General features: G+C 51.8%; 2 protein-coding genes across 2 annotated transcripts; both read right to left on the bottom strand.

The window, feature by feature from the left end:
* Positions 1-6,001: 6,001 nt before the first annotated feature.
* Positions 6,002-19,449, bottom strand: SASH3 (SAM and SH3 domain containing 3). Its single transcript, XM_062183814.1, has 8 exons — positions 19,323-19,449; positions 11,949-12,044; positions 11,433-11,579; positions 9,782-9,923; positions 8,504-8,652; positions 8,156-8,365; positions 7,824-7,974; positions 6,002-7,396 (listed from the first exon to the last, which is right to left on the bottom strand). Exons 1-8 carry the CDS (start codon positions 19,377-19,379, stop codon positions 7,206-7,208), a joined length of 1,143 nt encoding a protein of 380 aa, XP_062039798.1. The 5' UTR covers positions 19,380-19,449; the 3' UTR covers positions 6,002-7,205.
* Positions 19,450-31,577: 12,128 nt separating this feature from the next.
* On the bottom strand, positions 31,578-60,082 carry XPNPEP2 (X-prolyl aminopeptidase 2). Its single transcript, XM_062183502.1, has 21 exons — positions 59,814-60,082; positions 57,247-57,320; positions 55,125-55,235; positions 53,574-53,637; positions 52,650-52,754; positions 52,424-52,504; positions 51,390-51,536; positions 46,671-46,772; positions 45,569-45,650; positions 45,057-45,252; positions 44,201-44,290; positions 42,837-42,946; positions 42,123-42,200; positions 41,031-41,102; positions 38,514-38,574; positions 37,435-37,504; positions 36,854-36,958; positions 36,420-36,479; positions 35,792-35,868; positions 32,814-32,903; positions 31,578-32,201 (listed from the first exon to the last, which is right to left on the bottom strand). The coding sequence occupies exons 1-21, from the start codon at positions 59,860-59,862 to the stop codon at positions 32,007-32,009; spliced, it is 2,019 nt and encodes a 672-aa protein (XP_062039486.1). The 5' UTR covers positions 59,863-60,082; the 3' UTR covers positions 31,578-32,006.
* Positions 60,083-69,685: the final 9,603 nt, after the last annotated feature.

Consider the following 69,685-nt stretch of genomic DNA (forward strand, 5'->3'; position numbering starts at 1 on the left):
ATTTATTTTGTGCTGGACACTGTGCTAAGTACCATACACATCTGGGTTAAGTATGTCTTCATTAAATCTTCATAGCAACCCTGTGGGGCAAATACTGCTATGCACACTTTATTGATATGGAAATGGAGGCTCAAGGAGGCTGAGTGACTTGTGAGTGCCAGAGCTAAGACTTGAGCTCCTGTCAGCCCAAACTCCTAAATACTAGGCTTCATCTGCCCTAGAGGAGCTTCTCCTTGCTGTCCTAGGTCCTGGAGGGGCTCAAGGGTAGAGGAAAGCATTACTGCCCTCTTGGACCTGCACTTTTCCTCCCTTCCCAGGGGAGCTAGGGGCTAGGGCCCCTAGTTCGCTTCATCCCTTCCATGTTCGGCAAGCCACGGAATCTCTAAGCCTCTCTTTCCTCAGCTGTAAAATGGGACAGCACCTGCTTCCCAGGATGTCTCAGGGAGCTGGCACACAATGCCTGACATCTAACAAGCCCCAAGTGGTTGGTCTGACCCTTAAGCCACCGGCCTTCCTCTCCCCACAGCCCAGTGTCCCCACGTGCCTCACGTAAATAAGCGATTGTGCAGGTGCCCTGGAGCTGGAGGGAGCGATGCAGCCCTCTTGGCCGCAGGCCTCAGGGCCTCTAGGGTGGAGTTATGCCATCTCTAGCTGTGAGGAGTCAGCCTTTTGGACCCCAGACCTTGGTTTGGTGAGCTCAGGATGCCAGTCTATGGTGCTGGACAGGAGGTCCTGCAGCCCTGCTTGGAAGAGGAGCTTCAAGTTCCAGGCCATAACCCTGTGCAGCTCTGCCTTTCTCACCCCTTTGGCCTTGACCTGTTCTCTGCATTTCCTTGAAACCCATGCACACCTGCCCTTCCTGCATTGTTGTGGCCATTGGAGCCATTGTACAGCTGCCCGCTTTCAGCCTGTAATCGTCCTAGAGGACAACTGGAGCCCCAGGCTCTGAGATATACTCCCCAGTCCTGAGCCCCTCCCAGGAGAGGGGAGGGTGCCAAGGCATCATTTTCTTAGGCATTCCTTTGCTTCTGACATTTTCTTTTCATTGGAACTAATAGACAGCCATCACTTAGGAGCTTGGAAAGACTTGGGAATTTGCTCTGTTAGGGTCCCCCTAGTATGTATAGATTTTAAGCACTTTGGGTGTTGTTCACCCCCACCCCATCTTTTTAGAAGCCTGTACCAAAAGGCAGAGGCTACTCCAATGTTGGAAGCAGGAGGCTTGGCTCCGATTTGTTAGCTTTTTCAAAAATTGAAATATTGTTATTTTATTCTGAGATATAAAAATAATAGACATTTTTGAAATTAAAATAAAACAGGAGCATAGACTGTGAATACTGTTTTCCCTTCCTCTCACAGTTCCACCTACGCCCCTCACAAGATCACCACTGGTAACCATTTGGCACTGATCTTTCTAGTCTATTCTCTGTATGTTTTCTGTTCCTTAAATAAATACCATATCATCACCCTGTAAATAATGTTTTAGTCTTTGCTTTTCCCCTTGATAAAGCATGAACTTATTTTCCAACAAAAAAATCTGTATGATACATGTATAATTTTAAAATAATAAAATTTTAAGTTCTGCAATGCTGGGATCCCATATGGGCACCGGTTCGAGTCCCGGCTGCTCCACTTCTGATCTAGCTCCCTGCTAGTGGCTTGGGAAGGCAGCAGAGGATGGCCCAAGTCCTTGGGCCCCCACCACCTACGTGAGAGACCTAGTAGAAGCTCCTGGCTCCTGGCTTCTGCCTGGCTCAGCCCTAGCCATTGTGGCCATTTGGGTAGTGAACTAGTGGATGGAACATCTCTCACTCTCTCTCTTTGTCTCTCTCTCTCTGTGTGTCTTTCCCTCTCTATAACTCTGCCTTTAAAATAAGTAAATAAATCTTAAAACAATAAAAAGGAAAATTAGGGGCTGGTGTTGTGGCACAGCAGATTTAAGCTGCCACCTGCAACACTGACATCCTGTATGGGAGCTGTTTCGAGTCCTGGCTGCTACACTTCCTATCCAGCTCCCTGCTAATGCACCTGGGAAAGCAGTGGAAGATGGCCCAGGTGCTTGGGCCCCTGCCACCTATGTCAGTGACCCAGATGGAGTTCCTAGCTTCAGCCTGTCTCTTCGCTGGGCATTGTGGCCATTTGGGGAGTGAACCAGCAGATGGAAGATCTCTCTCTAAATAAATAAATAAATCTTTTAAAGAGTGAAAACTAAAGAATAAAGAAATCATGAGGATTTTTCCCCATGCCACTAATTATTTTTCTACAATATCCTGTTTAATAGCTGAATGGTGGAATATGAACAAACCACAATGTATCTAACTAATGCCCATTTGTGTGCTTTACAATTTTGTATTCTTAGAGCTGTTAAGAATATCTTGGTCTGGCCGGTGCTGCGGCTTACTAGGCTAATCCTCCGCCTGCGGCGCCGGCACCCCAGGTTCTAGTCCTGGTTGGGGCGTCGGATTCTGTCCCAGTTGCTCCTCTTCCAGTCCAGCTCTCTGCTGTGGCCTGGGAATGCAGTGGAGGATGGCCCAAGTGCTTGGGCCCTGCACCCGCATGGGAGACCATGAGGAAGCACCTGGCTCCTGGCTTCGGATCGGCGTGGTGCTCCGGCCGTAGTGGCCATTTGGGGGGTGAACCAATGGCAAAAGGAAGACCTTTCTCTCTGTCTCTCTCTCTCATTGTCTAACTCTGCCTGTCCAAAAAAAAAAAAAAGAATATCTTGGTCTATCTGCCTTGGTGTTCATGTATGGCTCTTTCTTTAGATCAAACCCTAGAATGGGAGTGGCTGGGCCAGAGGGTTAGATTGCTCTCCAAAGTGCCCAGGGTCTTTGGAAGTTTGTTGGAGGAGCCCCCCTTTTGTTTTTAAAGATTTATTTATTTATTTGAAAGAGAGACAGAGACAAAGATCTTCCATCCACTGGTTCACTCCCCAGATGGTCACTGGAAACCAGGAACCAGGAGCTTCTTCCAGGTCTCCAGCATGGATGGCAGGGGCCCAAGCACTTGGGCCATCTTCCACTGCTTTTTCCAGACCATTAGCAGAGAGCTGGATTGGAAGTGGAGCAGACAGGACTGGAACCAGTGCCCATATGGGAGGCTGGTATCGCAGGCAGCAGCTTTACCACAACACTGGCCCTGAAGGAGGCCTCTTGAGAGCAATGTTGTACAGGATTAGGAACATGGGCTCTGAAATCAGGTGCACTCCTTGCTTTGGGACTTCCTGGTCAACTTCTTCATCCTCTCCAAGCCTCAGTGTCCTCTTCTGAATTGGGATGATAATAGGTCTAGTTTCAGAGGGACATGTGAGGATTATATGAGATAATATATGTAAAATGCTTGGTACCTGGCACCCATGTCACTGCTTACTAAAATGGCAGCAAGGAGCAAGTATTTTAGTGCAGTACGTTTGCCTGGGACACCTGCATCCCATATCATGGCGCTTAGTTCAAGTCCCTGCTACTCCCCTTTTGATCCAGCTTCTTGCTAACATCCTGGGATGTAGCAGATGATGACTCAAGTGCTTGGACCTCACCATCTACACAGGAGACTGAAATGGAGTTTGGGACTCCTGGCTTGTCCTGGCCCAGTCCCAGGTATTGTGGGCATTTGGGGAGTGAACCAGTGGACAGAAGATCTCCCTCTCTTTCTGTCACTCTGCCTTTCAAGTAGATGAAAATAAATAAGCATTAAAAATAGCAGGAATGATTCAGTACCCTTGAGGCTTTCAGGGTGTTCGGGCTTGTGGTGCTTTGGCGAGGATAATGCTTGAAGTTTCCTGATGCCCACAGTCACTAAGGGATGAGTGCCGCTGAGACCAAGTCCTGGAAGCAGAGTGGTCTTGTCCTCACTCCTGGGGCAGCTTTAAGTTCCATTTGCCCTCCCTGATGCAGCTAATGCTGGAAGAAAGAGAAAGGGAGCCAGGGGTCTCTGTCTCCATCCCACCTCCCAGAAAGTGATGCATCTTTCGTGGTGCAAGGTGGGGCCCAGGAACGAGTAGCTTTGGAAGAAAGGTCCTGCTGATCCCAGCTCTGCTCCTCTTGGACCTTGGAAGCCCCTCAGGGTGGGCCCTTCATAGGTTGAGGGTCTTTTTTCTTTCTTTCTTTCTTTCTCTCTTTCTTTCTTTCTTTCTCTTTCTTTCTTTCTTTCTCTTTCTTTCTTTCTTTCTTTCTTTCTTTCTTTCTTTCTTTCCTTCCTTCCTTCCTTCCTTCCTTCCTTCCTTCCTTCCTTCCTTCCTTCTTTCTTTCTTTCTCTCTTTCTTAACATTTGTTTATTTATTTGAAAGGTGGAATTACAGAGAGGCAGAGGCAGAGAGAGAGGTCTTTCATCTGCTGGTTCACTCCTGAAATGGCTGCAGTGATGGAGGTGGGCTGATCCAAAGCCAGGAGCCAGTAGCTTCTTCCAGGTCTCCCCTGTGGGTGCAGAGACCCAAGCACTTGGCCCACCTTTCACTGCTTTCCCAGGCCATTGCAGAAAGCTGGATAGAATCTGGGACAGCCGGATCTCAAACCAGTGCCCATATGGGATGCTGGCACTGCAGGCAGCGGCTTTACCCACTATGCCACAGTGCTGGCCCCAAGCAAATTACTTTTTTTTAAATTTTTTATTTCATAAATGTGAATTTACAAAGTGCAACTTTTGTATTGTTGTGGCTCCCCCCCCCCAACCTCCCTCCCTCCCGTGGCCCTCCCCTCTCCCTCTCCCTCTCCCTCTCCCATCCCTCCCTTTATCGAGTTTCATTTTCAATTACCTTCATATACTGAAGATCAACTTAGTATATACTAAGCAAGGATTTCAACAGGCTGCATTCACACAATCGCGCAAGGTATAGGGTATTTTCGCCTAGTAGTGTTTTTAAGTTTCATAGTAAAACACATTAAGGACAGAGATCCTACGTGGGGAGCATGTACCCAGTGACTCCCGTTGTTGATTTAACAACTGGCACTCTTATTTATGACGTCAGCAATCACCCGAGACTCTTGCTATGAGCTGTCTAGGCTATGGAAGCCCCTTGAGTTCACCGACTCTGAACTTGTTTAGTCAAGGCCGTGTCACAGTGGAGGTTCCTTCCTCCCTTCAGAGAAAGGCGCCTCTCTCCTTGATGGCCTGTTCCTTCTGCTGGGGTCTTGTTCACCAGGAACTTTCATTTAGTTTGTTTTTTGCCATCGTGTCATGGCTTTCCATGCCTGTGAGACTCTCATGGGTAGGTTGAGGGTCTTCAAGGCTCATTTCTAGGTGGTTATACGAAGAAGGAAGCAGCTATCAGCTATCCCTCCCATCCGCACTCAGGCCTCAGCAAGGCCAGTAGCCATGAAAACTTGAGTCCTGTTGTGAGCAGGGCTGGTTGATGGGAAGGGCAGAGCCAGTTAGCTGCAGATAGAGCTTTGGGTCTGCAGAGTCCAGGGACATCTCCTGGGAAGGGCAACATGATTTTCATAAAAGCACAATGGAGGGGCCGGTGCCGCGGCTCACTAGGCTAATCCTCTGCCTGCGGCACCAGCACCCCGGGTTCTAGTCCTGGTCGGGGCGCCGGATTCTGTCCCGGTTGCTCCTCTTCCAGTCCAGCTCTCTGCTGTGGCCCGGGAATGCAGTGGAGGATGGCCCAGGTCCTTGGGCCCTGCACCCGCATGGGAGACCAGGAAGAAGCACCTGGCTCCTGGCTTTGGATCGGCGCAGTGTGCCGGCCACAGCGCGCTGGCCATAGCAGCCACTTGGGGGGTGAACCAACGGAAAAAGGAAGACCTTTCTCTCTGTCTCTCTCTCTCTCACTGTCTAACTCTGCCTGTCAAAAAATAAAAATAAAACAAAGCACAATGGAGGCACATTTTTTCTGAGGCCAGCTTTGAAGATTTGCTTGCCCCCCCCCAACCTCCTGCCATTCCTAATGTCCATAAGAAAAATAACGAGACAGTAATTCAATTCTACCTATGTTTATTGCTACCAACTTGTCTTCCTCTACCCATTCATATTTACACCCAAACCCTTCCCCTAAGCAGGCAGTCCTCGATGTAGTGGACACTGTTTGTCCCCAGGCCTGTCGGGCACCAGGACAGGGCTACTCAGGATTCGGGGCACAGACTTGGTACTGGGGCAGAGCCCCCCCCCCCCACTACCAACAGATCTCCTCTTTCCCTTCTGGGGCTCAAGGTTGCTCCAAAAATCTTTCACAAAGCCAAGTTGGGGTAGTTGGCTCCCCAGCGTCAAGCTTAGTGCTTTCTTTGTTGGTAAGGAGCCCTACAAGCGGCCAAGGCTGCATCTAGATCTGCATGTGGTTCTCGAGAGAGAGCTCTATCCCCGGAAGCCTGACCGGACCACCTGCCGTCAGCCTTGCAGGAAGTCTCCTCCGAGGGCCCGAGAATGGAAGGGGAGGGCATGGATTGTATGAGATCTGAGCATTATTTAGAGCTGGGGAAGTCATAGCTTGGCCTGAGTTATGTGGGAAGAGATGAAATGGATGACCAGGTGGGGCCGGTTCACTTGAAAGTCTGAGCCACTCTGGTCCCCTCAATAGACTCCACTGGTGTCCCGGGCCTCAAGCAACAGGAGAGCAGATATTTAATGTCATGGAATGTCAGAGCTGGCAAGGCCCTCAGTGGCTATCTGTTCTAACCCCAACCAGCCCTAAGCCAGAGGTGGCGAGGCATTTGGCTCAAGTCTCATAATGATTCAGTGGCCAAACCACTGAGAAAGTTAAGGAGAAGGAAAGTGGAAATGGCACACATGTCTTTCTTCCAGCCTTACTTAGGGCAATCAGGATTTGCCCAAGGTCATTTAGGGTCCTTTTCAATGGCCGGCTTCCCTAGGGTTTCGAGACTAACCTGAAACACTGACTTGGCCCCCTTCTCAGGAGCAATGCAACAGGAAGAGGCAGTGTGGGGGTGAGGAGGCTTTGGGAGTTGCTGGGGGACATGGGCAGGTTCCCTCGGTGCCCTGCTTGGTGTGGCCATGGCCTGCTAGGAGGGGCTGTGCTGTCAGTTGCTGGTGGAGAGAGGGATTTGGCCAGGTTGGATGTACCCTTAGGTGGCCTCTCACCTACTTCACCCACGCCTGGAGGGTCCCAGGTGGGCCTCTGCAACCCTGAGCACTTCTGGGGATATGGAGTCAGGCCTGACATCAGTCCTCTGGGCCTGGGCCGCTGTGGAGGCCAGGCCCATCCCCACGGCCTTTGCAGCTCGGGCCCAGCCTCAGCCTGTGCCACCCCCACCTCAAGGTGCCCCGGCCAGGGAGAGGCTGTGCAGCTGCTCCTCCGTGCCTGCCAGGTCCACCTCATCACGTCCACTCTCTGAGCCTTCAAAGCAGCCGGAGTCACGCGGGATGTCCACCTTGGGCTCCGACACTGTGTGTGCCACTGGCTCCTGGCTGCTCTCGGCACCCTCTTCTGCTTCCTCGCTGCCAGCTGCAAGGGGTGAGGGAGGGAGACAGAACACGGGAAGCTTGGTCCTTAGATGATGGTGTCAGAAGGCCCAGGGGACACACCACCATCGCTGCCCCTTTTGTCACCACGTGCAGCCTAGAAGCCAGGGTCACCGGCAGTAGGAGGAGTCGCCCAGGCCAGCTCTGCCACACAAGGGTTCAGACTTCCTCAGCGCTAAGCTGGGGCTGGGCTGGAGCCTTACCTTCTCTGTCTCTGTCTCCCTGCTGATCCAAAAGAGAGCTGGGCCCCATCATCCTTACCAGCCTCTCCCCCACCAAAGACTCCAGTTCCATCGGAGAAGATGGGCCCCAGGGCTGAGTGTGGCCAGGGGGCAGGGCCGAGACAAAGCTTCCCTTCCCTGGAGTGGCAGCGGACACATGGCCAGCACCCTGCTCCCGAAGCCACTCACTGTCATAGTCCAGCAGGAGCTCGGCAGCTGTGAGCAGCTTGGCCCTGTGCTGCGGGTCCGTGATGTTGAGCTCGTTGAGGTGCGTTTCCCGCAGCTCCTTGAAGTCCTCCAGCGTCTGGTAGCCATTGAGCAGCAGAGTGGACGTGTGCTCCTGTGGGCAGAGGCAGGCCCTTGGCTCCGGTGCTGACCAGCCACCCTGCCTAGGACCTTCCCCACTAGTCCCCCCCCCCAACACACGCACACACACACACACACACGGCTGTCATCTCCTGGTCCCTGTGCCTCCCAAGCTGCTGAATCTACTAGATGCAGGTGCAGGTCCAGGCTCCAACCTCTAGGCCGATGCGCTCCAGCAGCTCATGCAGAGTCTTGGGCTTGGGCCTCTTGCCCTTGCTCTGTCGGCGGCTTGGACGGGCTGGCCCCACAGCCTCCTCAGGCAGCACATCCACGTAGATGAATTTGAACGAGCCCAGCTTGCCATTGAGCAGGCCCAGCCACGTGCCCACCGGCGGCTTCTCGATAATCTGGATCACATCTCCTTTCTGTGGGCGGAGAGGAGAGGACAGCAGGGGAGAGAAGAGGGGTGGCCTCCCGGCCCCCACTGACACTGGCCTACCCCTGCTCCATCCAGCCTCCTCTGTGGCCACAGCCTGCCAGAGGGGCCCGGATGCTGGCCTTACCTGAAGTTTCAGTGAGTCGTGGTCATAGGGGCTGGGAGTGAAGTCGGTGTGGACTCGTGCCCGGCCACAGAAGGGCCCTGTGTATGGGGGGGCAGGTGCTTCCTCCCCGAAGCTGCCGGAGCCTGGGCTGGGGCTGCAGAGCTCACTGCCTGCAGGAGATGAGGCAGGGACAAGGCTCACGTTTGTCCCAGGACAGCGGGGGTTGCCAGGGCGGGGTCAGCCTAGAAACCCCCCAGGGTACACACTGGAGAAGAAAGCTGGGCTCTGGCAAGCCTTACACTGACCCATCCCCTGTGGGGCATCAGGCATGAAAGGAGTTGAGAACAGGAGGAGAAAGAGCTCACGGACTAAAGAATGGGCAAACTGGGAGGGCCTCTGGAGACCAACTGGCCAGCATCCCAATGAACACATGAAGGCCTCTGAGGCCGGACGGGCCAAGTGACCTGCCCAAAGCCTCTCATCTTGAACTTGGCAGCACTGGCTCCGCTGGACTCCAGGTCTCCCAAGTCCAGTGCTCCTTCCACCCAGGAAGCCACAGCTTACAGGAATGTATGTATGACTTCTACTTAATAAGATTCAGTCTGGTCACAATGCTCGCTGCAGCCTTGGGTGGGCTCCCTCTTCCCAGGAAGGGCAGGATGATGGGCATTTTAAATGCGTGTGTATGTTTGGGGGAGGGGTGCCGAGAGCTGTCTGTGCAGCCAAAGAAAGAGCAGGAAATGGGCTTGAGGGCCAAGAAAGGCCCTTCCTCCAGGCAGGGAACTTCTTGTCCAGCCCCAGGACTTATACAAGATGCCAAATGGGGCTGTGGGCCCAAAGGATCATGGGCTAGCACCCAAGAGGCGGATTCTTCACAGCTGAAGACCTTATTTGCCCACCCCAGGCTGGAGGCCCAGGGAGCTTAACCTCTAGATCTCCTGGGAAAGATGGGACAGGAGGGTCCAAAAAGGGCAATGATGCTCACCCTATGGCCTTAGGCCCCTCCAGGGCCTGGGGGTAGCAGCTGGAAATTCCTCTAGGACAGAGCTGAGTACAAGAGCTGGTCGCTTTGGGCAAGTCACTTCATCTCCCTGAGACTCAGTTTCCACGTTAATAATGGGGGAATCTTAGTACCAGCCCCATGAGGTGGTGGTGAAGTGGGCAGGGGAGGTTCCCAGCAGGTCAGCAGTAAGCATTCAAGGTCTCGTATCCCCCTCCCCGACAGCCCACTGCACAGCTCTAACCCAGGCCTCGCCTCCAGATCGGGCGGGCGTTTGTTCGCCCACCTCCCCTACTCACTTGTCGATGCCTGGCGGCTCAGCGCTGGGAGTTCACGCTCCTCCTGCTCAGAAAAGGCCAACGCCATCTTCTCAGGGCCAGGGCTGTCCAGGCTGCAGTCTGGAGAAGTCGGGGAGACTGAGCCCTCCTCCAGCGTGTCGCCCTGCACAGAGGGGAGGCAGGAAGCCCTGAGCAGCCTTGCTCGGGTGCACACGGGGCAGGCCCGAGTGCAGAGGAACCGGGCCTGGGCTTGGTGAAGCGCTGAGGCCTGCTCACACCCCAGCTCTGTCAAATAGTCTCCATGACTCTCTGAGTCCTTGACTCCTCATTACAAAGTGAGGCTTAACCAGGGGCCAGGCGAGTGTGCTTTGTCACAACTTCCAGTGCCGATGGACACACACAGAAGGCCACGGTGGCAGAGCTTGGACTCAGGATCACTGCCTGGGCACGGTCAGGCAGGCGATGGCCCTGGAGAGGACACTGCTTCTGGCTGTGCTCCTTTGTGCCACTTCCTCACATCCTCACAGTGACACTTGGGGGTAAGCAGTATGGTGGCCTCACTGGACGATGAGTTGTGAGAAGAGACAGCTAAGCTCTCTCCACCATACAGAGATACAATTGATACACACACAACCTCGACAGCATAGATAAAAGGGTCAGACGGGAGTGCAGGAGTTAGGGAGTGATGTGTTTTGGGGACTTAGCGTATCCCTTGGTTTTCTAATAGAAGTTAGTTAATTTAAATGTGTATAGTTCAATTTTTAATATTGGTTGTTATTTAATGACTGGCTCACAAGAGCTTTGGATAGTTTGAGCTACTGCTCTCAGGAGTTGGCCTGGGATAGCACAAGCTCACTCCAGCACACGGCTGCCTTGGGACCTGCTATAAGAGCCACAGGTGCACCAGAGCCACTGTGTGCCTGAAGCCACTTGGGCTGTGCCTCCCCACAGCTCTCTGTGCCTCCCCACAGCTCTCTGTGCCACCTTTCTCCATGGTTTGAAGCCAGTCTTCTTGGTTCCCTCTACAGATGGTCCCCAGCTTCCTATGGTTCAAATTATGATTTTTCAACTTGATGATGGTGTGAAAGCCATATGCATTCAGTAGACACCGTACTTGCAATTTTGGATCTGGCTCTTTTCCTGGGCTAAGTGCTACGCAGCGCGATCCTCTCCTGTGATGCTGGGCAGTGATGGTGAGCGCAGCTCCTTGCGAGCCCTGAGACCATGACCATGACAGGGAACCCCTGCAACTGTGCAGAGCACTGTGCGGCTCAGCTAGGACATCTCCTAAGATAGGTATCTTCCTTACATTTTCACTTGTGATGGGTTTCTTGAGGGCTTAACCACACCATAAGTCAGGGAGCACTTGCATTTTCCTGAGTCCTCTTTGAATCAGTCTTTGCTCCCAGCATAGCTCTACAGAGATGGGTTTGCCTCAAGTGATCTCACATCCCTTGCCGTGCGCCCCCCTCACCGCGCCCAGATGTCATTTCTCAAACCTCACCTCCTTCCCAGTTGGCTTCCTGACCCTCTGGACTGTGCCTGCTTGCCCTATCCACAGATGACAGTGGGCTCCCCCACTTCATATACCATACCCCGTGTGTGTCAAAGGAGGCCCAGGCCCTGCCAGAGCTGCGCCCCTGGTGCCCAGCCTTGGCCCCCTAAGATTTACCATCTCCTCCGACAGGGCCTTCACCATCATCTTGCCCATCTTTCTGTTCATGGTTCGGGAAATCACTGCCCTCCATTTCTTGCCCAGCTTTTTGCTGCTCTTCCCAGCATCCTCTGGGATGGGAACAGCTGAGTCATCTTCTGGGATCTGTGACAACAGAAGAGGAGGTTCAGGGACCCTGGAGATCTTGCTGGGTCCAGGGCTTGGGGTACAAGAGGTCTTGGCTGATGGCAGAGGCCGGAGGGAGTGGAATTGAGAGACTTCCATTCCTTACCCCTTTTAGCTTCAATCCTGTCCTCATCCCTATTAATTTGTAATGAATTTTCTATTTAACTGGTAATGGAAAAGAATGCAGGGGAATGCTTGGTGCCCAGAACTTTGTTGGGTGAGAGACGTGGGCCTCCTGTGTTCAAGGGGCTTTGCCTTAGTAATGCTAAAATCTCAGCTTCTCTCCACTCCCCACTCCTTCACCCAGGGCCTGCAGCCAGACCCCCCCCCCAAGGCAATGAAACTCACGTTATCATCTAAATTAAATTCCTTCTCGCTCACCACGGGGGAGCTGGGTTTGGATTTGGCAAAATCTTTGAAGCTGCTGGAGCGCTGAAGAGAGAGCTGGAAGAAGCAGAGGTGTTGTAGTCAGTGGTGCTAAAAATGTCTGCCTGGGACCGCCCACACATAGCCCCATCCCTACACACACACACACACACACACACTCCAGGGCTGGGCAGAGCTACATGTGTCCCAAGGACCCGCGGTGAATGAAGCCAAGTGTCATGATGTCCTTGGAGCTGTCTGGCTTCATCCTGTGCTTTACCCTAACCCTGGACACAGACCAAGCTCCTGTCCCCAGGAACTTCAGATCTTGGTCAGTCCTTACACTAAGCCCAAATTTCCACCAGGACCTGAAGTTTGCTTCCCAGAATCCTGGACTGAAAGACTGAGTCCGAGTAAACGTATGTATCTACCACTAGGGACACCCCTCAGCACATAAAGCAAATATGTTACTTCATTGACAGCACACTTCTCCCAAAACCAGTGGCTCTGGCCTCCATGCCTTGGGTCTCCTCTGAGCATGCTGTCTGATCACAATGTTAGATTGGAGTTTCCGGTCTGATGAACTCTATCCCAAGAAGAACAAGGCAGCCTGCAAGAAGCCAGTGAGACCTGGAACTGCACTTCCTCAAAAACCGCAACGGAGGCTCATTCACGGGCCGTACCCACAGATTTGGGACACAGAGCTTAGGGCTAATTTGGTTAAAGAGAGATGCCATTTTGTCTTGATTCATCTCAGCTTTTCACCTTAGCCACTAATATAACACTAGCCACCACTGTGATGAGCTGGCATCTGTTGACATTTACCGGTGCAGTGTTTGAACTTTTAATCAAACACCTATTTTTTCTTTTGATGAGGAATAAATACTGTATTCTTAATTAAGACAAATAACTAACAAATTATGGTGTAAGAATATCAAATGTACTGCAAATTTTTCCCCAAAGTTTTGTGCATTAAAGATTAATTATGGTAAAAGTGGAGTTCAAAAATGATGTGATATAATTGTGTTACTACTTACGTCATAATTATTCTCAATGACAATATGATGAATCCATAGTTTACTACTTGTGTAGATTGGACTGTTTTCCAAATGAGCTTTCATAACTTTGTATGCATGCATAGGCCAAGATAGTGGCCAGAAACCAGGGCAAAGCAGGTAAGAGGTGCAGACCCTAGACACAAGACGTTGGGGCTGAGGCTGTAGCACCATCAACAGTCAAGACCAGAAGATACACACAGGAACTGGGTCTCACAGATGGCCAGACAGATAGAGTGGGATAGACTGTAGACACTCAAGATAAGGGCTTCAGGAACCAAAGCCCCAAACACACACAAAGCTGCAGGTTTCACATCCTCTTTCCTACTAAATGGTGTGTGTATGTGTGCGTGTGTCCAGAGACAACCCCTCAGCACCTTCCCCCCAACACATGCACAATTGGTCCCAGGTCCAACTGCTGTGCAGCCATTCAGCACATTTGGTGGGTCTTGACCAACAAGAAGCCAGTGATTGGAGATCAGCGGCCACATATACCTAGAGGGCACAGCAAGGTGGTTGGGCAGAAACCAGGCCAGCAATCGGGTCAAGCACAATACTAACATCATCAGGGCCTCCTGAGTGGGCCGCCTGCAGCCTGAGTCAGAAAGCTTCTTCCGTGCTGCACTGGAGGTTGGAAAAGGGGACCACGGGGGTGGGGTGCGGAGAGGGGAAAGCATGACCATGGGGTGATCACTGTGGTTCCCATGCATCCATCTCTCCCATCCTCTTCCCTTCCCACTGTTCTTTCCTCTTCTTCTCCCTTTCTTGCTCCTTCTCTCCTCCACCTTCCATTCGCTTCCTCCTCTTGTATGGTAGGATGCAGCTGCCTGGATAACTTCCTCCTCTTATTGCATGGAAAAGAGGGAACAGAGAGAGGGTGGGCACCGGGCTGGCCTGAGCCCAAGGAGGGCAGGCTGAACTGCTATTTATAGGCCCACAGAGCCTATTGTGGCCTTCCGTCCGCCAACCCTCAGCCTGAGCTGAGGACAAGGAGGCTGAGCGTCGCCCCTGAAGCCCCAGGGACTGGTGAGGCTGGAAAGAGAGCAGGAGGGCCAGCGTGGGGCCGGAAGTAGGCTTTGTTGGGGAAGAGTGAACTCGCCGCTTGGCGGCCCTGTAATCGCAGTCCTTTCCCAAGGCCCTTTCCTGTCATTAATCTGTAGGCTAGGGGCTGGGAGGAGGGAACTTTGGCTCCCAGGCTCTTGTGTGAGGGTTCCTGTGTCCCAGCTTTAGCCCAAAGCAGGTGAAGACAATGGAGAGAGTCATGGAGGTGGTGCTGGGGCGTGCGCCCAGCCAGCTGCTCCTTACTCCAGGGAGATGGAAAGGACCTAACCTAACACAGTTCTTTGCCTTATCCGACCTCAGGGGCAGCCCCAAATATCCTGACTGCCTTTCGGTGACCTTGGGGTGACCTCAACCCAGGGATGAGTTGAATTCCTTGAACCTGTTTGGGTTTTCCGCCTGGCCCCCCCCCTTTGGGGTGAGGATTCCTGGGAGTCTTGCGTGCCAGGTGAAGTCGTACCATACACAACTGGCCCCCTTTTCATGTCTAAGGGGGAGCAGGTGGGTCTCTTGGCAAGAGCTAACTTCTGGCATCAGACATTGCTGAGTTCAAGTCTGGGATGTGTGCCCTCAGGTGACTTTCCTAACCTCTCTGACCCTCAGTCTCTGTGCTTGGTGTCAGATGGCATGGTTTCATAGCTTTTTTTCTGCCACTGACTGCTGTGTAATGCTGGACAAGTTAACTTCTCCAGGCTTCTGCGTTCTCAACAGTAAAATGAAGACAGTAGCACCTGCCCCATAGGGTTGTTGTGAGGGTGAAATGAGTGACACAGTCAGTTCTTAGACATTGTAATCCCATAGTGAGTGTCCATTTATACAGAGCTCCTCCTGTGACCCAACTCCAGACTCTTACTCTGGGCATTTCCCCACTGGAATATTCCACCCTTCTCCCCTCCTTCAAATTCCAGTTTCACTAGAAATAACCCAAATGCCCAGCAAGCATAGAGTGGATAATGGAATTGTTGTAGAGCCAGAGAATAGCACCACTCTCCCCAACTCGATGGATGAGTCTCACGTCCATAATGTTGAACAAAACGGGCCAGCACTAAACAGCATCTACAGTATGGTTCTACCTATACAAACTTCTGAACCCATCTAGGCTGTTGGAAATCAGGAAATGGTGGTAACCTTTGGGGAAAGGGAGACATGCAGTGACTGGCTGGGCCATGAGGGAAACTTCTGGATCTGCTCTAATTCTTGATCTGGGCGCTGCCTACGTGGAAATGCTCATTGCACAACACACATGGAGCAGTGCACTTATGACCCATGCACTCCTCTGTGTGGATATTACACTTCAATATACAGGTTTTCTGACTCCACTGTAGAAGGCAGTGTGCAGGCATCATCTCCCCCAGACCACTCCCCCCACCTACAGCCTTGCACTACCCCAGTCAGCATTCTCTTCCCCACTTCCTGAGCAACCGTGGCTTTCTGTGGGTGCCTCTCAGATTCCCTGTCAGTTCTTTCAGTGGACCAGTCACACGTGGAGTGCCCTCTGAACTCCAGGCCCCAGCTCCTATGTATGTGTGAAACCAGCCAAAGGGCTTAAACACCTCCCCATTGCCCGATACCTGCTAAGCACTTCACGTGTTCCAGCTCACTCAGCCCCACTACAGTCCTGTGTCACATCTGTGGCTCTAGAAACCCGTGCCTGTTGCCCAGCCACGATGAGCTCATGCAGTCCTCCCCTCCTGCTAAGGATTGAAGTGAATGGCCTGCAGTGTGGACTGCTGGTGGGGTTTGAACAGAGCTACCAGGGGAGCAGGTGGGTGTCAGGAGGAAGAAGGGTTCAGGAGGCTTCGTGGAGGAGCACGTTTGAGCTGGGCCAGATAGAAGAGGCAAGATTTCTCTAGATGGAGCTGTGAAGAACTGAGTGAGGAGATGGTGTGGTGGGTATACCAGTGGATGTGATGGGCAGTCGAGCAGAAAGGGCCTTTGCCTGCCAGACCAAGGAATTTGGCTGTTATCCTGTGGGCAGTAGGGGACCTGCAGGCTGAGCATCCTTTATCTGAAATGCTTGAAACCGGAAGTGTTTCAGATTTCGGATTTTTATTGAATACCTGCCTATACGTAATGAGGTATCCTGTGGATGGGACCCTATTCCAAACATTCATTTACATTTCATGTACATCTTAGACACATGGCTTGTAGGTAATTTGATTTAATATTTGCAGTGCACCTGTGTTTTGACTGCTCCCCATCACCTGGGGTCAGGTGTGGAATTTTCCACTCACCACACCATGTCAGCACTCAGCTTTGCATGTGGGAGCATTTCACATGTCGGGTGGTGAGATTAGGGATGTTCAGCCTGAGAAGACAATGCGCACGCTGGTGGGGTTGTCATGCTGCTAGAGGTGTGTGGTAGAAAGGGAGCCATGAAGGCAGCAGTGCGCCAGCATCAGAGCAGGAAGAGGCTGGAGAGAGGGAGCAACTGAGCACTTAGAAAGGAGCCACGATTCCTGTCCCTTTCCCCTGATGGTAGGTCTAGAGATGGTAGAAAGTGGGGGCCCGGCAGGGTGGGACCGGCCGTAGGGGAGGCAAGTCCAGGACAAGGCCTTTTCTACTTCCTGCACCCCAGATTAAAGGGAACGCAGAAGAAGAGCTTGAGGAGGTGAAGGTCCCAAAGGGAAGCTAAAGGATCCATCGTCAGACCCCGCCAATCCTCCATACTCCACAGTAGGTGCTACGCGCTGTCCCACCACACTGGAGGGCCTGCTCCCTCCTTGCACATAGCTGGGCCTGCCCTGCGGAGCCCACCTGCTGGTGTGTTGAATCTTTTATGCCCGTCAGACTTTTCTAACTCTTTTGAGATCAGCAGGGGACAAGAGAGGGGAGAGGGAAGGGGCTAAGACTCTGGAGGGGAGAGGGAAGGGGCTAAGACTCTGGAGTCAGACAAATTTTACCTTAGATCACTGCTCTGCAGCTCACGAGCGGTGTGGCCTATGGCAAGTCACTTCACTGCTCTGAGCCTCCAGTGCAGATTAGCGATCATTGCACCATTGGCTCCTCCCTCCGCAGGGTGCTCAGCGCAGTGAGAGATGGATAAAGTGAACCACACAGGGCTTGGTACCTGATGAGCCCTCACTTGGTGGTGGCTCTTGGTGCTACGAAGTCCTGGTTTCTCTGCTTCAGGGCAGGGACCAGGGCTCACCTTCTCCCCACTGTGTTCCACAGCCTGGTTCGTGCCTACAGCACGCCCACCCTCACGGTCACGGGCACACATGTGGCAGAGGACTCACACGGCCATTGCCGTACCACCTCCTGAGGCTGGCCTGCTTTTCAGAGATGAGCATGCTGAGGCCCAAAGGAAGTTAACGAACTGTCCACGGTCCTCTATCTAAAACATGCCCGATTCCAACTCTGATTTCTGGGCCCCTGCCTGGCACACTCTCTAGCCAGCAGGCCTGGGAGGAGGAGCAGAGGCAGGAGAGAGGGATCTCTCTGGATTCTGTGTTTTCCTCTCTGTTACGTCACTTCCGCCTCGGAGAGAGGGGAGGGCTCTTTCTTGCCCAAGGCCAGGCAAGCAGTGCTGCAGCCAGGCCACTGCCTCCGAGCCTGCGAGCCTGCGGAAGATGCTGTCTCTACCTCCTGCTGGCTTGGCTCTTCCGAGGGCAATCCCACAGTCTGGGGCTTGAAGAGAGCACGTGGAGGCAAGCTCATCATGTCTCTGGAGGCTGGGTAGTGTCTGGCAGGGGTGGGGAGGAGAAGGGGTTGCCGGGACCACCCTCTGCTAAAGGCCACGGGCCTCGGTGTGCCGCACGGGCCTTGCTTGTCCTGGGAGAGATCTGGGGGAAGTCCCAGAGGTCCAGCTGCCAAACACCGAGTCTGGATCATTGAAGCTGGGCAAGAAGGTTTCTGGCTTGTTTGTGCTGCCAGGCCCCTCTGGCTTAGGTGGCACAGGGTCCTGGTGTCAACATGTCAGCTCTGTCTCAGCCTTTGTCCTCCAGCTCAGCTCCCCTGTGGTTTGAGGCCTAGCCGTGTCTACAGAGCAGCCTCTGCTTCCCACCCCCACCAGTCGGAGAGAGCAAGGGGAAGTGGCTCAGAGGAGTGGCAGCCAATGGCAGGCCTGCTGAGCCTAGCACCCTGCAGGGTTTTGATGGAGGTGACAGAGCCCATGTGAAGATTCATGAACACCCCTCCCTCCCCCGCCCACCACCACTGCAACCTTAGAGAAGCAGCAGGGGTGAGGAGAATACAGCCGGAAGTGGCAGCCACCCCAGGACCCGAGAGATGGGGCAGGATGCACACCCCAGCGCCCTGAGCTCAGTCTCTCAGCCTCTGCCTGGGAACTGCTCCCCTGAAAGGGGGCTCCCCAACAAGGCACCTGGGCTGACCTCCAGGGCAAACTGGCAGGGCACCCTAGGGACCTGCAGGCCCCAGAATCCTACCGGATATGCAGGATATATCTGCTGATGGCCTGGGCGAATTGAGCCCGGAAATTGTCAACCCAATCAGAGAAACCTAGATTCGGCAGAGCCTTTAAAGAATCTTCTAGTGCAGCCTCTGACCCAGAAGATGAACAATTCAGCCATCTACGACAGCTACTTCTCTTCCTTTTAAAATCTGCCCCCCAATCCAGCTGAATTGGCCCCCTCACCCCCCAGCCCTCACATCCGCCAACTTCATGTCTCATTTCTCACAAACAGTGCATCCCTGCCGAGGAAGAACATGTATGCCTGCCACCTTCTGCCACAGTGTTGAAGGCCTTCGTTCTGGGTCTGCCCCATCTCCAGTGGACCTGGGGCTGCAACAGAACCGAGCCCAGTGAGCAGGGTCAGGGCTCTGGTCAAAGGGTGGGGACCCTGGGAGCATCCATCTCAGCTCCTATTGTGCAGCCCATTGAGGCTTGTGAGTAAGATGGCTCCTCAGAGGCCCCACCTGGGCAGAAGGAGTGATAGGAGCGGCGTCGGGGAGAGAGAGAGAGAGGAGAGAGCGAGCGAGTGAGCTAAGTATAGTTTTAGGATGCAACTTGAGCATGGTATTTTGCAATTCTCGAATTCTAGTCTAGGATTCTGGGCCCTCCCTGAGGTCTTAATTCCATCATTTTAGGGTTCAATTCTAGAATTTTAAAAGTCTCTTTTGTACTTGTGTTCGTCTCGTAGCTTTTGGAGCTCTGTCCTGTTGCCCACCTCTAGACCCCGCAAGAACCTGTGGCTCTCCCCACTTCTATGGGTCTTGGAGGGGAGGAGTTGAGAGAGCAGAGGCGAGAAGGAAGAGACAAGTTCTTAAAGATGCTCCCCACCTTTTTCTTCTGAGTGGGCTCCTTCTCGCTGGCATTGGAGGGCTTGCGACGCAACATGGTCCTCCACCCTGGTGAGACTCCGTCCCTGCTCGCCTAGGCGACGAGATGCAGAGGCCTCCTGCTCAGCCTCGCCAGCACTGTCCGGGGGGCACGGCATGGACCGAGCCTCCGGCTGCCACTCTGACTGCTGCACTTGGCAGCTTGAGGCGCGGGCAATGGACAGCCGGTGGCGGCAACATACGAGAAGCCTTGCCACGTGACCTGCTGTTACAGCAATCGCAGCCCCTGCCGGCCCGAGGGAGGAAGGAAGTCCCAGCTTCAGTCTCCAGAGATTCTGATGCAGTCGGCTCTTGGGTTGAACAATCAGAGAAAAGTCCCCATCCTGTTATCTCGTGTCAATCATCACCGGGCCTTCTGATTCCTCTCCCTAGAGATGGCCAATCAATTTGACACCATATGGCCTACTCCAGCCTTTTATCTCACTGCCCAGAATCCAGAAACCAGAAGTTGGGCTATTTTTCTGCCTGCTGGTCTAATGCTCATGGTCAACTTGTATCTATCTCCAAGGTCATCCTTGCCATCACTACCACAACCATGACCCCTACGGCTACTACTACTGCTACCAACACTCCTATCGTTAGCCATCACTGTACAGCACACTTAGAGCTGCAATCATTAGAGAAACCACCTCTTCAGCTAGAACCCCTCAGCCATCCCCTGTACAGTCATCACCATGGCTGATAGCACCCTTCCAGCCATCATCCTTAGAGACACTACAATCCGTGACGTCCCCATGACACTGTCACGCTTACAGGCATCACCCCTCCGGCCACGAGTCCTGTAACCATCCCCACCACCATCAGTACACCTACAGCCTTCATTACGAGAGCAACCACCTCTATAGCCAAAACCCCTCAACCATGTGCCTTTGTCTTACCACCACCACCACCATCACCCACACAGCCATCACCCTCACAGCTGTCTGTGACAGCTGCTTCTCCTCCTGGCCTTAGAGATGCCATCACTACATACACTCATCCACTGCTGCTCTCACCCTTACAGTCATCACTCCCACAGCCATCACGTGCCGTTGTCACCCTACAGGGATCATCCCTGCTGCCACCAACACATCTACAGCTGCCATCGTTAGAGCAGCCATTCACACAGTCAATGCCGCTCAACCCTCGTGAGTGTATTTGTCACTACCACTGCTGAAAAGTGTTTGTAGGAATCCCTACCACCAGCAAATGCTCGGTTCAACAGGCATTTATGAATGTCTATGTGGCATGTTCTCTTTGTGGATTGTCTGTGATACATATATTTTTAAATTTATTTGACAGGTAGAGTTATAGACAGTGAAAGAGAGAGAGAGACAGAGAGAAAGGTCTTCCTTTTCCGTTGGTTCACCCCCCAAATGGCTACCACGGCCGGCACACCGCGCTGATCCAAAGCCAGGAGCCAGGTGCTTCCTCTTGGTCTCCCATGCGGGTGCAGGGCTCAAGCACATGGGCCATCCTCTACTACCTTCTCCAGGCCACAGCAGAGAGCTGGACTGGAAGAGGAGCAACCGGGACTAGAACCTGGCGCCCATATGGGATGCTGGCACTGCGGGCAGAGGATTAGCCAAGTGAGCCACGGCACTGGCCCCATAGTTTAAAAACTTTACTAACATTCTTTTTTTAAAAAAAATTATTTATTTGAAAGGCAAAATTACAGAGGCAGAGGCAGAGAGAGCAGGAGAGATCTTTCATCCGATGGTGCACTCCCCAGATGGCTGCAACAGCTGGAGCTGGGCAGATCTGAAGCCAGAAGCCAGGAGTTTTTCCAGGTCGCCCACGCGGGTGCATGGGCCCAAAGACTTGGGCCCCCTTCTACCACTTTCCCAGGCCATAGCAGAGAGCTGGATAGGAAGTGGAGCAGCTGGGACTAGAATGGAATGGATGCCCATATTGGATTCCGGCACTGCAGGCAGCGGCTTTACCCGCTACACAACAGTGCCCGCCCCTTTATTGACTTTCTTAATGCAAAAACAATTAGTACTCTTTTAAACATTATTTATTTGAAAGGCAGAGATACAAAGAAAGAGAGAAGGAGAGGAAGAGGGAAGGAGGAAGGGAGGCAGAGGGAGAGAGAGAGAGAGAGAGAGAGAGAGAGAGAGAGACTTCTACCTGCTGGTTCATTTCCCAAATGCCTACAACTGCCAGGGTGAGGTTGGGCCCAGAGCCAGGAGCAGAGAACTCGGTCAAGGTCTCCCACACGGGTGGCAAGAACCCAATCCCTTGAACGTCATCATCTGCCTACCAGGGTCTGCATTAGTAGGAAGCTGGAGTCGGCAATCAAACCTAGGCTCTGCAGTGTGGGAGGTGGGCATCTTAACTGGTGGGCTAAGCAGCTGCTCCTCAACTGTCGTTCTTCACGGACAGCTTAGTAAGCGCGGATAAACAACAATTCTCCATAATCGTCTTCCATCCTTTTGAACAAGTGGCCTTTTCTGTTTTAAGCATTTATCTACCTCTCTGTCTATAGAAATATTTTTCATTTTACAAGAATTATACTGCACAGAAATCAGATCAGTGATTTGTGGGAACGGGGAGGGCAGGGCAAGAAGCGACCCCAAAAGGGTGAAGGATATGTTCACTCCCTTGAGAGTGGGGATGATTTCATGGGTATACATACGTGTGGGTCTACATGGAGCAAATTGTACACTTTCAAAATGAGCAGTTTGTTGAGGGTTAAGTATACCTCACCAAAGCTGTTTTTAACGAGGAAGAAAGTCACGCTGCAGAAATGGTAATATTTGCTTTCCACGTGGCACGCGGTATCACTGTCTCACGCTATGAAATATTTTTCAGTTATGTCACTCGTTGTGTGGCTGCACCGTGATTATTTCCCCAGGCTCCTGCTGATGAACTTGGGCTGGTGTCTTTCATCATTTGACTGATCAATCATTCCCTGAACATCCTTAAGGTAAATGTTTATATCCCCATTTTTTCCCCTTTGGGATGAGTGTGCAGAAGGGACCTGGCTGGGGGAAAATGTATACAGCTTTGAAAGAACGTTCTTCAAGCTTGGAAGATAACAAAAGGGCAATGGACTCATGGAGTAACAATGAAGCTGAATTTTCATTTTCAATGAGGAAGCTTCCCTGGGGATGTCTTCCTATTTGGTTCACGACCTGACTCCAAGGAACAGACGTCATCTTTGATTCCTAACCTCTTGGAACATCATCAAGAAGTCTGAAGATGCATCTTTCAAAGCTTTCTGTCTGTGGTGCTTGGGAAATCCTGGGCTGCCTGGGAGAACGTGTCCTCTGACTTCCTGCTCCACGCCCTGGGACCAGGCATCCAGGGAAGACCACAAGGACCTTCTCCCTTAAGCTGGAACCTCACTCCCTTTGGCTGCAGTCTGCTCAGCCTGTGGGGGACTCCCAAGAAGATCCTGCACCCCCTGAATGCCTTGCCCCTGGCCTGCACTTTCCAGCCTGAAGTTTCTCCCTGGCAGCCTAGTGACACTAGCGCGATCACTAGCTAAGGCTCCACAGCGCAGCGGTGTGAGCAAGATCTGGCAGCCCTTGGGGCCGGTGCTGTGGCGTAACAGGTTAAATCTGCCGCCTGCAGTGCCGGCATCCCATAAGTGCCAGTTCAAGACCTGGCTGCTCCACTTCCGATCCAGCTCTCTGCTGTGGTCTGGGAAAGCAGTGGAGGATGACCCAAATGCTTGGGCCCCTGCACCCACGTGGGAAGACCGGGAGGAAGCTCCTGGCTCCTGGCTTATGGATCGGTGCAGCTCTGGCCGTTGCGGCCAATTGGGGAGTGAACCAGTGCATGGAAGACCTCTCTCTCTCTCTCTCTCTCTCTCTCTCTCTCTCTCTCTCTCTGCCTCTCCTCTCTCTGTGTAACTCTGACTTTCAAATAAATAAATAAAAAAGAAACAGCAGCCGCGCAAGGGATCCTTAGGGCCTTTGGTGGGGGGTGGAGTAGGTCCGTGTGATCAGGAGCAGGAAGGCGACCCCAGTGGGGTCCGGGTGGGCCGGGGATGCAGGACTGCCAGCAGACACGAGGGAGGGAGCAGCTCGCAGAAGCTTCCGGTTCTGCGCAGCAGCGGCCTGCTCCCCAGGCCTGCACGCAGGATGTGCCCGCTTCCTGTTTGCTCAGCCTGGGCAGCGAGCAGGGCTCACACACTAACCGCAGAGCCTCCAATAGGCAGCCAACAAACCAGGCCGCTGGGCCACGGTAGGGGGCCTGGGAAAAGGCAGCCGGAGGCGGGGAGTGAGGGTGCCTGCCTGGGAGAGAATTGCAGAGACCCACCCCCAGGACGTGGAGAGGCAGTGCTGATCAGACCTGGCCTTCTCCCTGCTGTCGCCTCTGGTCAGCAACCTGAGTTCTGGGGCTCCAGGTCCTCTCCTACATCCCTGGCCGGCTGCACTTGTCTTCCTCAGCCTGTCTCTTCCAACAGATTGCCCTGGCCATTCCTAATAGATCAAGCCCCAGCGGGCTAATAAGTCCTAAGCACTTCTTTAATAGACTTCCCCTTCCCGGCAACACATTTGCATTTTATAGGTTCCAGTCCAGGTACACAGAGCCCTCAGCTAAAGAAGTGATCCAGGTCAGTAGTTCCGTGCACAAGGCCACCGTGGACTTGATAATGGGCTAGTAAGCAGGACCTAGGAGCTTGCTGTGTGGGTGCAGCCTTGTGCTTAACACAATGAGGAATCAAGTGTCAAGGTCCCTTGCACCTGGAAGCTGATCCTAAGTGAGGACGGCAAGCTTCCATTTGCCCAGCACTTTTAAAAAAATTATTTATTTATTCGAAAGGCAGAGTGACAGAGAGAGAGAGAGAGAGAGGAAAGGAGGGAGAACAAGCGAGCTCTGCCATTCGCTGGTTCGCTCCCAAATGCCTGCAACAGCCAGGACTGGGCCAGACTGAAGCCTTGAGGCTGCAGTTCAATCGCTGTCTCCCTCGTGGGCGGTGGCAGGAACCCAAGTACTGGAGCCATCATCTGCTGCCTCCCAGGGTGCACATGATCAGGAAGCTAAGAGCTGGGACTTGAACGCAGGTTCTGTGATGTGAGATGTGGGCACCCCAAGCAGTGTCTCAACCACCAGGCCAAACTCCTGCCAGCCCCCGCCCCCCGCCAAGATTCTTCTTTTCACTTCCTCCCTGCTCAACTCCCCACATTCAGCTGCAAAGGATAATATTGTGTGGCAGGCGGTGGGCTAAGTCAGGCACCATTGTCATCTCCACTTTCTAGGGAGGAAGCCGAGGCACAGAGGGGCTCAATGAAGTGTCTGTGGTTGCACAACAAGTGAGTGGTGGGAGCTTAGTTTTGAATGCATGTCTGCTCTGAGGCTCATGCTATTAACCACTGGGTTAAGGTGCCGCTGTCGCAGAGGCCTGAGAAGGGAGGTGAGAGGAGTGTGGGGCTCTCTGCTTGTAGCCCTTTCTTGGCACCCTACACTGGTTTGGGTACAGCAGTAGGTGGCAGAGGGCCAGCTTGGATCAGGCCCGTGGGGGACTGAACGGGATGAGGAGGGCGTCTGGAAGTCACACCGTATGCACAGCAGCTGCCATAGGTAGGGTGGATTAAGTGGGGGTGATGGAGAGGGAAGCCCTTGTCAACACGTGAAGCACAGAACACTTGGCATATTTAGCCTAGAGAGTTGGGGGGGGGGGGGTTTGAAGCAGGTTGACTTCCAGCAGCTGTCATGTGGAGGAGGGGGCTGCTTTCTCTGTGCATGATGGGGAACAAATCATTGGAAGGTTTGGGTTTATTGCAAGGATGAAATTTTGGCTATTCAGGTCCATCCCTGGTAAGTAGCAATCCTCCCGTCTCTAGAAATGTCCAAGCAAGGACCATGTCATCCCTTGAAAATACCTGGACATTTCCAAGGTGAAACCAACCTTAGCTGCCTGGCTCATTAGCAAATTTCCTGGTGGCCATCTTGGACAGGAGGGCAGGAAGAGCGAGATCGGGTAGGGGTAGACGGAGGGCAGAAGAGAGCAAGGAGACAGCAGGCAGGAGGCTGTGGCGTCCATTCCTCAGGCAAACACACAGCACACGCAGCGCCTTCAGCTTTGGGCACACGGAAGAGCCCCGGTGACAGGGGCTGATGGGAGAGAAAGAGTCATCTCTGGAGCTGTGAGCTCCTGATACGGTCTTAGCAGAAAAACAAAAAACACCTGCAGGCAGCTGTGGCAAACAGCATCAGAAGAGGAGGCTGGACTCTGGTGCCGAGATCAAAACAGAAGACTCACCAGAGGCTTGGGTTGCTCCGCCTAGGACTCAGGTTCGAGATTACCAGGACAAAGATCTCAGAGCAGCGGGGGCCCCCGGCCCCGTGAGGACAGTGGTTTAGGGCTCTAGGGAAGAGGAGGAGGTGTAGAAGAATCTATCCCACGAATGGAGTTGAGTAGTTGAATCTCAGTTGTCCTATGCTCACTTGTTGGCTGCATAACCTTGGGCAAGTGGTGTCACCCGTGATAAGTCTTAGCGACAACAGTGATAATGTGGGCCCTGCTTGTGTGTGTGTGTGTCTGTGACCAGGGTTACTACTCAAATGGCAGTGCCTTGTTTATGGGAAATACTGGGGACCTGATGGTGAGTCCTACTCAATTCACTCCAGGCATCATTGGCACTTCCCCCTCTTGCCAAAGCCAGGAAACCCTTGGTGACCATTGGAGCCACTGCCTTCTCCCTTTATTTTTCCGTATCCCCTTGGCACCAGCCCCACCTGGATCTCTGCTACACGACCCTGTGGCCCATACACTGTGTGTGTGTGTTTTTTAACTCTTTTTTTTGACAGACAGAGTGGACAGTGAGAGAGAGAGAGACAGAGAGAGAAAGGTCTTCCTTTACCGTTGTTTCACCCTCCAATGGCCGCTGCGGCCGGCACACTGCGGCCGGTGCACTGTGCTGATCCGAAGCCAGGAGCCAGGTGCTTTTCCTAGTCTCCCATGGGGTGCAGGGCCCAAGCACTTGGACCATCCTCTACTGCACTCCTGGGCCACAGCAGAGAGCTGGCCTGGAAGAGGGGCAACCGGGATAGAATCCGGCGCCCTGACTGGGACTAGAACCCGGTGTGCCGGCGCCGCAGGTGGAGGATTAGCCTATTGAGCCGCGGCGCCGGCCAACACTGTGTGTCTTGACCACGTCAATAGCAGAGCCTTTCAGCACAAACTATTCTAGAACACAGCAAGCAAGAGGGCCTAAAGCAACTTGAGACTCACCGGGAGAGCAACTAGTTTTTTAGCTTCATGGCCTTGTCATGGCCCACTGGGGCTTTCTCAACCACCCATCCTACTCACTCGAGCTGCTTGCTTAGTTCCCGTTTCACAAAGGAACAAGGAAGTGAGGAGAAGGGCTTGTCTCTGAGCAGGGGCTGGCTGGGGTAGGGGGAGGGGCTGGGGGAGCACCTCCCACTCAGCTGTGATGAGCCACTGGGCGCAGGGATGGACAGGGAGGAAACGGTTGCTTTTGAATCTTTCATTTTTTTTGGCATCAAGAGTGCCCAACCACTATTTGAGGAAGTGCCCAATGAGTTGGTAAAATTCACTGCTGTTGCGGGTTAGCTGGCTGAATCGTAGCCGGCCCCATCCCTTCCAAGGTCCCAACTCGCGGACAGTTGAAACCAGCTGGCTAGCAAATGAGTGAGGAATGACATTATTATTATTTTTAACATGAACCATTTAGACTACTTGTGTATCTGTCCTCTTCCCAATGCCCTTTTTTAAAAAAAGATTTATTTTTATTTATTTGAAAGACAGAGTTACAGAGAGAGGTAACAACAGAGAGAGAGGTCCTCCATCTGCTGGTTCACTCCCCAGATGGCCACAATGGCTGGAGCTGTGCCGATCTGAAGCCGGGAGCCAGGAGCTTCTTCCAGGTCTCCCACATGGGTGCAGGGGTCCAAGGACTTGAGCCATCTTCTACTGCTTTCCCAGGCCATAGCAGAGAGCTGGATTGGAAGTGGAGCAGCCGGGACTAGAACTGGCGCCCATATGGGATGCTGGCAGTGCAGGTGGCAGATTTAACCTGCTGCGCCACAGCTCCGGCCCCTCCCAATGCCCTTTTCTGGGCCAAAAATCCTTGGAAGAATTCAAAACTGTAAGCGGAGGTGAGCATTTGGTGTTGCAGTTAAGACACTGCTCAGAATGCCCACATCCCGCCCCATGCTGGAATGCCTGGCTTTGAGTCCACATTCTGCTTCTGACTCCAGTTTCCTGCTAATGAGCATCCTGGGAGGCAGCTGGTGACAGCTCAAGTAGTTGGGTCCTTTCCACCCACAGGGAAGACCCAGATGGAGTTCCAGGCTCCCAGCTTCGTCCTGCTCTGGCTCTGGCTCTTGTGGGTACTTGGGGAGTGAATCTGAGCGATCTCCCTGTCTCTGTCTCTCTGGCCCTCAAATGAAAGAAAAAAGAAATGTAGCTTCATCCCACTATCACCATTGCTGTCACAGTCGTGTGGCCTCAAACAGGTCTCCCAGGGCCTCGGTTTGTTCATTAGAGGTAGTACAGGAGTGACAGAGGCACACTCTTCCAAGCAAGAGGGGCGCCATCACGGAGCCAAGCCAGGATGCTGTGGCTGTCCTCGCTCTGACCCCTACAGGCTCTGTGATCTTGGACAAGTCCCTTCCTCTTTCTGGATTGCTGTTGAAGTTTTGCTATCTCTAAGGCAATGGACCTTTTGTTTTGTTTGCCTCTTTTAGGGGCTCCTATTTAGGACAAGCTGTGGAATTTGCAGGATCTGGTGCAAAATGAAAATGGAGCGTCATTTGTTAAAAAGTTATTAAGGAGCTGATATTATTATACAATGGGTTAAGCTGTCACTTGCAATGCTGGCATCTCATATGGGAGTGCTGATTCAAGTTCCAGCTGCCCCACTTCTGATCGAGCTCCTTGCTAATGCATCTGGGAAGGCAACAGATGATCGCTCAAGTGCTTGGGCCCCTGCCACCCCTGTGGGAGATCTGGACGGAGTTCCTGGCTCCTGGCTTCAGCCTGGCCCAGCCCTGGCCATTGCAGCCATTGGAGGAGTGAACCAGCAGGTGGGAGATTTCTCTCTCTGTGTGTTGCTCTGCCTTTCACATGAGTGACTAAATCTTTAAAAAATAAGTAAATACAAATTTTTAAAAAATTAAGGCTCTCAAAGTGGTGACAGGAATGCATTAAAGCCAGCACAGAGCTCTTCCAAGCACAAGTCTCTGAGCGGACAGCAAGGCCCCATATACCTGGGCAACTGGCCCTGCAGCCACTTCATGTACAATTTTATGAGGAGCCCTTGAGGGCTGCTTTTTGCTGGAGCTCTGTTTTCTGTGATGGTCCTTGTGGCATTTCAGAGGAACCTCGGGCTCCAGGGAGCACAGGTGAAAAAACACATTAGATGCTTACTCCAAAGTCTTCCCAGTTTGACTATTTATATATAAAGTTTAGGTCCCAGATCTTTCCCTCGCCTACCTCCAAAGGTGACGCCAGAGTTGAAACCATGCTAGGCGAACACTAGCATTGTCATCTCCTGTCTGTGTACTTTCCTGGCTTACAGAATGCTGCCACATCCGGGTCTGATGGGTCTCTCACGGTAACCTCACCAGAAAGGCAGTGCGGGTAATGTACAGAGGGCCAACTGGAGACCACAGAGGTGAAGTGACTCTCTCAAGGTCACATAGCTGGGCACAACTGGAACTAGAACCCCAGAATCCATATTCCTTAGCAGAGAGGCTTTTCCACATGGCTGCATCCACAGTGGCCATCAGCAGCCAAGGAGAGGGTTTTTTTTTTTTTTTAATTTGCTCAGAGCTACTGAGTAGGTATTTTACTTTTTAAATTTTTTAAAAGATTTATTTATTTACTTGAAAGTCAGAGTTACACAAAGAGAGAAGGAGAGGGAGGGAGGGAGAGAGGGAGAGAGATAGAGTTCTTCCATCTGCTGGTTCACTCCCCAGATGGTCGCAACAGCTGGAGCTGCACCGATCCAAAGCTGGGAGTCAGGAGCTTCTTCCAGGTCTCCCTGGCAGGCGCAGGGGCCCAAGGACTCGGCCATCTTTTACTGCTTTCCCAGGCCATAGCAGAGAGCTGGATCGGAAGTGGAGCAGCTGGGACTCGAACCGGTGTCCATTTGGGATGCCGGCACTGCAGGCGGCGGCTTTACCCACTATGCCACAGCACTGGCTCCCAAGGAGAGGTTTGATAAGCTCCATTCTCTAGCATAAAAATAAAGGGTCAGGGTGGGCCTTGTGGTACAGCGGGTTATGCTGCTGCCTGTGCATTCTAAATCAGAATGATGGTTGGAGTCCCCGCTGCTCTGCTTCACTTGCCAATGTGCCTGGGAAGCAGCAATGACCCAAGTACTTAAGTCCCAGTCTCACATGGGAGACCTGGATGGAGTTCCTGATTGCTGGATTTGGGCGGCCTCAGCCCCAACTGTTGCTGGCATTTGAGGAGTGAACCAGTGGATGGAAGATCTCCCCCTCTCCCTGTCATGTTACCTTTCAAATACAAATAAATAAATAAAGCAAAAGCCCAGAACCCAAGGAAGCAGTTATTTATCTTCAATTCAGAATGACGTCACAGGAGTCCCCACATATGCCCTGCCTGACCCAGAGGGACACCCCTAAAGTAGGAACAGTCAGTGCCAGCCATCTGGGTCCCAGGGAGGGGAGACCCTGGGATGGCAGCGGCTCTCTCTGCAGCCATACTCCTGGGGCCAGCAGTCCCAATCCCGAGACAGTGGGAAGGAGATGATGCCAAGTCCAAGGTCTTGCACCAAAGCCAGGCAAGGGGACACAGGGCTGGGCTGAAAGTGCCCCGTGCTGCGCATGACCCACCAGGACTGCAAGAGCAAGGGTTGGAGTGTGAGTGTAAAGGAGTGGGCAGGGCCGGTGCCTCAGCTCACTTGACTAATCCTCTGCCTGTGGTGCCAGCACCCCAGTTTCTAGTCCCAGTTGCTCCTCTTCCAGGCCAGCTCTCTGCTGTGGCCCAGGAAGGCAGTGGAGGATGGCCCAAGTGCTTGGGCCCTGCACCCGCATGGGAGACCAGGAGGAAGCACCTGGCTCCTGGCTTCGGATCGGCGCAGCGCGCCGGCTGTGGCAGCCACTTGGGGGGTGAACCAATGGAAGAAAGACCTTTCTCTCTGTCTCTCTCTCACTGTCTAACTGCCTGTCAAAAAAAAAAAAAAAAAAAAAAAGGAGCGGGCAGGCAGGCCCTAGGGAAGCAGGTGGCTGTGGCCTCTGTTTCTCACCAGCTGCGTGATCCTGGTTGAGCAGCCTCCATTCTCATCTATAAAATGGTGAGAGCTGTGCTGTTTGCCCTTTTCTGAGGGAGAAGGTTCTGGGGGCTTCTGACTGCTTTGCCACCTGCTTGTAAAATGGGAACAAGACGAGTGCTTTCTTGTGGGTGTGAAGGCAAAGTGAGGAAATGCGTGCCAAGCTCCTTGCTCTGTGTACATAGTAAGTGGTAGCGATGATGATGAGGACGGCTTTCATTTTATCAGCCATAGCTATCAGCAGCAGTAGTGGCTGGCTTTGTGGAGCCAGTGAGAGGGCAGATGACTCGGTGATCGGCGGCCCGGTACTGGTGCTATGGGTTCTCAGTGAGGGTAGGTGAGGGCTGGAGTCTTCGGATCTAAGCATCAGTGGTGCTAACGGCCACGGGTCACGCTCCCGCCCAGCAAACGAAGCCTGGCAGTCTCAGGCCAGGGGAGTTCTCTGTCTGGTGCCTTCACCCAGGACTCTGCCCACAGCTTTGGTTCTTTCCTCCCCTCCTTGCCAGCCCCGCTCCTCACCCCCCAACCAGGGCAAGTGTGCTGGGCCATGGCTGACGAGCTCCCCAGCAAGGGGCTCCCCTCTGTCCTCTCCACAAAGTTAACAACACAGACCGGAGCGGCTGGCTGGGTGCGGCGCGCATGCGCTTTCGCCTGCTCGCGCTCGCGAGCATGTACACACACACACACAAACACACACATTCTAAAGCCCATGTCCTTCCCCACTGAGCTTCTGGGAGCCTCACAGGCCCCCGCCCCACCTCACCCGCTCCCCTTCCTCCCCCACCACAAAAGCCACAGGTAACAGCAGTCTCCGGCAACACAGCAGACACAATGCAAAACCCAGAGGCAGGCGTCTTTGCAAGGCTGTTTTAAGCATCTAGCAGGATGTGAGTGCAGGTGGCCAACGGCTGGCCCGCCCGACTCGGGCCAGAGAAAGCTCTTCTTACCACCAACCCCTGCCCCCCCCCAAAGTGGGCTCAGCAAATGAGGAGGGGCTGCAAGGTGGGCTAAGGGATTCTGTCACCTCTCTGTAGGTACAGTAGGCAGTCTGGAGGAGCCCCAGGCCTTCTCCCCCACGAACTGTAGCCAGGAGGCCATAGAAGGGCTGGGGGCATATGCTGGTGCCCGGAGGAAGCCTCAAGTACATGGCAAGTTAGGAGCCAATGGGAGTGGGAACATCTCAGGCCCTGTTGCTCTTGTATTTTAGGGGCAAGAAGAAGCTATAGCAGATGGACCAGGTTACATGCTACATGTACTATCTCTTGGCCTGGGGTTGGGAGCCCAAAGTGAGGTGTAGAGGCCCAGGATGAACAGTGTTGCCTAGGGCCCCAGAGGCCCAGGAGGAGGTGGCTTGGGGGGTGGGTGGGCAGTGGTTTCCAGGTGATGGGCCACGTGGAGGTGGAGGGTCCAGCAGGGAGCCAGAGCCTCTAGCTGCTCCAGCCCAAGATGGCAAGAGTGCAGGCTGCCACCAGAGAGGCCAAGGAGGAGGTGTGTGGCGCCCTGGCAGACAGGGGCTCAGTGTGCTGCTGCAGCCACTCGAGCTCTTCCCACAGCTGGCGTCGCTGCAGCTCCGGGCCCACCTTCTCGCGGATGGTCTGGTAGTAGCGGTTCACATGCTGGAGCTGCAGAGGGCCGAAGATATGAGAGCCTCCCCGGGCTGAGCTGCCTTGAGGCGAGCTCTTGGTTTCATCTAGTCTCCAGCTGTGGGACACCAGCTGCCCACATCAGTCCCGGTACCCACAGGTCAATAGCCACCATCAGACCTCCAGCATTCTCTGGGGCTTTCTAGAAGTAGTTCCCCGTGGTGGCTGTTTCATGTCATCGGGATGTTCTTAAAGGGGTTGGGTGGGTGGCTTTCAGGCCCACGAGTGACAGGAAGCAGGGCAGGCAATATTATACTCGTTTAACAAGAGAGGAGACTGAGGCCCAGGGAGTGGGGCGAAGGATTGCCTGTAGTTCCAGACCTTGTAGTGGCAGAGCTCAGAGGCCGCTCAGACTCCCCATGACCTGAGGTTACACAGACTGCTTTGCCCAAAAATTTCTAGAAGCTCTGTGGTGAGCTATGGAGGGATGCCCCAGTGTGAGCCTACAGGTGCCACCAGTGTGGACCCTCCTGGAGGAGGGGTGAGGCAGAAGATCTTGGGATGGGGGGACCCGGGGCAAGAAAGGTCTGGATGCACAGAAGGTTGGGGGGAAGGCAGGCTGAAAGGCAGGCAGGGTTGAGGGGCACTCACATGCTCGGGGGACAGCAGGCTGACGTCGATAAGATTCCGGTCATAGGGCACCAAAGACACCACTTCAAAGGTCAGGTAGGTACCTGGGTACTGGGAGCCCGCATGGAAGGGGAGAAAGTGAGGGAGGAAGAGGAGCTGGGCTGAAGGGGGGCAGGGAGCACTCCACACAGAAGCACAGCACAGAGAACTGATCTGTGTCCACCCTGGACGTGCTAGCTGGGCCCAAGCCTTCCCTTGGCCACCCCCTCTGCAGTGCTCGGCACGACTCTCCGTTGGGGCTTCCCTCCTGACTTGGGACAGTCAGACTGAAATCTGTGTTTCTCGAAGTGGATGCATCAACAGCATTGAGGGAGAATGCCAAATATGTGGGTTCCAGGGCCCACCTTCCAGACCTACTGGAGACAGAATCTGTAGGGTAGGACGTGGGAAAAATTAGTTATTAGGGTTTTCTATCTGTTGATTTATGGACCCACCCATTGGTATTTCCATGTATCTATTCACTGAGGGATCTATGCACAGATATAAAGAAGAAAAACGAATGGCCCATAATTCACATTTCCTAGAGAGCCCTCACTTGTATTTGCTGCAGAAACACAAACTATGCAAAGGGCACACAAAAAATGGCAAGCCTCCTCCCTGTTCAGTTTCCAAATTCACATGAGATGGCTTTGGCCACACACACTATTCCGCACCTCCGCTCTTCCTTCGTAATGAACTTGGGAGCGTGCTCCATATGAGTGCACTCATTCTAAGGGCCGCCTAGTAGTCCCTAGTCCATGGATATATCATGATTTATGTGACTACTTGGGGCTATTGAGGCTCTTTCCCAGTTGGGACTATTACCAACCACAGCCATGTATGAACATCTTGGCGCGCTTTTAGGATTCTATCCGGGAGGAACAGATCTGGTGGAGAGAGTGCTAAGACGGAAGGTACCCACATCTCACTGGGGTATGAGAGTGCCCATTGTCCCACGTGCTCACCACCACTGGCTGTCATCTAACTCTCTGACTTTGGCCCAGCTGAGGGGCGAAATACGGTATTCCAAGGTTGCCTTCATTTGTATGCGTTTGAAGGATGAAGTTTAACAGCTTTTCACAGAGGTGGACTACCTTTGTTGATTTCAGTGAATTGTCTCTTTGTGTCTTTTCACACTTTTTCTTTTTTTAAAGGGGGAGCTTACTGATTTATAAAAGCTTATGGTAAAAATCCACGCTTTCTCTGTCATAGGTGATATATTTGTCACGGGCTTTTTGATTTTTCTTTCTGGTATTGCTTCTCTATAGACATTTTCTATTTAATTTAGTCCGAGTTGCCTAGCTCTTCCTTTGTGGTTTCGGGCTCTTGCACCGAGAGGTCCCATTTCCACCCTGGGATTGTACATGAGTTTCTATCTGCTTCCTTCTAGGTCTTTTATGGTCTCGGGGTTCATCTTCAAACTTTGGTGCATCTGGAATTTTATTTTGATATAATAGTGAGATGTGCCCTTCCTGCCCATTTATTGAATAACGTCTCCTTCCATACTGTTCTGAAATATCAGCTCTTTTGTCAACCAAATTGCCATGTCATTTATAGGAATTAGAGGGCTTTCAAGAATACCACTCTGTTCCACTGTCACCTCTGCCTTTCTCCCCACCAGTGTCATACTTAGTTACGGTAGCTTGTGTTCCAATCTGATAGGGCTACTTTCTGTGATTACTCTTCTCTTTTCCTGGCTACCCTGCTATCATGGTGTTTTTTTTTTTTTAATTTTTTTTGACAGGCAGAGTGGACAGTGAGAGAGAGAGACAGAGAGAAAGGTCTTCCTTTTTGCCGTTGGTTCACCCTCCAATGGCTACTGCGGCTGGCATGCTGTGGCCGGCGCACAGCGTTGATCCGAAGGCAGGAGCCAGGTGCTTCTCCTGGTCTCCCATGGGGTGCAGGGCCCAAGCACTTGGGCCATCCTCCACTGCCTTCCCGGGCCACAGCAGAGAGCTGGCCTGGAAGAGGGGCAACCGGGATAGAATCCGGCGCCCTGACCGGGACTAGAACCCGGTGTGCCGGTGCCACAGGTGGAGGATTAGCCTGTTGAGGCACGGCGCTGGCCAACGGCGTGTTTGTTTTTTACAAATAAACTTTGCTATCATTTTGTGAAGTTACAAACATAGCCAGTTAGCATAGAAATTGAAGTTGCCTGGAATTCATAGATTAATTTAGGGCGAAATGACATCTTAACAGTATCGTGGCTTCTTTCCAGAGGACACCATTTACTTACATCTTTTTTATGTCCCTTAGTAGAGACTTTCTCCATGTAAGGCTTTTTCAGTTATGTCTAGGTATTTTATCTTGTTGGTTGCTATTATACCAAATCTTTATTAAAAACAAACTCCCCTGGTGATTATTATGTGCACTGAGAAGCAATGATTTAGGGCAGGAATACTGATTCACTTGCTGTGGAGTGGGGCCTGGGCATTGGCATTTTAAAAATCTAAGAAACCAAGAAAAATGTGATGGGGGGAGCCAGGTGCTGTGGCATAGCAGATTAAGCTGCCACCTGCAGTGCTGGCATCCCATATGGGTGTCGGTTTGAGTCCCTGCTGCTCTACTTCCAATCCAGCTCTCTGCTATGGCCTGGGAAAGCAGTGGAAGATGGCCCAAGTCCTTGGGTCTCTGTACCTGCATGGGAGACCTGGAAGAAGCTCCTGGCTCCTGGCTTTGGCCTGGCCCAGGTCTGACTGTTGTGGCCATTTGAGAAGTGAACCAGAGGACAGAGGATTCTCTCTCCCTCTCTCTCACTCTGCCTTTTGAATAAAATAAAAAAAATCTTTTAAAAATATAGAAAAAATAAAATCTAAAAAGCTCTCTGGGCGATCCCAGTGTGCAGACAGGTTTGAGGGACTCTGATTTATGGAATTCCAGCGGAGCTAAAGAAGACTCCAAATTAGACGCATTCCTGTACATTACGTGGCCTTCTCCCTGTGCAGCTCCAGCCCATTTACCTTGGTCTGTGCTTCTACCACGAGAGCCACATCTTCAATACGGATCCCAAATTCTCCATCTTGATAGTAACCAGGTTCTGGGGGACACCGAGATGTCAGTGGCAGTAAGCAGGGGCAGGACCCACACCCAGGCTTCCGTACCAATCTGTGTGATGAGTGGCTAGAGGGCACAGCTGCTTGGCTGCTCACAGCTGTCAGCCCTGACAGCCCCATAACTTCTTAGACACCATTTGGCTAAGCAGAGGTGACATGTCAGGGCTCAGATTCTGCACAGGGCACACCTCTGATTCGCCCTCTCCTGGCCCCAGAGCCCAGCTGAGGGCTCTTCTCCCTGTGTACCACTGTCCTATTACCCCGGCCTTTGATGGGCGACTTCGAGGTCTAGATGCACAGCTGGGAACCAATTCCCAAGGGCAAAAATCTGAGGGCACTTGGGGTGAGGGTGGGACAAGCCATCTGGGGCTGGGAGTAGCGGTGGGGGTAGGCAGATGAAGAAGGGTGGAGGTGGGGCCCGGGGCTGTGCCTGTGCCTAGCGTGCTCCCTGAAGGCAAGCACATCCTAGATGGCAGTCCTGGGCTAGCTCTGCTCTGGGACGGGGTAGAGGAGTAGAGAGGCCTGAGAACCATACCAATGGAAGTGAACATGCCCTTGGCCATGGCAATGTTGCTGGACTGGAATCCCACTGGCCCTGAAAGGGAAGGTATAGGCATGCTGTCAGCTTTTCTGCACTCACTTTCTTGGAAAAGAGCAGATTCCCAAGAAGAGCAGGTGACTTGGGGTCCCTGAGGAAGCACCTGTCCACCACATCATTGTCTGCCTGGAGCTAGGATGCACCAGAATGAATCTGTCTATGCCAGGAAGCCACCAGGCCTGGGGCCTCTCTCTAGTGCCTTCCTGGACGCCTGTGGAGCATCCCTCCCACCAGCCGGGTGATCCTGGGTGGGTCATGGCCCCTCCTCAGGTCTCAGACGATCATCTCCATACCTGTGAATTGCTTTACCTCCTTCCTACAGGGGATGTCACACATGGAAGACCCTGGGGGGATGCTGAGGAGATACCTACACTCATGCACACACAGGAAGTTGCCAATGCCATGGCCTGTCCCATGACCATAATTGAGCCCAACATCCCACAAGGCTTTGCGTGCAAAAGCTTCCACCACTCGCCCTGGAAGAAAAAGACGTCACCCTCAATCAGTTGCCTGGACCTCAGACTGTCCCCCTTGTCCCTCAGTGACATTGGGTTGGGCTGGAAAGGGGCTGATGGATGAAGTCAGTGGCCCCTTGGCCAGACCAGCCTCTCACTATCTCCATCATGCCACACGTAGTACCCATTACCTGCACTAACGAATGTACTAGAATTTCTCCCCATCCATTGGTGCTTAGCGCTTTGATGCTTCCTTCCTTCAGCAATCTGCTCCCAACTGCTACAGCCCACTCTGATCCCCTCAGCTCAGAGCAACAGATTGGGAGGCAGGAGACCTGAGTTCAAGGCCTGGCTTCTCCCAGAGACCCCCTGTGTGGCTTTGGGCCAGTCCTTTTCCCTCTCTTGGCCCGGTTTTCTCATTCATGCGAGCCATGGGCTAATAATGATATAATCCCTCATTCCTGCGATATGACAGCCTGTGGCTCTCTGCAACCCACCTGACGTAGAAGCAGGAAAGATGAGTCTGGACAGATCGATATTTCCCATCAACACCCGGGTGTATGCCTCCTGATGGGGAGAGAACAGGGCATGGGGAGCATGGGAGGAGACCTGAGTGTGCCTCAGCATGGCGGGGAGATACATTATCCTGTGTGGCCACCCAGTTTCTGGGAGATGGCTAAAGGAAGCTGACGGGAGCCTTCCCAAAGCTGGGGCTTGGTGCATGTGGCTCCCTTTGGGGACACTTGTAGATGGTGGTGGACTGAGGCTGTGCCAGTAAGGGGGTTGGCAGGCAGAATCCCCACGCTAGAATCCTGACCTGGCCACTCACAAACTCTGACACCATGGGTAAGTCTGTGCCTCAGTTTCCTCAGCTGTCGTGGAATGCCAACAGTCACTAGCTGCAGGGGTTTCTGGGAGGGGAGGCCAGGGTTATGCAGTGCCCAAATGAAGGCTGGCACACCCAGCACTATGATCAGGAACACCCACTCGAGTTCTTAAGGCCTTGAGTTTGGGTCGGGGCTCTGATCATTTGGCAAAGGCAACCTTCCTCCGTCAGGGCAGGGAGGGAGGCAGATGTGGCCTCTCTGGTCACTCCCTGTGGCAACGTGCTCAGTGCCCTTCACCACACACATGCAGGCATCTCATGGCATCTCGTGCAGGGCAGCCTCAGGTGGGTAGCTCCGCCCACTAAACCCTGAGCTCCTGTCTGGGCTGCCCCAACCCTCTGTTCCCAGCACAATCCCAGGTGTCCCATCTGCTTGGTGAACGCATGACTGCAGCTCAGGGCTCTCATCCCCAGAGGCTCCCCTGGTGCGCAGAGCCAATGGCCCCGCCCTCAGCATTTCCTGCCCGCCTCCCCCCACCATGCCCCCCTGAGATTGGGCTGGGCCTTCTTCTCCCACAGAAAGCAGCGCTAGAGAAATGTTTGCACATGGCTTGGGCTCAGGCCAAAGTCTTTCGGAAGCAGCAGCAGGAGCACTGGATGGAGCCTCTCAAGTGAAAGAGCTCTTAGTGGAGCCATTGCTTGGGGACTCACGGGAGACAGTGAGGAGGGGATACCTGGGCCAGTGCTTACCTTTTGGAAGGCAGAGGGGGTGCCCCAGTGGACTGTTCTGGTGATGTCTGTGGTCCCGTCCCTGTGGAGAGGGGAAATCAACACGTGCTGCTCTGCTGAGTGCTTGGGGCTAGGGACTGGGGCTACACGCTTCCTGTGTGCTTTCCACTGTGCTTCGAGCAGCGGGGCTGGAATGGGGGCAGCTGGGAGAGGGGCAGACAGAGGCAAAGGAAGAAGAGAGAACCGCTATCCCCCGCATCCCACCTTGAGCCTCCATGCACCAATACTGTGCCGAGCTCTCAAGGCTGAAGTCCCTGAGCCGTGTGGCAGCTGCTGTCCCTCCCATAACCACCCTCCTCGGCACCACTGGCTTTGGCTGTTCTGTAGATGTGGGTATCCTTGTGGTCAGCCTGGCTTGAAAAGCAAAGCTTCTTCCAGGCTTCCTGGGAGACAGGAAGGGATTATCTTCTTTTTACAGATGGGGAAATTGAGCTGGGGGGTGGGGGTGGGGAGGGCAAATACATGGTCACAGCACTCCCACATCCAGAATGTTATTTACCATGGATAGGATCTGTTTTCTGCTCCCTGGGAAGGTCTCAATATCCCCATTTCACAGATGAGACAATCGAGGCCAGGAGGCCATCTCCCTCTGTGCTGGGAATACGGACCCATTGACTTGCTCAGAGTTCCAGAGAGCATTGGTATCCTGGGATGGCCACCCAGGAAGCAGGGGGCGGAGAGAGATGACCCCAGGGCCCTGGGGAGGGAGGGAGGGAGAGAGGGAGGGCTCCTTGCTGGTCACCAGCAGGCGCCGCAACCTTCTTTAGAGGAGAGGAGAGGAAGTGAGGTGAGCACTTCCCCAGCCTCACCCTACTCTGAGCGTGCCCCAGTCCAGCCACGCCCCAGCAAATTCACTTCCCCTTTGCACCTGGGCCATCTCAAGCACACACAACATCAAAGTGGTGACTGGCAAAGGCTTCTAGGCTGACTGCCTGCCCTGCCAGCTCCTGAGAGCACGCTAGGAGCAAGTGAAGAGCCTCTGTCACCAGCACATTAACCCTTTCCACAGGACAGACACCAAGCAACTGTTGGAGATGGCTCCTTGTAGGGGCCAGCGCTGTGGTACAGTGCGTTAAAGCCACGGCCTGCGGTGCCGGCATCCCATACGGGCATTGGTTCAAGTCCCGGCTGCTCCTCTCCTGAGCATCTCTGCTGATGGCCTGGGGAAGCAGTGGAGGATGACCGAAGTGCCTGGGCCCCTGCACTCACGTGGGAGACCCAGAAGAAGCTCCTGGCTCCTGGCTTCAGATCGGCCCAGCTCTGGCCTTTGAGGCTATCTGGGGAGTGAACCAGCAGATAGAAGACCTCTCTCTCTCTCTGTCATTTCCTCTCTCTCTAATTCTGCCTCTCAAATAAATCTAAAAAAAATGACTCCTTGCTTCTCCATCAGTTCAGCATACGCCTTCCTTTGGCCCAACCCAAGATTCGCACAGTCCATTTGCTTCTTGGAACAGAGGGGAAAATCTTCCAGGTCAGGTCAGCTCAGATCAGCTCCAGTATGAATGATAACTTAGATAATTGGAAGGATTGAAGTTAGCCTATTCTGCATGGCTGTCACGTCTGAGCATGACAAGGGCAGCACAAGAAGCAAGGGTTGCTTCTCTTACCTGCTCCTACCCTCAACCTGACATGATCACCTGCGCTGTGCCGTGGGGAGACAGGGGTCTGAAGAGTACTGTGGAGCTGCTGTGTGTGGGCTGTGTCCAGGGCATGCACAAGTGGGTGAGAGTATGGGTGCATGTGTTGGTGCAGCCAGGCAGGGCCACTGAGTCCGAGTGTCATTGTTCAGACTATGTGACAACATGCAATTGTGGGGCCAGCATTGTGACATAGCAGGTCAAGCTACCACATGCAATGCCGGCATCCCATACGGGGTCTGGTTCCAGTCCTGGCTGCTCCACTTCTGATCCAGCTCCCTGCTAAAGGCCTGGGAGAAAACAGCAGAAGATGGCCCAAGTGCCTGGGCTCCCACCACCCACATGGGAGACCCAGATGAAGCTCCTGGCTCCTGGCTTCAGCCTGGCTTAGCCCTGGCCATTGCAGCCATCTGGGGAGTGAACCAGAGGGTAGAAGATTTCTCTCTCTCTCTCTCTGCCTCTCTTTCTCTCTCTGTAACTCTGCCTTTCAAACAAATAAATAAATCTTAATATGCAATAATGCAATAAATAAATCCAATACGCAATGATGAGAGACATTTTACTTGAGCCGGGGGAGTCTTTTCTATTTCTCATAGAAATGCTGGAGACACGTGCACTGTTCTGTTCTCAGTGTTTCCCACTGTACAGGGACCCCCCCAAGTGTGACAACGAGAAGGATGCTCAGGGCTCCTTCCATCCAGATGGCTCCCTTTGCAGATGTAGTATCTGTGACACAGGAAGGGGAAAGCTTTGGCAGGCTCCTGTTTGGCCCAGGACATCTGAGCGGAGGCAACCAGGCCAGGGTGAGATGGGGAGGCGGGCTGTGTGTGTGCGTACTCACCAGTATTGCCCCCCAGAATCCAGCAGGTACATCTCATCTGTGGACAGCTTGCGGTGCACCTCCTCGGATGGGCTGAGAAAGAGAGAGAACAGCGAGTGAGGAGCAGGCTAAGGGTGCACTTGGCGGGTCCGGGGCACTAAGTGACAATAGCTGAGCTCCCACCATCCCTGGGGCTGGCCTTCCAGGCTCCTTCTTCTGGGGCACTCATTATCTCCCAACAGGCCCTGCAAGAATAAATGGCTGCTGCCGCGGCTGCCCTCAGCTCACACATGCAGCTGGTGGAACAAAGCCCTGTTCCTCAGGGAAGGGAGCAAGGAAGGCGTCCGGGATGTGGGATCTGGGTGAGCTGTAGAGACAGCATGCAGCCCAGCCACCTGCTTTTGCCTAAGGAGAAGCAAGCTTGCGGAAGTGCAGGGGCTTGCATGGGGCCATGCAGTAAAACTGCCGGGATCTGGGTGCAGACTAGCTCGCTCCGTTCAGTGTTCTTTCTCTAACTTCCTGCGGCCTTGGCAAACAGATGTCCCCAATAAGCCAAGGAGGGAGAAGGGGCTGGGAGACACCAGGACATATCAGGGGAGGGAATTCTGGGACATGCCAGGCCCTCCCTTGGAGGGGCATTCAACCTGTCCCTGCTGTGTCCACGGCACGCCATGGCCTCAGGTCAGCTTGCCCCTCACCACCTGGCCTGCAGGGTCTTCTCTCCCCCACCCCCACCCCTGCCCTTCCATGTGGGCCAAATATCTGTCTAGCTTACATCTTGGGCCTATTATAGTTGGTCGGGGCTGAGTGAACAGGTCTTTGTCCATGTGTGCTTGTGAACTTGAAGCCCCAGCTAATATAAGGGACTCATGAGAAGCCACAAAAACCATCGAACAGCACCTACAGCTTCTGTCCAGAGCCTCAGCTGAGAACTCACTAAGCCTCAGCCCATGGGGGAAGATAGAGCTCAGGCCTTTGAGTTTCAAGGCACCTTCCAAGCCCAGGCTGAGCTCCTGACACCCCTACCCACTGCTGGCCTCCTCCCCAGTGCTAATGGCCTTAATTTTAAAATGCACCATCAGGGCCCCAGGCAATTCTCTCCCCCTGAAGTACCTGTAGTGTGCCAAGGCAGCGTTCAGGCCACTGGCCGAGATGGTTTCGAAACTGGATCCTGAGAAGAAGTTTTCCTCTCTGGAAAGTACCAGGCGAGGGAGGTCATTGAATGGGAGCAGGGATGCAGCTGGGCCCGGGATAGCCGGCATGATCAAATGTAGGTCTCAGCTGCCTCCACCTCAGCCAAGACTCTTGGGGTGGCCCCGCCCTGCTCCTGGTTCCATGCCCCCCAGCCCTGGCCTGTCATGCTCACAGCACTCGAGATCAGAGGAGGACCACCTGCATATACCAGTCACTCCCCCTCATTTTACAGGTGGGAGTGTAGACACCTAGTTCTCTGTATCTGAACATCCTTCTGTACCTCAAATGCACAGTCCGCCCCTGGCCTGGGTCGAGCAGGACTCAGGAATTGTCTTTCTGACTTGAAATTCTCAAGGGGTCCAGGGGCAGAGCCAGGCTCCCCCAGGGCAGGCAAGCCCGTGCTAGAATCAGGCACCAGGGGGCACTGTGGGGTTGTCCCGCGGGCAGCGGAGCTGGAGAACTGTCATCCAAGGGCCAGTGCCCAGCTCCCCAAACTGTCACTCCTTGTCCCAGAGAGGCTTCCAAACACAAGTAAGACCTTCCTTCCCACAAGTAAGGGGACCGATCCTCCCCGCTCTCCCCACCTCCACACACACTGAAAGCCCGCCTAAAACGGTAGCCTCGGTCCTTCACCCTCGTAACTTCTCCACAAACTCGGCCCCTGAGAACTCGTCCACTGTGCCCTGGGGCACGTTCTTCTCCAGCCACACCAAGTACCGGATCACGGCCACAGCGTCCCGCACCTGCAGCGGGGGAGCAGAGAAGCGGGCTGTGGTCTGGTGGCTGCTCCAGGATGAAGGAGCTCGCAGGGCAGCTGTGCATCTGGGGCTTTGAAAACACAGGGTCTGAGCAGCTCTTTGATATCAAAGGATTCTCATTAGTGTTTGTAGAGGATCCCAGTGTGCTCCCCGGCTTCAGAGAGTGCTTATCTTTTTCTGACACTTACTGAAGTGCTGACAGAAGAAATGATATCTTGGATTTGCTTTCCAATAACCTAGCAACAGACGTAGGGTAGTGGGGAGGATCATGATGGCCAGGGTATAGAGGCAATAAGGTTGGCCATTGTTGATAATTGCTGAGGCAGGGGTGATGGGGACACAGGGGGCCACTAGGCCATTTTCTCTACTCTTGGCATGTTTAAACTTTTCCATAGGATCAGGCTGGAAGGCGTGGCACAGCAGGACACTGGCATCCCAAATCAGAGCACAACTGGAATCCAGGCTGCTCCGCTTCCAATCCAGCTCCCTACTAACACGCCTGGGAAAGCAGAGGAAGATGGTCCAAGTACTTGGGCCCCTGCCACCCATGCAGGATACCTAGATGGAGTTCCTAGATCTTGGCTTCCGCCTGGTCCAGCCTCAGCCTTTGCAGCCATTTAGAGAGTGAACCAGCAGATGGAAGATCTCTCTCTCTCTCTCTCTCTCTCTCTCTCTCTCTCTCTCTCTCTCTCGGTGTGTGTGTATGTGTGTTTCTGTCACTCTGCCTTTCAAATAAATGAATAAGTCTTTAAAAAATAAATAAACAAAACTGTCTGTAAGAAAAGGTTTTTTCTTACAGGTAGTGTGTCTTAATATGAGCAAGAACATCTAAAAAGAACAAGACATCCTCTTGTCGGGGGAAGAGATCATTATAACTCAGAATGTGCTGGGAAGTGCCCAGAGCCCTGTATTCAGACACCAGGCCCCAGGCATGACCATCATTTTACAGACCAGGTATCTGAAGCCCAGAGATGTGCACTGACTGGCCCAAAGTCTCCCAGCCAGGAAGTAGATGGAGCCAGGGTTTCAACTCAGATACCCTAGCTCCTGGGCCCAGGTTCTAGCCCACCGTACTATCCTGGCAGTGGAGGGCGAGGTGCAGGCAGGTTGGGTGTCAGGAGTTTAGTATCTGCTTTTGGTTTCATTGCGTGTCTTCCTCAGGCTCCTCCAGAGCTTCCCTCCACAATGCATGAGAGCAGGAGCTCTCCAAAGGCCACAAGCATCTGCACATGGACTTACGTGGGTGTCCTTGAGCAGGGCCTGCTCCTTGCTGTTCTTCACCGCCTTGGTCACCATCACTGGGGAGTAGGTGTCTTCCACGAGTTTCTCCTGTCAGGGATGGATGGGCACAGTGGTGTTTTCAAAGGACTGGCAGCAAGTCCTGGCCAAGGTGACACCTGCTGTGCAATGCCCTGGTGCTTTGTGTGCTTTGTGTGTAGGTCTCTTCTCACCTGCTGTGTCTACTTCTCCCTCCCTCCCTCCAGGAAGGCTTCCTTGATGAGCACTCTCTACTCACCAGCTCACCACCCCCAAGATCCCATCTGCACTCCAAGATGGCTTCCAGCCTGTCCTGTGTCAACCAGAGGGCTTTTCTGTCCCTGTCTCAGTAGCTACCATTTATTCAGTGTCTCCTGTGTGTCAGCCTTGGACCTTGACATACCCTGTCTCCCCAAAGACTCCTCCAAGTAACTCAAGGGAGTTCAGGACACTTCTGGCCATTTCCCAGGTGAGGAAACAGAGACCCAGATGAGCTAAGGCACTTGTCCAAGGTCACTGCACAGCCAACGAGGGGCAGTGAGCGCCAGGATTCAGGGTCAGGTTTGGCTAGCTCCACAGCCTCTGCTAGACCAGACAGCACTCTCTGTAGCCACCATACTATCCTGGCAGTGGAGGGCGTCACCAGTGTCACCTGTGATGACAGCAGGAGCTCTCTCTGGGGATAAGTGTCTTTGCTTCCTCTGTAAGACCTTGAGGGAAACACCCTGCCCAGCTCACAGAATGGCCTGTTGGCCTTGGCCCCATTTTAGGTTGAGACTTTATCAGGCCTGGAGTGGGGAGTCAGGGCCTGGGCAAGGCCAAGGCCTGGCAAACCCACCTTGGGTATGACTTCATAGAGCCCATAAGTGGTATAGCTGGTCCCAATCCAGATCTTCACATCTCCTTGGGCATAGGCCTGGACATGGTCACGGACTTGGTTATAATCCTCGAGTTGCACACACATGGGGCCTGTGCAGCTGGAGTTCAGGTACTGCAGGGTCTCAGGGCTGAAGCGACTGCTGTTTGCAAATAACCTGGGTGGAGGAGGGAAGACCACGAGGGTCCTGAGCATCTACTAGCCAAGGACCAGAGGCGGACAGAGTCCCTTTTTCCTGGAGATCAGAGGAAGCCAGCTCAAAGAAGCCAAGCAGGCCAGATTCGGGATTCTACAGGAACAGAGGTCAAGGGCCAGGAAGAGCCGACAGGGGGTTTCTTGGAGTGTCCTGCTGGGGTGGGCCCCAAGCTCATGGGCAGCCTGAAGGCTGCTTGTTGGGGCATGGTGGGTTGGGGGACAGTGAGAGGGTGCAAGCTGGAGGAAGGAGGTGAGAGCAGGCCAAGGCAAAGCCATACCTGATGGAGGTGTCTGTGAGCAGTGTGTAGGAATAGAAGAAGGGATTGTAGGGGATGTCGCTGCTACGCAGGTTGAAGAGCCCTGGGAAGAGAATTGACAGGGACTACTTGAGGCTGATATGCCCAAGGCTATAGCTGCAGGAGATCGCCAGTAGTGCACCTGCCTGCCACCTGCCTCTTCTGCTCTGTGTGTTTCTCCGTCTTTTTTTTTTTTAATAGAGGAGTCTTTGGGATGCTGATGAGACCTGTCATCGAGAAAGGCAGCTGGCTAGCAGTCAGCACACAGTGCTAGTGGGTCCCGTGCTATCTGATGCCCAGCCATAGGGATCAGGCAAGAAGCTCGGAGCTGGAGCCGGTGCTGTGGCATAGTGGGTAAAGCTGCTGCCTGCAGTGCTGGCATCCCATATAGGTGCCAGTTCACATCCCGGCTGCTCCACTTCCGATCCAGCTCTCTGCTATGGCCTGGGAAAGCAGTAGAAGATGGCCCAAGTCCTTGGGCCCCTGCACCCACGTGGGAGACCCGGAAGAAGCTCCTGGCTTCTGGCTTTGGATTGGCACAGCTCCAGCTGTTGCGACCATATGGGGAGTGAACCAGTAGATGGAAGACCTCTCTCTCTCTCTCTCTCTCTCTTTGCCTCTCCTTCTCTCTGTGTAACTCTGACTTTCAAGTAAATAAATAAATCTTTAAAAAAAAAAAAAGGAAACTCGGAGCCAGCCTGGGACCTGGGAGGGCCACACCAGGTGCTAAGGCTGTGAGCATGAGGTGCCTGGGATAGTGGCCAGGTTGTTGGGAGGTATTTGCTGATCCACTTCCGCTTCAGGAGACAAGAAGCACCAGGCTGCTGCGGCCGGTCCATGCCTCTGGCAGCCTGTGGGCTGGCCCCAGCTTGCTTGGGGCTCCCTGGCTTCCTTATTCTGCAGGCGTGAGCACCTGACCCCTTACCTTTCTTAGTCCCCACAGGCCATGACCACAGGGCTGTCAGGAACTGGTGGACCAGTGGTTGTTAGAGGAAGAGCTTGGTGCTGCAGGGCCTAAGAGGCTGGGGGAGGGAGGGCTGGGGGAGTGCCGCAGGCCCACCCAGGTGTGCAAACCCACACTCACAGGCCGTTTCATCGAGCGCTGAGAGGAGGACAGCAGTCGGGGCTTTGCTGTGCGTCCGCATCTGGTTTCGAATGTCAGCCACTTTCTCCTGCCAAGTGCTCCCTAGAAGCATAGCAGACCGAAGAAAGTATAAGGCAGCCATGTGCTTTGCCTTTTAGCCCCCTGAGGGTCGTACTTTCCCATTTACTTAAAAGCAGTTTAACTTTTGCTTCAAACAAAGCCTTACTTGTGTAGTCATTAATGACATGGGCTCTGGACCCAGACTCAGCTCAAATACCACCTGTGCCATTACTAGTTGGGTGACTTTGGAAAAATCACTTAAGTCCTGTGTCTCGTTTTGCACGTCTGTAAAATGGGCATGGGTTATAATAATAGTATCTACTTCTATAGGGTTGCCATGAGGTTCACATAATTAGTATTTGTGAAGCATGGTAGAATGGTATCTCGGCATATGGTAGGTGTGGTAGAGCTTTCTAACAGCTAAATAAGCATGCAGAATGGAGATTAGGAGAACAGGCCTAGCTGAAAGGCAAAAGGATAGGGCTAGGGCTACATTCAACCCTCTGCCCTGCAGTAGTGTTGAACTAGTACTTATTAAACCTTGGGTACTGAGCTAAGCACTTCATGTAGATTCTTTTAATTCTTACTTGTCCCATTTCACAGATAAGGAAACAGGCTTCAGTGACATATAATAGTTGTCTGGGGTCTCATAGTTGCAAGGAATGAAGCTGGGATTTAAGCCAAGGTCTATTTGATTGCATGGCCCATTCTTCTTTTTTTTTTTTTTAACATTTATTTATTTATTTGAGAGGCAGAGTTATAGACAGAAAGAGGGAGAGACAGAGAGAGGCCTCCCATTCTGTTGGTTCACTCGCTAAATGGCCACAATGGCCAGAGCTGGGCCAATCCAAAACCAGGAGCCAGCTGCTTCTTCTGGGTCTCCCACGTGGGTGCAGGGGCCCAAGTACTTGGTTCAAGTCCTGGCGGCTCCACTTCAATCCAGCTCCCTGCTAATGCACCTGGGAAAGCAGTGGAAGATGACCTAAGTACTTGGGTCCCTGAGCCCACATGGGAGACCTGGAAGAGGCTCCTGAGTTCGGATCAGCCCAGCTCCTGCTGTTGTGGCCATTTGGGGAGTGAACCACCAGATGGAAGACCCCTCTCCCTCCACCCTCATCCTCTCTCTCTGCCTCTGTAACTCTGTCTTTCAAACAAATAAATAAATCTTTTTTAAAAAAGAGTTAGGTCCAGATATGAGCAGAAATGATAGCTTAATGCCATTAAAATTTGATGCAAGTGAGTCAAAGTATTCAACAAGAGACAACCCTCTGGGTATAATACATCTTTCTAAGGTTTATTTTATTGTGGTAAAATAGATATAACATGAAAATTATCATTTTAACCTTTATAAAGTGCACCATTCAGTTGGCTTTAAGTGCATTCACAGTGTCGTGCAGGCATCACAACTATCGAATTCTAGAACATTCTCTGCATCCCAAAAGGAAGCCTTGGACCCATTAAGGAGGCACTGTCCATTCCCGCTTCTCCCAGCCCCAGGAAACCAGAAATCTCTTTGCCATCTCTATGGATTGGCCAACTCTGGGTATTTCACAGAAATGGAACTGTACAATATGTGGCCTTCTCTGACTGGCTTGTTTCACTTAGAATTATGTTTTCATGGCTGTTGAATATGAAATAGTTTTGAGAAAACAAATCAGATCAAATTTAAATGGTGTGATGCACGCAGGTGTCTTCAAGTTGCTACCTTTCCATGCTCTGCCCTTTGTCTTAACCTATAAAAGCTGCCAGGGGGCTGCACAGAACATCTCTCTCACCTCTGCAAGCTTCTTGAAGGTGCTTCCAAGCCCACTGCTGCTTTCTGATGGCTTTCCTTGAAGACTAGCAGCCTGCAGTGGCTCAGCGTCCCCTCCCTTGTGGGAAGCGACAAAACCCATGCAAGTTCTCTCCTAGTCCCTGGAAGCTTTTGTTCTTTTTATCCTCTCCCCTTATGGCATCACTGTGACTGTCTTTATTTGAATGAGATGAGCTTTATTTATGAATTAACAATCTGGGATAGCAAGTTTCTTTAAAAACCAGTGTCAAGATGCCGAAAGAGTGATGCTGCAAACTACATCGGAAAAGAGAAAGAAAATTGGACACACTTTGCACTTGCTTCATCATAGCTGCTCTTTTGAAATTTCCCTCCTGCTCTTCTGACTCCTTCCCGCACAAGAACTGTGCATGGACTCGTGTGTATAAAGAAGCCTCTCAGATTGCCCAATATGACTTGGAGTCCAAGTTCATTGCCTTGTTCAGAATTCCTGGGGAGGTAGAGGTGGCTGCTGGTAAAGATACTGATTCATAACCAGTAGCCTGGTCCTCATCAGGGTATTAGTTACTATACACAAGAAGCATGAGCAATCTGTTCTTTTATGACATATTTAGATGGTGTCAATAAGGCCAATGCTATTGATGTTAGATTTTTTTTTTCTGAGTCAGTACACTTTCCTTTGTGGTTCAGCCCAAACCTGAATGCTAATGTATGCCATAGACTGACCCCAAATTTAGCTATTTACTTCCTCTGGCCACCTCTGGCCACCAGACCCCAACCATCTCACAAATGTGAATTGCTCAGCATCGGAGGGTCAAAGTCAAGATTCTTAGGATTTCTTGAAGGCATAGAAAGAGAGAATGGATTTGAAGGTCATTTTAGTGAAATAATTACAGAAAACTTCCCTAATTTGGAGAAAGAAAGGGAAGTCCAAGTACAGGAAGCACACAGAACTCCTAATAGACATGACCAGAAAACAATCTTCACTACAACACATTGTAGTCCAACTCTCCACAGTAAAACATAAAGAAAAGATTCTAAAATGTGCATGAGAGAAACACCAGGTTACTTTCAGAGGATCTCCAATTAAACTCACAGCAGACTTCTCATCAGAAACCTACAGGCTAGGAGAGAATGGTGAGTTATATTCCAAGTCTTAAGAGAAAAAAACTATCAACCCAGAATACTATACACTCCAAAGTTCTCATTTATGAATGAAGGTGAAATAAAGACCTTCCATGACAAACAGAAATTGAAAGAATTTGTTACTAACTGACCAGCCTTATAAAAGATGCTTAAGGATGTGCTACACACAGAAACAGAAACATGGTCATCACTATGAAAGAAGGTGAAGGCAGAAAATCTCCCAGTAGAAGTATAAAGGAAATCTAAAGTAAATAGTAGGGACATTTATAGAAAAATGGCAGGGTCAAGTCGTTACTTACCAAGAGTCACCTTGAATGTAAATGGTCTCAACTCTCCAGTTAAAAGATACAACTAGTTAATCAATTAAAAACAAAACCTATCTATTTGCTGCCTACAAGAAACACATCTCACCAACAAAGATACACACAGACTGAAAGTGGAAGGATGGAAAAAGATATTCCATGCTAAGAGAAACAAACAAAAAAAATAATAAGAGCTGGTATAGCCATCCTAATATCAGACAAAATAGACTTTAACACAAAACCTATTAAAAGAGACAAAGAAGGGCACTATGCAATGATTAAGGGATTGATTCAACAGGAAGATGTGACTATAATAAATGTATATGCACCTAATTACAGTCACCTGGCTATTTAAAAGAAATGTCAATAGCTCTAAAGGGAGACATATACCCTCATACAATAGTAATGGGGGGGACTTTAATACCCCACTTTCAGCAATGGACAGATCAACCAGGCAGAAAATCAGCAAGGAAACAACAGTTAATTGACACTTTAGACCAAATGAACCTAATGGATATCTACAGAACCTCCATCCTATAGTTGCAGAATACACATTCTTCTCACCAGTGCATGGAACTTTCTCTACGATAGTCCATAGGCCAGGCCATAAAGCAAGTTTCAGCAAATTAAAAAAACTTGAAATCATACCATGCATCTTCTCAGACCACAATAGAATGGAACTGGAAATCAATAACTCAGGAATCTCTAAAACATATGCAAACACATGGAGACTGAACAACACCCTCCTGAATGAACAGTGGGTCACAGAAGAAATCAAAAGAGAAATCAAAAAACCATTGAGGGACAGTTTTTTTTTAAACAGTTTTTTTCATACTATTTGTTGAACTCTTTACCTGGTATACAGTTGATCTTCTGTGTATGAAGTTAATTGAAAATAGATCTTTGTAAAAATAAGAATGGGAATAGGAGAGGGAGGAAGGAAGAAGGGTGGGAGTGGGGGTGGGAGGGTGGGTACAGTGGAAAGAATCACTATCACTATGTTCCTAAAGTTGTATTTATGAAGTACATGAAGTTTGTATACCTTAAATAAAAGGGTTCTGGGGGGGAAAAGGCCAAAGTTAAGAGGATTTAACCACCAGATAAGCAATGCATATTATACTTTTTCTCTCTTTGAAGAGATAGCTTTAAAAAATCTTCGTCTGGCTCTTGTTTCCTCTCTTCCTGTTCCCTCTTGCTTCAAATCCTAACATTCCTTTCGCTAGCACTTTGTAAATATGCACTGAGGATCTTTTGACTCTGACTGTGTGGAGGGGACTCATAAATATGCATTTTAAACAAACATCCAGAGGCGACCCAGGTGCAGCCTAACATTTGAGTCACTGGTTTGCTCTCTCTGATGATGGATTTTTCAGCCGAAGGAGCAGCGGTGGGGATTTGTGTTGCTCTGAGTTGGGAAGGAGAATGGGCTTACTGAATTACCTATGAATGCCTCCTGCAGGGCATAAATGGGTTGGCTTGGCACCGGGGGCCTCTCTGACCCCCACGCCAGGTCCACAAGGTTGACTGGGATGGACATCAGCTGTCTGTCGGAGCCTTGGAGGGCCGAGTCATAACTCTCCCAGGAGTCTGCAGAGACAGGAAGAAGTCACTTGTCCCTTGCCATGTGATTCAAACAAAGCTAATCCTGCTCCCCTTTACCTTTTGTTCCATTCATGCACCCCTAGCTACCCGATGCCCCACCATGGGATGTACCTCTCCTCCTCCTCCTCTCTCTCTCCTTTCCAAGTCTAATTGCCCCAGCTCACCCCAATACTGTCTACCACTGATTGGTTAAACTCATCTGCTTAATTTCATTGGCTGTGTAGTTCCCCTTTCGGGTACCAGCCATTTCAACAGAGCGTCAAGGTCACAGTCTAAAGGGATGGTGACATCCAGGACATTGGAAGACTGGTAAAGAAGCCAGTTGGGAAGTGCAAGCTTTTCGGTGCATGCTCAGGAGCGCTCTGCCTTTGGTACGTGGGTTGGCCAGCAGACTGGGCCGCAGAGAGTTATATTCCTTTTTAACGCAGAGGCCCTCCCAACTCCTTTGATCCTTCTAATACATCTTCCAGAAGAGGGTCACCAAGTGATTTTTTTTCTTATAATTTTAATTAATTTTTAACCACCAAGTGATTCTAGTACCATAATTGGTAGCGCTCCAGGGCACAGAGGGATGGTTCTAGTTTCAAGGACATCCTATTCAGTCACTTGATTTTAATGACTCCTGGAGTCTTCTAGGTTGGGCTTCTCCACTCATGACTTAAAAACATTATATTCATTCTTTTAAATGCTCATCTTTTAATTATACTATCCATGAATACAGTCTGGCTGCAAATATTCCACAACCACAAATGCAAAATACTCTATCTTTATGGTCACACAGCCCCTCCTTCTACAAGGTATGTTTCTTTACATCCCAGGGCAGCTGACCGACCCTCTTTGGCATAGATCTAGGGAGTGACGGAAGATCATACCAATGGAGAAGAGGAAGGGGTCGAAGCCCACACGTCCTCCAGCAGGAATCTCGTTGAGCAGCCAGCTGACAATGGTGTTACCTGCGAGACAAGAAGGAATGCAGCAGTCCCCTGCAGGGCCAGGCTTCTGTCTATGACAGTTCTGCCATGTACCTGCTCGCCTACACCTTCCTGAACCTAGTCTGGGCTCCAAAGCCTGGGGGACGAATCCGCATGGGCCTTCTACCTTCCTTGTGGAGGTCCCAGTTGCAGTCCATCTGCCGCTCCGCCTGAGTCCAGTAGCGACTGTCTGTCCAGAGAGCTGCTTTCCCCATGGTCACTACCGCGGTTCCTGGGGGAAGAGCAGAGAGACTTGGAGGGGAAGGGGAAGGTGAGGAACGTGGCTTTAGCTGGAGGGTGTGCGACATGGTGCTGGTTCTGAGAATGTCACAAGGGGTCTCCGGAAAGGAAGTGAGGCAGGAAATGTTAGAGAGCCTTGGAGGAGCCCAGCAGAGAGGGTGTCCTGGGTCAAGCATCTGTGCTTACTGAGGCAGCCATCAGGACTTTCAGCAAGAGAGGTAGTGGGGTCTGCTTTTGGCAGTCCAAAGGAGCTCAAGCTGCACGTGGGTACTCCCAGGGAAGGTAGGCCTCAGTGTTAAGATCCCGTGGCTGATCGGGACACTGGGCCAGAGGCTTAGCAGAGAATTGATGGGGAAGAGAAATCCGGCACCTTTTGTTAAAGAGAAGAGCTCCTGATGGGTGTGGCAGGGCAACTTGAAGCCCTCAGAGGGATGCTTGAGGATCAGACAAAGGAAAACCTTGTCCGCCCGTGAGCCATCATGTGACTTGGTGGGCCTCTGGTGGCTAGATGCAGAAGTCCTCATAGCGACTACAGCAGCAGTGGAGCCCTGGGAGTGCTAGGTGGAGTCTCGCATGGCAGAGGCAGTGGGCATGGGAAGGAAGGCAGGCGGTCGTCTGCCTTATTTCTGCCCACATATGTGGCTGGTGGGCCATGAGACATGGGGAACCTGATGGTTTTGAGGGGTGAAGTGACCTCTGGACACTAGACAGTGGAACGGGTTCTGGCTGCTGAGGCACCAGCTATGCTAGGTCCCCTGCAACCCTCTCTGATCTTGCAACAGAAGCAGTGAGGGCGGGCAGTGGCTGTCACCTGCAGTCCCTGTGAAGCCTGTGATCCACGCACGCCTGGCGTCCTGTCTGCCGATGTATTCGTTCTAGGAAGTCAACAACACCATCATTCACCTTTTTCATGGAGTCAGACCCCAGTGCAAGTCCCCCAACCACCTCCCGGTTCTTTCTGACTGGTCAGCTCCAAACAGTCCTACAAGGCTCTGGGCACCTCTCCGGAAATCCTCTGTCGCTCCCCTAGTCTTCTGCTTCTGCTTTGAACAACTGTTTCTTTTGGAGTCACGACGGTACCATCCAGAAATGGACTCAGTGCTACCCTGTGCCAGGTGGAATCATGGCTTTTGTTTCTCTTGGGTTCCCCTCTTCAGCTATCCCCTCTCCTCGCCAGTCTGTCACAGCACCCTAGGCACATCATAAATAACCTCTACAGCAGGCTTTGTACATTATTGTAGTCAGCCCTCTATAGCTGCAGCTGCCATATGGCAGATGCAACCAAGTGCAGATCAAAAATAGATTTTTAAAAAAAATTGCATCTGCATTGAGCACATACAGACTTGTTCTTGTTATGAGTCCCTAAACAATGAAGTATCACAACTGTTATTTATATAACATATACATTGTGTTAGGTATCATAAGCAATCTAGAGATGACAAAGTATATGGGAAGATTGTGTAGGTTCTACACCAATACTATGCCATTTTATATAAGGGTCTTGAGCATCCCTGGATTTGGGCATCCATGGGGGAGGGGGGGTCCTGGAATCAATCCCCTAAGGATATGCAGGGAGGACTACACTTGTATTGTGATCCTCACAATCCTTGGAGACAGATCTCATCATACTCATCTTGCCAAAGAGAAAACTGAAGCTCAGAGAAATTCAGATATTTACCCAAAGTTCCTAGCATTTCCCAGCAGGTGGGAAAACCAATTCAAGCCAGCTTATTAACACTAACGTTGCCTTCTCTTTCAACAAGGCTGCTGTTGGGAAGGTGAATGGGATGGAGATGGAGCCAGTGGTGAGAAAGGGTGATATGGATGGGCAGAGGGGCTGCTTTGGGAAAAGCAATTCTTGTACAGGCCATCTTGTTTCCTGTCCACCCCACTCCAACACACACACACACACATACAATCTCTTCCCTCACTTGCATAGTCCAGAACTCTGCATTGTCTTACTGCCCCACCAATAGATCATGTGCAGGCCTGAGCCAAAAGGGAGCTAAGAACTCTTCCAGTCCAATGCACAGCCCTTATTCTAACCCTGCTACAGCAGGGATGCCCTACATATTTATTCTGGATCCGTTATCTAGGAACCCATCAAAAACAATTCTGAAGTTGCTTATGGTTTCATTTTTGGAAGCCAAGGAGATTTGGCAGTGTCATCCTGCCTCTACAAAGGAATGGATGCTTCAGATGCCTGAAAGCCCCCGTGTGCAGGCTCTGCACTTCCTGGGACCTGTCAAAGCCATTTTCTGCCATCATCTTTGGAGGCAGAGCACCTTCCCATTCGGGCCTGTGCTGGCAGGCCGACCTACCCAGGCCAGTAGAGAATGCAGGGGGAGGAACTGTCCCTTACCATGTGGGCATCTGTGTCTGGGATGATGTAGGCAGAGAGATTCTGGGCCTGTAGCTGCTGGCGTAGGGCTGTGATCCGTGCTGTGGTATTCACTGCAGTAACTGGAAGGAACTAACAGATGGCAGGCAGACAATGAGATGGACATAGACATGCGCATTGCTTAGAGAAAGTGATGCCTGGACCCCAACTTCCCAGGAGCCAGCAGCCTGTCTTGAGGCATGGGTTGAGGGTGGTTCGGCTGGCTTGTCCTGGGGCAGAGACCCGGTCTGAGTGAAGCTAGAGATGTTGAGAGCCTGGAGAGGGACCCTCTGGGACAGCAATGGGACGTGACTGCGCAATGAGGGAGAAGTGCAGAGGTCCGAGCCCTGGCACTGGGCCAGGCCACATGAACAGTCCTTCTTTGCATACCTTGGGGTGAAGTTTCCAGATTTAAAATGGAAAAAAAAACCATAGGAGCCTCTCCTAGATACATCTGCATTTCAAATAAACAATGAATAATATCTGTAAAAATATTTATTTATTTATTTGAAAGGCATAGAAACAGAGAGATCTCCCATCTGCTGGTTCACTCCCCAAATGTCCACAACAGCCAGATCTGGGCCAACCCTGAGCCAGGAGCCCAGAACTCCATCTGGGTCTCCCACATGGGTGGCAGGGACCCAAGTGCTTGAACTGCTTCTCAGGGTACACATCAGCAGGAAGCAGGAATCAGAAGTGCAGCAGAGACTCGAACCCAGGCTTTCTTACAATGGACTCGGGCATCCCAGGCAGCATCAGAACCGCTATACCAAATGCTCACTCTACAGTGAATTATGTTTTAAGATAAGTAGGTCCCATGCACTATTTGCGGACGTAATTATTTTTGTTATTTTTACTATTACTTTTCATTATTTATACTAAAATATTACTTGTTGTACGCAATTGAAATACAACTGGGCGTCCTGTATTTTATCTGGCATCTCTACTTTGGAGGCTCTTTCCAGTTGCCACCCGCTGGTCCCGAATGGCAGAGGAGAGGTGAGTGAGTATTTCCAGGGGCTTGGGACATTGCCCAGAAGGATCTTCTCCGAGCCAGACTTTTCTTTAAAGGCTGTTTTACCTTTAAAATGAAAATCTGTGTATGGCATATTTGTTTTGCTTTGCTTTCTACTCAATAATATATCCACGTTTGTTTGAATATAAAAGTATTGTGGGGGTGGATGTTTGGTGCAGCAGTTAAGAGTGCAAGGTTTCAAGTCCTGGCTCTGCTCCTGATTCCAACTTCTGCTAATGCGCCTCCTGGGAAGCAGCGGTGATGGCCCACGTACTTGGGTCTCAGCCAAACGTGTGGGAGACCCGGACTGAGTTCCTGACTCCTGGCTTCAGGACCTTGCTGGCATTTGGGGAGTGAAGCAGAGGGTGAGCGCTCTCATTCTCTCTCTTTCTCTCTCTCTCTCTCGCAAACAAACAAACAAACAAACAAAAAGTAATGTAGTTGGCTCACCCACCTACCTGCCTCATGGGCCCATAAAGTTGACATGCCAAATAGATGTGCTAGGTTTCTCCTGTAGCTAGGGTAGTGCTGGTGGGCCCACGCCTCACACCTTCTGGCCTACCGTCGTCTGGAGATCTTCATCCCTATTCTGCTCGTGGGAAGAATCCTTCCGGGCTCCAGCTAGGAAGCTGCCGGCCAGTGGGCCTTCGACGGCCATCTGTGGGGCCGCCTCGTCTTCACACCCTAGGCCTCCTCCCCTCGCCTTTCTGTCAGGCTCTTCTTAGTTGCCTGGCGTCCTCCCCCCTCTCCGTGCTCCCTCTCGCCTGCTCCTCGCCTTCCCACTCCTTCGCCCTCTTGCCTTCTCCCTCCTCCTAGCGGGCCTTCCCAAGCCCCAGCCAGGGCAAAAGTAAAAACGGGCTGTAGGTATGAGAAGGCGAGGAGAGGGCCCCCCGGAGGGGGGGAGGCGTGTGTGTGTGTGTGTGTGTGTGTGTGTGAGACAGCTGAGAAGGTGCTGTCCGCCCCGACTGAGGTTAATAAGAAGCAAGGCAGAGTCCGGAATTCAGGAGAAAGCCTCAGAGGGGGAGAGGCTAGCAAGTGAGCCAATGGGGGGTGGGGCGGGGCCTTGTGGGGGTGGAGCCAAGGTCTCACCGGAGGGTTGGTTGAACAGTTTCTCACATCCGTCCTTGCGAGGTTCACTGCGTTTGAGCGGCTCCAGGCAGGAGCTGGGAACCAGGAGAAAAATCCAGGGTCATTTGTGGACCAGAAAGCTCCTCGAGAACACAGGGGCGCCCTCCAGCAGCCCCACTCCCCAGCAGGGCCTCCGTCCTTTGCAACACACCGTGCTGGCCGACTACTTGCGGTGAAAAATAATCACATTTCATAGGAAATCAGGCTGAACTGGATGGCACCCTAGGTTACAATCAAAGAAATCTATTTCATCGACAAGTGATTGCCACTTTTGGTTGAGTTTTAGTGCTCATTACATCCGTTTTTTTCCCCTTCTAATCTAATTGGGTCTTTTCAGGGTCTACTGAAGTGGAAAAGTTGTGTGTAAATTAAATTTTCGTAATCAAATTTTCTTTGAAATGCTCTAGAGGAACTCGCTAAGTCATCACCGCCACCTTTGTTTTAGCCTTCTATAAATCTAATTTCATCCATATTGGGTTTACTTCAAGGCCCACTTGTACCATTTCTAACAATCCAAATCTCTGCCTATCATTCCAGGCTCATTTGAACTATATAAGACAGCAATCTCAGTCCCACATCATAGCCTGGTGGAGGAAGATGGATTAGCAGTTAAAGAGCCTCTACTATGCGCCAAATACTGGACTCGGCCATTTACCTGTAGTATGGTCTTATGGCACATAACGGCCTTTCTATGGACCACATATACAACTGCAGTCCCATAAGATTATATTGCCTAGTGATGTCTTAACTGTCTCAGTTTGTGGAAATACACTCTACAGTTTCCACACAATGAAGACATTGCCTAATGATGCACTTCTCATCATGTATCCCCATCATTAAGTGATGACAGCATCTCATATGATGCTTGCAAGAAACCTATGAGATGGGTGTCTCTGTCCACTTACTATAGAGGAGGAAACTGAGGTTCAGATAGGCTTGGTAACTTGCCTAAGTTTTGTCAATAGTGAGTTAGCGGTAGAACAGAGATTTGAACCCAGGACATCTGAATACAACAGGCTGGCGCCCCTTCCATCCCCCGACTCTGCCAAGCACAGCAGATAGGCCTGGAAATGGTGGTGCCACAGATGGGCCAGAGTGTATGGACACCTAGTTTCCAACTTGGATTGTGCCCCAAATTTGGTGTGACCCTAGGAGAGTAACTCCATACTCATTGAGCAAGCGTTTCCTAAGTGCCTGCTATGTGCCAGGTGCTGAGCTAAGTTCTCCAGGCTCTAGGCCTCTGCAAAAGAGAGAGTTGGATTAGGTAAAGTCTCCTTCTGCCCTGAGTATAGCAGTCCCTTAGAGTCCCTCCCTCAACTCCTTGCCTTTCGGGGCAGGGTGGGGTTTCCCCTACAGGATAATGGAGGCCTAAGCCAGGGGAGACATTACACTTTTCCCTTGAGTGGGTTGTGCTACAGGCAGAAGGAGGGTAGCTGGGATCTAACTGCTACAGTTGCCTTACCTGGCTGTCTTTGTTTCATAAACTCAAATGGGAGATAAGACATGCTGTTGGTTTAAGAAAATGCACCCCCACTTCTACAGGTACAGGTCTCTGACAAAATGGTGGCACTAAGATGCCAGCATAAGAGGCATGCCACAACCAACCTGTGTCCCTCTGGACACCAGGATCCGCTCTTCTCTGAGGCCAGCCCTGTGGCTCCCATGAGCAGACTCTGCAGCTGAGTAACTAGGCTCCCTGGTGCAGGGTCTGGCACCAAGGAGGTGCTCAGGATCTGGGTGCTGAGTGAGCAGGGTCCTAGAGAGCAAAGGGAAGGGAAGCCCTCCCTGGGGCTGGGAGTGCAGAGCTGCTAACCTGGGCACTTACTAGAAGGCGCGTAGGGCACTGTAAGGGTGACAAAGAGCCTCTCCTTGACCAAACTTTAGCTAGGCTCCTCTGAGCCCTTTTCTTGACTAGGCCTTGACCTTGGCCTTCTGTATCTGTCCTGCCCTTGCTTGGCCTGCATTGCCAGGTATTAGCAAGAATCCTGCTAATTCTGTTTGGAGAGAAGCCCTCACTCTTGATGTCTGATCCCTCTCAATATAGCTAGTCTGATTTCTCATCCCTCACCCTTGATAACTGTGCACCGTGGCCTGTCTTCAGCCCGAATCCTGTTAAGTTGCTTTAGCAAGAATCCCCCTACCCTTAGTGGCTCCTCTTAGTAATTTACCATCCCCTGATCTCCCCGCTCTGCTCATAACCCCCAGCAGCCTTGGCTGGATTAGGAGCTGAGCCTCAGCTGTCTCCCCTGTTGTAAGGCCTCTATTGCACCAGTCTTGAATAAATCCTTCCATTTTAATGAGTGCCGGGCTAATTTAGTCTTTAACAGGGGGCAATGGGAAGATGGCAAACCCAACTTGACCCAAGCCACGTGGGCCCTGAAGACGCGCCCCAAGATATCTCTTCCTCGGGATAAGAGAGGGGACCAAGAGAAGAAAAGACAACTGGGCCCTAGCCCTCACTCCACCCTTGCTGAGCGCACAGGAGAGAAGCCAGAGCAGCTCTCCCCAAGAGGCCCGGACGCACATACCGCACAGAAGCACCAGCCAGAGGCAGCAGCCCCAGTGAGCCCAGGCCATGGGGCCTCCAGATGCCGCGCTGGGTGCGTAGACGGGCTGGGGAGAGAGAGGGCAGGGCTGTCTCTCTGGCCTCTTCCTTCAGGCCTTTCCAGGGCAGGAGCAGACAGGAGGTGGGGGCTGGCGATGGGAAGGAGGCGTCAGGTGGGTGGCTGGAGAGTCCCCCTCTGATCTTTCTTTCCGAGGGTTCTGGGAGCCGAGAAAGGCTGAGGACAACCTGGGCTGGCTCCGCTTGTCTCCGGGAATGGAGTGTGAGCCCGCCCCTGGGCAGAGTCCAAAGATCTTGGGGACAGAGGAGCAACAGCTGGGCTCAATCAGCCTGCTTCTCCCAACCCCCTCTCCAGCAGCCCTGCCCCAGCCGTTCCCGAACCTGGCCCCCTCCCTCCTGCAGGCTGTTTCCCATTAGCTGGGCCCTGGCTGCAGCCCTGCTTTGGCCATGAGACGGATGCTTGCCCCGCCTCCTCCTCCAGTGGGCCTGACTCAGGAACAGCTGGTGTTCTCTCTGTCCTGCTCGGAAGCCCTCGGCACCCCCTGGGGATGTTGCCTGTGGCTGGAGAGTGCCCTCAGAAGAGTCCACTCTTTAAAAGGCCGCCAACCCTTCCCTTGGCATGCCGGGAGCCCCCATCAGCTGCACATGGCACATTCTGGAAAGTCCAAGCTGTTGAGGCATTCATACCTGGGAGGGGACGAAGGCTCAAAAGCACCACTGAAGATAAAAGAAGAGCCGGAAAGGGGGGGGTCTCTGAGAAGACACATTGGGCTTAACGGACAGGCCTTTTCTGCCATGGCTTCTAGAACACGGATTTGGGTATCCTGTAGTGCAGAGCACTCCTAAATGGCACAAATCGCTGTGAGAGAAGTGCAGAAGTGAGGCCAGCCTTGCCCCTCCCATCCTGTGCCCAGCTGTGTCAGACGGTGGCACGTGGCACCAGCATCAACGCAGCTCCTAAAAACCCTAAAACCCTCGGGCCTTGGGTTCGAGGAAGGCGATATTCCAGACAGGAAGGCTTTGGGGCCACAAACAGACCCCCCCCCCACCCCCGGAGGGGTGCTCACCTCACCTGCGGCCCCGAGGCCAGCCAGCCATCCCCTCTGCTTTTATGGGAATGTATTTCTACTCTGCTTGTATCCACGAGAAGTTTATGGCAGCTCGCAATAACCTGGGCAAGAACCACAAAATACGCTGTTTCAAGGGGCAAACGGGACTTTCTTGGGGGGTTCCCTGAAGGGGCAGGGTGAAAAAAGAGTGAGGACGCTCAGTGAACGCCTCTGTCGGGAATAAGCACAGAGGACAGAAGCCTCCAGCCTCACATGACCTACCAGGGACAAGGACTGCAAGGACCCCATGACATTCTACAACTCCTGAAGCTCCTGTCTTTTTTTTTTTTTTTTACAGGCAAAGTTAGACAGTGAGAGAGAGAGACAGAGAGAAAGGTCTTCCTTCCATTGGTTCACTCCCCTAATGGCCACCATGGCCGGCACTGCGCCGATCCGAAGCCAAGAGCCAGGTGCTTCCTCCTGGTCTCCCATGCGGGTGCAGGGACCCAAGCACTTGGGCCATCCTCCACTGCAGCAGAGAGTTGGATTGGAAGAGGCAAACCGAGACAGAACGGACACCCCAACTGGGATTAGAACCCGGGGTGTCGGTGCCGCAGGCAGAGGGTTAGCCAAGTGAGCCGTGGCGCCGGCCACCCGCTGCTGTCTTTTCCCTGTCCCCTCTTTCCCACTTCTTCCAAGCACTGGTAGTGAAATTATTCACAGAAACCAGAGAACTGGGGCCATGTCCCATCCAGCACCTGAAGAGCAAAGAGGAAGAGCTGATGGGGTCATGTGGTGAGAGAGAACCCTGAAGACAGCCTTTGGATTTTTTTTTCCTTTATTTGAGAGGCATAGTTACAGAGAGAGGGAGAGGCACATGGAAAGGTTTTCCATCCACTGGTTCACTCCCCAAATGGCCGCCATGGCCAGAGCTGGGCTGATTTGAAGCCAAGATTCAGGAGCTTCCTCCGGGTCTCCCACACGGGTGCAAGGGCTCAATCACTTGGGCCATCTTGTACTGCCTTCCTAGGCCATAGCAGAGAGCTGGATCGGAAGAGGAGCAGCCGGGACTCGAACTGGAGCCCATATGGGATGCCGGCACCACAGGTGAAGGCTTAGCCTACCACACCACAGCGCCAGCCCGGAAGACAGCCTTGCATGACAGGTTACAGTCCTGCCATCCCACCTGGGAGCCAGACTGCCTGAGTTTCAACCCCAGTTCTTTCACCCACTAGCCGGTTAGATTTTGGGCAAGCCACTTCACTGCTCTGAGCCCTCAGTTTCTTTGCCTGTAAAATGGGGTTATATGAGCCCCAACTTCTTCTGAGGGATGAGAGGAAGAAGGAGTGGGTTAAAGTCTATGCATCTCCCAGCGCATGGCTGGCAGAGAGGAAAGAGTGCTATGTCCGTGTGTGTGAACTCAAATGCATAACCAGAAGGGAAGCCAGTCTCATCTGTACCTTGTTCCTTCTGGCCCCGGCCCCCAACACTGCTGAAGTGGCAGTTCATGTCATAGCAAAGATCAGCTGGGCCGAAGGGCCAACCTGGGAAGCAAACAACCTGAACAGGCACCTTTCCCCGATCCCCTGGACTCTGCCCAGGGATGGTCTCCATACCATACTCGGCCCTCTGGTTCCATCCCCAGAGTCCCTGCCTTGGCCTTGCTGACGGGGATGGCCTCACCTGTTTTCACTCTCAGCTCCTCCCTTATCTTCTTATTGCAAAACCACTGTCTCTAGTCTCATCAGTCTGAGGACTTGAACCCACGCTGGCAACAGGCCCGCAGTGGAAAGAAACAATTTAGGGTGGGGAAGGCGACTGGCCAAGAGTCCTCATTCAAAGTTGTTTGGAAGACCCATGAGTCACTGGGGTCTCGCCATGGGCCTGCTCTTGTCGCTGACCTCTGCTTGTTTCACTTTCTGGTTCAAGGCTAGCCTCAAGGCCCGATTTTGAACTTGGAGAGGTTGTTCTGCAGGTTCACTCCTGTCCATGCCTGTTGTTTTACACCCTGATCCTGCCCCGGGCTGGTCATTCCAACTTCCTCTTGGGGCACCAAAACCTGCCTAATTTCCAACAGACTGCCCCCACCCAACATGTGCCTGTTACGTGTATGTTCTCCGGCCGATAACAGCTATGTGTCTTCAGGCACAACTCAGCTCACGCTAACAGGGAATGGGAATGAGAAAAGGTTGTAGGGCCACAAGCAGTTCTGCTGTGGGAGCCTGTTGAAGAGGGGACAGGATGGGGATTGCGGCCAGCAGGCCAGGGAGCAGAGGCCTCCCAGAAGCCTTTGAGGAGCGGCCCTGGGGTGAATGTTGACATACGGGTGCAAGCACAGTGCTGCAGGCAGGGGTCGCAGGGAGGCAGGCAGTCTAGGGCAATGCGATAAGGAGCGGCCCGAGGGAGTACAGGTGGGTGGTGCCATGGCCTGGAATAGCCCCCAATAGTGGGAGAGTCATCGAGGCAAAGGGGGGCTCTGGGTGCTGTGCAACACCCCCTGGGGATGGCCCAAGATACTGAGATGAAGCCATGACAGGAGACCTGAGGCTTTGCAGTTGTGCCGGTGGGAAGGGGACTTTGGAGCCAGCACACTTCAGTTTTTACTGCTGCTCCCGCCACCTCACAGGCTGACAGGCTACACACCCTTGGCCTGTGCGCACAGCATGAGACCACCGCAGGTCTCTCAGCCATGCTGGGGGCCAGGCCGGGGCCTCATCCGCAGAGGAGGAGACAGGCTTGGTGAAGAGCAGTGGCTTTGCCCAGGTCCTGCTGGGCAACAGGGCTGGGACTCAAACCTGGATCTTTGAGCCTCACTGTTGGCACCATCTGAAGTTCTTTCGTGGCTCCTGTGGCATTAAAAAAAGAATTCAACCTCGGCCGGCGCTGGCGCCTTGGCTTAACAGGCTAATCCTCCGCCTTGCGGTGCCGGCACACCGGGTTCTAGTCCCGGTTGGGGCGCCAGATTCTATCCCGGTTGCCCCTCTTCCAGGCCAGCTCTCTGCTGTGGCCCGGGAAGGCAGTGGAAGATGGCCCAAGTGCTTCGGCCCTGCACCCGCATGGGAGACCAGGAGAAGCACCTGGCTCCTGGCTTCGGATCAGCGCGATGCGCCGGCCGCAATGGCCATTGGAGGGTGAACCAATGGCAAAAAGGAAGACCTTTCTCTCTGTCTCTCTCTCTCACTATCCACTCTGCCTGTCAAAAAAAAAAAAGAATTCAACCTCTTTGGCACAAGTAGCAAGGCCTTCTTCCCTGTTGCCCCATTAACCATCTCTTCTTGCCCACCTCTCTCCATCCCCCGAAGTCCAGCTCAAAAGTCACTTTGTTCACCAAGCCCTGAGCACTGGAATCCATGCCTCCATGCTGGGGGCTCCTGTCGCCCTTGGTTTGAGCCTCACATTAGCCATTTGCTTCCTGGATTCTCCCTTCCTAGGGCACCTTCCCTGTGGGCAGGAGCTTGCTTTACATAAATCTTTGGATCCAGGACAGAGCCCAGCCAAGAGTCAGCTCAACACAAGTTTGATGAGTTGGTGCTAAACTCCCATAATGTCTGATCCAGCGCCCTCAGTCCTAACCTGAAGGATGGTGAGTGGCTGGCTGGGTGGGTGGGGCAGTTTTCCAGCCACTCAGAAGGCTATGCCGTGCTGTTGGGGGCTCCTTCTGTCACACCTGCCCTCATTGACCAAAAGCTACCCAGCCTCGGTACGTGTGTAGAGGCTGGTCACAGGGGAGGAGGCAAGAGTTCATTTCAGGGAAGCTGATCATTTTTTAAAATTAATTTTAATTTTTAATTGGCACAGAGTAACTGTACTTGTTTATACAATACAGTGGAGCCTTTCAACACATATGTGATGTGTGATGATCACATTAGAGTAATTGGCATGCTTATCACCCCAGGCATTGCTCATTTCCTGGTGTTGGGAACTTTTGAAATCCTGTTTTGAAATATTCCAATAATTGTAATCACCATTCTTATCCTATTATGTGGTAGAACATTTGAGTGTGTTCTTATCTGACTGCACGCAGGTCCGCATTGGCTGTCCTCCCTCCCTCCCCCATACCCTTCCCTGATAACCACTGTTCCACTCTCTATTTTTTCGCTAGGGAAATTCATCTTCAGTATAGTTTGGCTCAGGATCGCCTCAGCCAGCCAGAGAGAGAAGGAGAGGCAGAGACAGAGAGAGAGGTCTCCATCTGCTGGTTCACTCCCCAAATGGCCGCAACGGCCAGAGCTGCGCTGATCCGAAGCCAGGAGCCAGGAGCTTCTTCTGGGACTCCCACGTGGGTTCAGGTGCCCACAAACTTGGCCCATCTTCTACTGCTTTGCCAGGCTATAGCAGAGAGCTGGATTGGAAGAGGAGCATCCGGGTCTCAAACCGGCGCCCATATGGGATGCCAGTGCTTCAGGCCAGGGATTTAACCCACTGCACCACAGCGCCAGCCCTGGCAGCTCCTTTCTAGCAGCTCCCAACTACCCCATAGTGCCTCCTTTTGGAATCAATTGGTGATTATGGCCCAGGAACCCGGTCAGCAAGTCCTGGCAAGCCTGGCTGGAGCCTGATATAGACCACTTAGCTTGGTTTGGTTCTGTGGTCATAGGATGTCAGATCCTGCACCTGGGCTGGGCCCTAGGCCCAGCCAGGTTTATCACAACTGTGTGCTGCCTCCTCAGGGGCCTTACACTGCACAGAGACCTGGGTCTAGAGTACCACCAGGGCTTGCCAAGGTTCCAGGAGATTCCACTCAAGCCTCCATTTGGTGGTCTTTGGGGCAACCCCTGACCACATGTTCTCGCCACTAGCCAGCTCTCTCTCCTTCTTGGCCACCCTATGCCTCTCTCTGAGCCATCGCCATTCCAGCCACACTGCTCTTGTTTCTATGCCTCTTACTATGTCCCCTCTAGCGTAGGACCTGTGTCTGTTCTTCTCACCCCTCTCCCCCCGCCCAGGAATGTGCACCCTTTCTCCCTCTTTTGGCCCTGTGAACTCCTCCTCCTTCCAGTCTCACCTCAAGTTCTTTGGTCTGGAAGCCTTCCCTGACCTCCTGGCTAGAGCGACTTCCCCGGGTCACTCTTCTTACTGCCTGTGTCGCAGTTCCCACCCTCTGCCTCCCAACAGTTCCCCAGCCGTGGGGAGGACCAGCGCTGTCAGCTCATGGCTGCCTCTCCCCTAGATGTCTGCTGTTACTCTGGGTTACCTTAACTTTCCTGTCCATGACCCATCTAAAGGCCTAGTTCTTTAGGCCAAAGCCTTTTCTCTTCCACAGCTCCCCACACCTAAAGCAGCATCTTGGGCTTTGTCATTGCTTGCAATTGCTGGCTTCTGGCATACTGAAGGGTAGCCTCCTGTTCTCTGAGCACACCATCATTTGCTTCTAGCCAAAGACGTCTCTCTATCACTCTAATGATACTTTCAGCTTCATCAAAATCTCCTATTCCTTCCTCTATGTGCTTCTTCTCCATTTATCAGCATCCCCTGGTCTCACTTCCCTTCCCATTTGGTCCAAATTGCGTAACCCATCACCCCAACCTCCCTTTCACTAGCACATTTAACTCTCATAGTCCTTTGTTTTCTTTTTCTCATTATATCCAGCCTGCCAATCTCCATCCTCAAGTAAAGCACACATGCCCCAACCCCCAGGACCTTTGCACGTGTTGTTCCTACTAGTAGAAATGCTCTTCCCTAAATATCAACATGGCTCACTCCTTTACTTCATTCAGACATCTGTTCAAATGGCACCTCAGAGGGGACTTCTCCGGTCTCATTATTTAAGCAACATCTGTGTCACTCTATCCCTGTTCTGTTTTATTTTATTCATTAGCACATTTACTGGACATTTGCTTATTTTTGCCCATTGCTGTATCCCAGGGTCAGGAACATTGCCTATTCCTTAACAGACACTCATAAATAGTTGCTGAATGAATGAATGAACCCCAGGGCATTTGAATCCTCCATCTTCTCCACAGGACAATTCCAGATTCACGGTTTCTGACACCAGTAGGCTTTTGGATACTGCCTGGCAATCCTTCGACTTGCCCTGAGTCGACTCCATTTCCCGGTGCCCTCATAAAGTAATCCCAGACTTTTACAATTGTCCTCAAACCTCTAGCTTGCTTGCTTACCTCTCATGGTGATGGTCATTCAGGTTATGTCTGACTTGCGTTATAAACGAGTACAGTGAATGTCTGTGGACACATGGAAGGATTTCTTTGGGATCCGTATCTAGAAGCAGGAAAGTGTGCATTTTTCATTTCAATAGATTCTGCCAAATTGGCCTCCAAGAAAAACTGCAGCAGTTCACACTCATACCAATAGGATGTGAAAATAGCTGTTTCCAAACCTCATCAACACGGGATATCATCAGTGATTTAACATTTTATCAATCTGATGGGTGAAAATTGGTGTCTTGCTGTTTTGTGTTTGCCCAATTGCTAAATGAGATTGGGTATGTTCATATATGTCATTTGCCTTTTCTTTGTTTTTTTTTTTTTTCATTTTTGAATACCCATTCCTTTCGTTAACCCACCTTCTATTGGATTGCTTGTCTTTTTCTTATTGATTCAAAAAGGGGAACTTCATATGTTTTGTGTATCCCTCTTTTAACTGTTTGACATATTATAAATATTTGTATTTCACAAGTATTTTTTCCTTTTGAACTTTGCTTTTAATTTTAAAAACTTAAAATTTTTATGTAGCAAAAAAATCTATGAATTATTTTATAATTTTTAGGATTTGTAAAATATTATAGGAAATATTATCCTATATTTTCTTAGAGTTTTATATTATTTTTGTGAGTATATGTGTGTTTAGGTCATGGATATATCTAGACTCTACATTTGAGTATGATAAGAGGTACAGATCCAGCACTATTGTGGAGTTTTTCCTCTCAATTTGACAACTAATTGTCCCAACATCATTTATTCACCAGTATATCTGTTCCTCATTGGTTGGCAATGCCTTATTTAGTGCACATTATATTCCTGGATATTCATGAGGCTATACAAGACTCTCTGTTTTGTCCCATTGATCTATGTTACTGTGCCTCTTTTCCACTGGTTTAATGAGTTACAGAGAGAGGGAGAGACAGAGAGTGAGAGAGAGGTCTTCCATTCGCTGATTCCCTCCCCAAATGGTCACAACGGCCGGGGTGGGGTCTTGTCAAAGTCAGGAGCCAGGAGCTTCCTTTAGGTCTCTCAAGTGGGTGCAGGGACCCAAGCACTTGGACAGTCCTCCGCTGCTTTCCCAAGTGCATAGGCAGGGAAGCTGGATCGGAAGTAGAGCAGCCGAGACTCGAACCAGTGTCTATAGGAAACCTCGGCGTCGCAGGTGACGGCTTTACCAATATGCCACAATGCCGGCCTCCCTCCTCATTTTTAAACACTTCCTCATTAAACTGTGTATTTTCTTCTCTAGATGACCTCAAGATCAGCTCGTTAAGTCCTATAAAAATCTCTGTTGTGGCTGGAATTGTGACTGCATTAGGTGTTTGAGTTGAGCTAGGGTGACTGTTCACAGGTTTCTTCACCTTGGAATATGCCAGGGCTTTTCATGGACTTAGGTATCTGGTGCCCTTCTGTGAAGTTGTCCATCCTCAGCTTCATGCACTGTGGTATGGGCTTAGGCCCCAGCATGCCACTCAGGTGTTCTTGCTGGAGTCATCAGTGACCCTGTATTGTGCTCCCACTGAGACATGGGAGTCTCTGTCCACTCCCCTTGAACATGGGTGGGCTTTGTAACTATTCTGACCAATAACTAGTGGTGAACATGATCTTTCCATTTACTTAGATCTTCTTTAATTTCTACACAAAATGTTCCATAATTTTCAGTGAACAAGTCTTTCATTTCCTTGGTTATATTTATTGGCAGGTATTCTATTCTTTCACATTCTACCATAGATGATTTTTTTTTTGATTTCTCATTGCATGTGTATAGAAACATAGGTCTTAGTGCTGGTTACTATAACAAATTACCATCAACTGGATGGCTTAAACAATAAACATTTAGTTCTCAGCATTCTAGAGGCTAGGGGGTTCAAGATCAAGGTGCTAAGATCAAGATCCAAAGTTTGGCGAAGATCAGCTTCCTGGTTTGTAGATGGCCATCTTCTTGCTATGTCTTGACATGGCCTGGGGAGAGAGGGGAGCAACAGGGACAGGGACAGGGACAGGGAGTGCAGGAAGTGCTCCTTCATGCCTTTTAGAAGGGCATGAAGCTTCCCATGAGTGCCCCTCCCTCCTGATCTCATCTTACCCTATTGACTTCCCAAAGGCTCCACCTCCAAATATCACGGCATTGGAGATTCAGATTTCAGCATATGAATTTTGAGGGGACACAAACATTTAGTCCGTAGCACATGGGACCCTAACTCCTAAAGCCTTCAGTTACCATGTAAGCCCTCCAACCACCCTGAAGCTTCCAGGCTGTGAGGTAGATCAAAGAGGCCGGTGCAGAGTTAGATTGGAGAGCCCTGAGACACAAGGACGAAGAGATATACCAAAGGGGCCCTTGGCTGCACTAGCTACCCACACTCAGTGCTCCCCCCACTGACTGCAATAGTACAAAAGACCCTGAGTCAGGCTGCTCAGCTTCCCCAAGTCCCAGCCCATAGACACCATAAGACATAATAGGAAAATACAGTGATTTTTGCCTTGGTAAGCCACTAAGTTTTAGGATGACTTTTTTCTTTACATAGCAATAGGTAACTAGAATAGCTTTTTTTTAAAAGATTTTATTTGGACAGGTAGAGTAACAGAGAAAGGGAGGAAGAAACAGAGAGAGGTCTTCCATCCAC

This window comes from Lepus europaeus, chromosome X (genome assembly GCF_033115175.1).
Source record: "Lepus europaeus isolate LE1 chromosome X, mLepTim1.pri, whole genome shotgun sequence".
Classification (NCBI taxonomy): Eukaryota; Metazoa; Chordata; class Mammalia; order Lagomorpha; family Leporidae; genus Lepus; species Lepus europaeus.

What these genes read in the sequence shown, in the direction of transcription:
- SASH3 (XM_062183814.1), bottom strand. Translation starts at nt 19,379, where the DNA reads ATGTTGCGTCGCAAGCCCTCCAATGCCAGCGAGAAGGAGCCCACTCAG. An exon ending in AGCCCACTCAGAAGAAAAAG is followed by an intron (nt 12,045 to 19,322) that starts GTGGGGAGCATC and finishes TGCTTCTTCCAG; the next exon opens with CTCTCTCTTCAGCGCTCCAG. An exon ending in GCTCCTGCTGGACTATGACA is followed by an intron (nt 7,397 to 7,823) that starts GTGAGTGGCTTC and finishes CACCCCTTGCAG; the next exon opens with CTGGCAGCGAGGAAGCAGAA.
- XPNPEP2 (XM_062183502.1), bottom strand. Translation starts at nt 59,862, where the DNA reads ATGGCCTGGGCTCACTGGGGCTGCTGCCTCTGGCTGGTGCTTCTGTGC. An exon ending in CTGGGACCTCCACAAGGAAG is followed by an intron (nt 52,505 to 52,649) that starts GTAGAAGGCCCA and finishes CTTGTCTCGCAG; the next exon opens with GTAACACCATTGTCAGCTGG. An exon ending in GATTCTGGGGGGCAATACTG is followed by an intron (nt 38,575 to 41,030) that starts GTGAGTACGCAC and finishes CCCTCTCCACAG; the next exon opens with GGACGGGACCACAGACATCA.